Consider the following 72,089-nt stretch of genomic DNA (forward strand, 5'->3'; position numbering starts at 1 on the left):
ATCAGATTCCAAACAAGGCTCAGAAGTTGACTCAGGTGGTATTGCCTTTTCATTGAAGACAGTATCCCTTAAGGATTTCATTCCAATGACTTAAAGTGATCCTCAGTGCCATTTATCTTTTGCAAGTTCAATCCTTTGATGAAAACCTGAAATTATGTCTGTTCTTGAGTAGCCCACAATCTAGTTGGAATCACACTGATATGAGAAAAGACACAAATATAAGCTATGCTGTTACCAGATCCCTACCTCATTGTCAAGTAAGAACTGTAGGTTTAGAGTAATGTATACTTCCTACAGGAGCAAGCAAGTGTGTGGGCAGATCATGGGGGTGAGGCTTATGAATGGTTTTGCTTCTGTATTTTTCTAGATGATAGTGACACACCATCTCATATACAAACACCAAGCTGATGTCCAAGTCTGTCAGACACAAGGAACTTCATTGAACTTCTGTTGCCTTTTAAACACAGTTTAAAACATAACAGCAGTCATTTTTTTTTTTTTTTTGGTTTTTCGAGACAGCGTTTCTCTGTATTGTTTTGGAGGCTGTCGGTCCAGCCCGGCCTCGAACTCACAGAGATCCGCCTGCCTCTGCCTCCCGAGTGCTGGGATTAAAGGCATGCACCACCACCGCCCGGCCATAACAGCAGTCATATTGCAACCTAGAACTCAACTACCCCAAACCTACTAAGATGGTGGGGTAACTAATATATGTGCCACCTAGAGCCTTAGGTTCAGATTCTCATGCCAAAAGCCATTCATTCAAATTCAGAATCTGGAAAAAGTGCCTTTCATTACTTGAGTTTGATATTACCCCTAGGGCCTTTATATGGTTCTAGTAGAGTACTGTTATAATAGCAAGATTGGAGGCCAAGTATAAATGTGAAGAGACTAAATACATTGTATGAAATTATCAAAGAATTAAAGACAATATTACTTTTAAAAGGAAAGCTATATAATAGCAAATATAAAATGTACTTCAGGAGGCAGTGAAGACCTTGAGTAACAGGAGACCAAGAAGAGGAAAATATGACCTCAGCAAGGGAGCTCTGGAGTATTATTCACAGTGCGCTGGTTTCATCCACAATTTCAGCTAGTGTTGTCCGTTCTGAATTTATTTTCCTATTCTGGCAAAAGTACAGTAGCTCATCTTGGTGTATTTATTTATTTATTGGTAATAATATGTTATTAGAAACTGTGACTGTATTGTGTTTATGAGAGTACTGATAATAAAAAGTGTGCTACCTTGAGAACTTCAGGTATACTTTACCAGCACATAAAACATCACCCATTATTCCCAATATACGATCTCCTCTTCTTTCCACATTATGAAGCTGTGTCCATGCATCCTAATGTGAAAACAAAGCTTTTATTTAAACAGAAACAATATGGGTCAAACAAGATTGTGGAGAGGGGTTAAGGTACCAGATGCCGAGCCTGATGCCTCAAATTCAATTGGATCACTGAGGGAACCCAAGAACTAACTCCCACAGGCTTTCTTCTTAATTTCACTCTCACTGTCATCCTGATGTATGCTTGAGCATGACACATACATAGAAGCACACACACATGTATAATAAATATAAAATTATTTTAAAACATAATACCATAAATAAAAAAAGTTACATTAGGAAACAAAGAATTGTTAGCAGCTGAAACAAAATATCAATGCCAAGAAAGGCAAGCTGAAACTTATGTGAAGAGGGGTGGGTAACTGAGTAATAGACCTTCACTTACACAAGCAGAGTTTGTGTTCATACACTCCCTCTTGCTCATGAAATCTAAAATTGGGTGTCTTCAAGTAAGTCTTTATTCACGAATATGTGTACCTGTACAACTCCAATGTAAGTATGATTCTTAGATCACGCTGCAAAAGAAGAGAATAGAGGCATGTATATATAAGTCATAAGGTACACATAAAAAAACAGGCGGAGAATAGCCTTATAAAGAGGATCTAGATAACTATAGCTCCTCAATGGCTCAATTACAGTGAACATTTGTTTAGTTTTTCTTCATGCAAAAATAACAGCAACAATGAGATATTCATGGATGTGAGTATGGAGGAAGTAAATAAAACAAACACAGCTAGAGTTATTTTAGGATATTTGGAGTGCTAACTCTCACCATTGAAGACAATGTCAAGTATTATGAAATATTTCAGTCTTTAAAATTAGCTATTACATTTCAAGAAATACCAAACTAACCTTTCAGTGTTTAAAGCATGGGGGTGGGTCACCAAACAGGCAGGGAGCACTCCCCACCAGTTGGATGGAATGCCAGGAGAGCCTATGCTGCTGACACAGCACTGCTGTCAATGATCAGAGAACTGTTTCCATTTGGAAGCGATTAAGGTCTTATTGCTCCTGTCTTAGATATGAGAGACTTGAAATGCATCCACTCAATGTGACTAAGGTTGAATGACAACTCTATGCATGTAGTTAGCAAAGTTCATTGGTAAGGAAAGAGGAGCACTGCCTTTCAGGAAAGTTGAACTGTAAGAATTGAGCACCTTGATTGAATTTGATGGCTCTTAATGGGAAACAGTACTGAACTAGCAAAAAAAAATATGGAGTGGCAATTGGTAAAAGAATAAAACTCAAATTTAGTTTTAAAAAACCAGAATTAATCTTGCCCATTTTATGCAGCTAATAGCCAAAATTATTTTACATGAAGAAAGACAGTGTCAGAAATAGCAGAGTGGGATTTTCGAGATGGAATTAGAGGGAGGCAGTTGAGGAAGCTCATTTTCTTTTCTGCTTCAAAATATCTCCAGAAATCATGTCTTAGAGATGATTGGATTTTTTCCCCACGAATAATGAAGCAAGGCGTGTTTCTGGGAGAACCTGTGGGACCAGATCCCTGAAAGTCAATATGAATGACCTGAACGGAGAGAAGGCAAACTTAGCCCCCAAGCAGAAAAGCCAGTTGGGTTCACAGATGCTGTAAGACTAGAGTCTGGGTCTATCAGGGAAAAGGAAGGATTATAGCAAAAAATTTAGGACTGCAGATGAATTTTAATGGCCTTTCAGAGTTTCTAGGGTTTGTCCTTGTCATGGTATTGGGGAAATAGGGGAACAGTTGTCTATTAGTGGTGAAGGACTGCCTCACTTCACCTTCTTATCACTGTGATCAAATTCCAGAAGGAAAATGTAAGGGAAGGAAGTGTTTGCTTTTACTTTTGGTGCTTTGGACTCAGAGCATGGTCATTTAGTCCTGTGTACTCAGGCAGCAGAATGTGGTAGAGGGCAGCTGTTTATTATAGGTTAACAGAAAGCAGAGACAGGCAAGAAAGTATCAGAGACAGGGTCTCTTCTATGTCCAGCTCCCAGTGACCTACTGCCTCCAGATATTTCCCCTTTGTTAAAGCTTCCAGAACTTCCCAAAAAAGCAGGAGCAGCTAATAAACATACACATAATACATGCCAGGGACATTTCACAGTTAAATGAAAATAAGACCTGAGTCATACCTCTTGTTGGCAGTGTATGTTCATGTGAAGATAGCCAAGTAGCTTTTAGGGTCTTTAGACTAGTTGGGTTCTTCATTTTTGTACAGGTTTAATTACCTTTTAAAACAATAGCTCAAAGTAGGAGTGGCATTTATTATCTAGTTTTCAGTAATTATCATGACCCCCCTTAGGCCTGGTAGCGGCCATACTTGCTGAATTTAGATGCCTGGGATGTTGTGAATTCCATGTAAGGCCAACTACTTGGATGCTTGAAATAACCTGTAAAACTGTTCTTCTTACTTCATGTGTGATGATTTCCTGAGAAGCAAGGAGGGCAAAGGCTCACTGTGGCTCACTGAACGTGCATATGGTATTCCTCCTGCAGAGAACAAATATGGAACAGGAGAAAGGCAAAGCTTCAGGCACGTCATTTGCATTTGGTATGTAAATTCTAGATACATATTGATTCACATGTATAATTTAGTAACCAAAAGGAAAAAAAAAAGTAGGAGAAAGAAACCCAGATAGTTAAGTAAACATGAATCCCCACCTTAAGCTGAAGGCTGGCTTGTGGCTGTGCTTGCAAATGGTATGGGATGGTAGCAAATCCCTGCATGTCAATGTGTGCAAACTGAGGACTGCTGGTAGGTTAAACACCACCTTTCCCAGGAGGCGCAACTGATGCAGCAGCCTGTGTAGGATGCATTGGTCTCCAGGGCAGAAGCCTCCCCCGGCCCAGCGCTTCTTTCTGCCTTTGCTGATGGAGTCTGCCTCCTTGTTGACACACTCCAGCGTTTACCAACAACACCTGTCTCCTGGGGTTCTGTCCACGCACAGGGGCCTCGCACATGCCGTTGTTGACTGCCTTTGGGAGAGATCTATTGACTTTCAGTAGAATACTTCTTACTCAAATTTACTTCTTGTCCTCCCCAGTCTTCCCTCTTCTCTGTCCCCTGAAGCCATTCCACACTGAAGGAAAACTCCCCACTGTTGTCTGGAAACCCAAATTCCCTCCATGGCATTTATGCTAATCCACTGTCATCTAAAGGAATGCCTTTTCCCCATCCATCACGGTCCTGTTTATGCCTCAAGTTCAGGTTGGGTTTGGTTACCTTTGGGAAGCGTTATTGAGAGATGCATCTACCAGAGTTCTCTCCAGGGCTATATGGGGGCTGGATTTCAAAGCCAGTTCTCAGTCACAGCTCCACACTGCCGAGGAGGATCTGCAGTAATTTTTCTAAGTGAGACTGTTAGTCCTTGTCTGCTGAGAAAAGAAACATGTTGCTTTCTACGGCACACACCATGTGGCTCAGGAGTGGACATATAATGATGTTGGTGACTACTTCTGCATTGAACTGAAGGAGAATAGAACACTGTCTTTATTTCATTCTGTGTCATGGCTTGCAGTGTGTGAACATAATCATGAACACAGTTGAGAATCAGCTTAGTAGAGGAGTGTAATGAATACAAGATGAGGGTGGGGTGGGTACCAGGGTGTGCTTTTTGTTCCTGCCCCGCTGTGCTGCTCCTCAAGTTGAAGACCTATTTTGCCTGGATTAATTGTCAAAAATTGTAAACATCAGAGTTTTTGTAAATTTCTCCCAGTTCAAAGCTGTCTATTCTGAATATTATCTACAGTCCTACTTGTTCAAGAATACACAATGCTCTCTTTAACAACTGACTCCTCATGGAGCCCAGTCATTGACTGGGATTTGGACATCTGCCTTCTCTAGGTACAGACTGAAGGACTGTACACCAGAAACCTTGGCTATACTTTACAGACTCTGGGACACATTCAACCCACCATATCCGAATTAATGTTCCAGTTCTCTGTCCTAGTGGGGAACATTTCAGCCTGACTCTTGTTTTGTCAGGCTATCCAAGCTCATAACGTCCAGCCCTTTGCCTCCAGCTGCACTCGGGTTAAACTCCTGTGACAAGATTGAGACCTTTCAAGACCCCTCTCTTCCTAAGATCCCATCTGCCTGCTGTCAGTCAGCATCATCCTTTACCACCCTATCTTCTGCATATCCAAGTCTTCTACCTACCACTTCCAGGGTCAGCACAAATTCAATGACTTCTGTGTACTCCCACCATAGACACCTTTGGTCACCTTTTCTTGTCTCCATTAGCACTGGTCTTCTGTGTTATTCATGTTTATACCTGAGGCTGAAATCTTATACTGTACATCATTTTTAATGTTTTATGCTTGTTTCCCAAGGATGCTAAATAGGTCTTGAAGGACACTGAGCTAACAACTATAGTATATTTTTAGAGGATCTGGTGTAGGCCCATGCAGACTCCATTATTGTTACTTCAGTCTCTGTGAGCTACTATGAATCCTGCATAGTTGATTCTATTGGCCGTGTTCTCCTGGTGTCTTTGACCCCTCTGATTTTTACAATTATTCCTCTCCCTCTTATGTTGGGTTCCCTCACTTCTAAGGGTAGAAACCCAATAGAGATCTCCAATATATGTTCTCTTTGAGCTTAATGTAGGTGTGAGTCTCTGCATCTGCTCCTATCCACTGCCAGAGGAAGCCTCTCTGATGACAATAACATTAGGCACCAATGTATGAGTATAGCAGAATAAAATTAGGGATCATACATTACATTCTGGCTATAGTTTCTTCTCCCTCCCTTTCCCCCAGCCTCTCCTCTCCCCCAGACCTCCTCCTCTGTCTCCTCTCAGATAAGATCAGACCTCCCAGAGACATCAGCCAAGCATAGTATATTATGCTACAATAAGGCCAGGCATGTACCCTCTCATGAAAGTGGTTTGAGGCAACCCAATAAGAGGAAAAGAGTCCTCACAACCTGGCAAAGGAGTTAGAGATAGACCTAGCTCCCACTGTTGGGAATCCCACAAGAACACTGAGCTTCTCAGCTATAACTATATGTTGAGGACCTAGGTCAGAAACCTGCAGGCTCCCTGATCTTCTTGAGGTCCTGTAAATTCATTCAATTGATTCTATGAGCCCTATCCTCATGGTGTCCTCGACCCCTATGGTTCCTCTAATCCTTCCTCCCTCTCTTCTGCAGAACTCTCCAGGCTCTGCCTAATGTTTGGCTTTGGAACTCTACAACTTCTTTGGCTGGATGAAAGTCTCTCTGATCTCTTTGATGAAGATTCTGCTAGGTTCTAGTCCCAGAACACTCTGCACACAGAATATACTCACTGTAGGTCTAAGATTTTGTGGCTGGGTTGGTGTCCCAATATACCCACTGGAGGCCTTGCCTGATTATAGAAGATGGTTGGTTCAGACTCCATGTACCCCATTACTAAAAGTCTTCGCTAGGTTTATTCTCACAAATTCCATGGAGCTTTCTTTGCATTAGGTTTCCACCTCACCCTAAAGCACCCCACAAGGACAGTAGATTTCCCAGTATTTCTCCTTTTCTGCTTGATTCCTCCTTTCCCAAACCCACCTGCCTAGGGTCCACCTGTCACATCTATTATATTTATGATTCCCAGGACTATCCTTGTATGTCCCCCTTCAGTTGTGTTACTCAGCCTGTCTTGTTCTGTGGACTGTAGCATGACTATCTTATACTTCACAGCTAATATCCATTTATAAGTGAGTGCATACCATGTTAGTCATCCTGGGTCTGTGTTACCTCACTTAGGATGATAGTTTGTCTACATCCATTTGTCTACAACTTTTATGATGTATTTGTTTTGTGGTACATTTACACAAGGAAGTATTAGTGATAACTCATGAATGAAATAAAATGTTATTCTTGTTTAAGGACAAATTTATGATATAACATTATTCTTTATTATTCTTTTGCTCTCTTTGGCTCTCTCTCTCTCTTCCTCTCTCTCTCTCTCTCTCTCTCTCTCTCTTTCTCTCTCTCTCTCTCTGTGTGTATGTTTGTATACCATGATGCATGTGGTGTGTGTGTGTGTGTGTGTGTGTGTGTGTAGGTGTGTATACCATGATGCATGTGTGGAAGTTAGAGGACAACTTTTGGGAAGTGGTTTTCTCCTTTCATCATTTGGGTCCTATGAAATGAACTCAAGTAATCAGATCTGACACCTAGAACCTTTAGTCACTGAGCTTTCTCACTAGCCCTTAAGGGCTAATTAAAAAATATCCAGCCAAGTGAGTATAGTTTTTACGTGTTTGTTTGAAAAGCCTTGTGTATTATGAGAGAATAACACAATATTGACCAGTTTTATTCCTATTATCTCTGGGTGGTAGAGTTCATGTATCTTCCCTTTGACTTAGCCATCCACTGTTGCATTTTTATTTGTCATCTCTCTGGGATATTCCAGTTTTAGTGTTCCTGACAGACATCTCTGGATGTTTAGTTATAACTAATTTATTATTCTTCATAGTCTACATGGACAGTTTAGAAGATAGAGTCCTATTTAATGAGCTGTAACCCACAGTAGAATCAACAGATACACCATGTTCCTCAAATGTTATTTGCTTCACTGGATCTTGTAGATGATACCTTAGGATTTCCTGAATTTCAAAACTTTTGTTTTTGAACAAATCCAGGAAAATGAATGAAGTCCTCTCTAACAATAAGAGACTTCACCCAGACCCACATCCCTTCTTGGGAAGTTGATTTTCAAGCAGCAAGAAAGTATTTGTGCTACAGGAGCTGAGGGGATTTCTCATATTTTATTTTCAGAATGTTATCTATGTTCTTAAGTGCTACTACAGCAATCATAGGAACCTGTCACACTTTGATCATATGATCTTAGACAAAAATTTTTAAAAAATGTCATGTGAAAATAAATGTTCTAATAACCTAAAGCTAAAGGAGGATGTTTGTGGTATACCTTGGTCTCCATGAAGTATGTGGCATGCATGTTGGCATTGTTATGATTTGGTAATCATGATCATGTCATCTTGAGGTTGTAGAAGAAGGCAGTGAGAGGCTTCTAACTTCTCAAGGTTTTTCAGGTTTGCACACCACAGTCACTATCAGGTTTCTTGAATTTTAGAGAATATGATTACCAAACAGTCACACATTCATCCAAGAATTCAAAGAAGGTATGTGACAAAAACATGTGGGGCAATAGAGATCAGGAGTGATAAGTCCTATTTGTCAAGAGCCTTCTGACCAGTTGGCTATATAAAAAACCATAAATTATAAACTTATGTGAGGTAAAATGTAGAGACTTCTTTTCAGGGCCAGGTCTGAAGTACTGTCAAGGAGGATAATTTTTAACTTTGGAGTCAACAAACAGATGATAACACAGATATTTCTTTTTTTCCCTCAATATATTTTTTTGTGGTTTTTCGAGACAGGGTTTCTCTGCGGCTTTGGAGGCTGTCCTGGAACTAGCTCTTGTAGACCAGGCTGGTCTCAAACTCACAGAGATCCACCTGCCTCTGCCTCCCAAGTGCTGGGATTAAAGGCGTGTGCCACCAATGCCGGGCTATGTTTTTAATTAAATTAGAGACATGAATGATTCACATGTCAATCCTAGCTCCCTCTCCCAACCTCCTCCCTTGCCCCTCCACCAGCTCCCTCAGTCCCCCACCCAATCCACACTTCATTCACCAGGAAGGATGAGGTCCTCCTTGGGGGGATCTTCAAAGTCTGTCATTTCATCAAGGGCAGGACCTAGGCCCTTCTCCTTGTGTCCAGACTGAGAGAGCATCCCTCTATTTGGAATGGGCTCCCAAACTCCATGAATGTAGTATCAGTAAGGAGGCCACAGAAATCACTGGGGCCTTGGGTAGAAGACCAGTGTGCACAGATATTTCTTTATTTTACACAGAATAATTATGTGACTATTTATGTGCCTGTACTCATAAATAAGACAGAAGGATTTGACAAGGGGCCGGCATCTGAGAGCATGGCATATAATGGTTAGGTTTGTTTGTGGCCTCTGTATTTTTCCAGTTAATTTTGTGAATAGATTCTATGAATATACTTTTAGAAATATATTCTTAAAAATGGAAAAGGATATCTGAGATACACATGGTGAGAAAGTCTTAGTTGATGGGATACAAAGAATTAGGGATCTCAAAGAGACAGAAATAAAGAAGCTAGGGCACATACCACATGTATGCTCATAAGATGTTTCTTGGTCTTCAATTCATCTCTATCTACTCAGCTCTATTCAAAGAAGAATAGCTTTAAGTAAAAAGAGAAAGCTATACTTTTTGGTGAACATTATAGGGATACTGAGATACAATGACTCTGGAGGTTCACTGAGTGACATCAGCAAGTATCCATCAATGGTGAAGCTGCAAACAGGTCAAGGGTTCTGTGTGATGATTATTTTCTTCTTAGGAATCTAAGAAAGCATTTTCCCTTTATTCATGCATTTAATAAACATATACACACCAATGTTTATCATGACCTTCCCCAAACCAAGACTATCGAAAGACTGAGTGCCACTCAAGAGATCATAGCTAGCTCATGACTCTCTAACTTTTACCATCCTCTAAATTGAGACTGGTTGAGAATAGACGATCACCCCACAGTTTGGAAGATAATGCCCAGTTCCTAACATTGACCAGAGATTGCTTCAATACAGAGACTTTCCCTTCAGAATTAAGAACAATTTCCTTTGCTGCCTACTGAAGGGTAGCATGTACTTCAGAGTTAGTGATGAACTGGAGGTCACATCAATGCTGTAGCCGGAGGGGTCATTGTTGCACCCTCAGCATATAGTGTTCTCATTTTTTCTCACAGGTAACTACGTTACCTAAAAATATCTAGAGGTTTTATGTAATAGAGGCATCTATGAAAAGTAGGTAGATTTACAACTGACATGTATTCCGTTTGTTTCAACACAGATTTAACTAAACATCTTCTATGTGTAGAAGCTGTAAAGAGATCATACAGATAATTGCAGTGACACTCCTTTAGACAAATTCCAGAGAAATAAGATACAGATAATCTTAAACATCATGGAATCTGTAGTAATGGCATCGATGGTAATATGCAACATATAGTCCACGTTCAGGAAGCATGTAGTGGAAAAGGCAGGGCATAGAATATGTATGCTAGATGTGGTTTACTTAGGAATCAGACAATTGATTGGCAAGGTAGTGAAGGTAGTGAGGGTTCCATTAAGCAGAAGACTCATGGATACATGGAAGACAGATGGATTGGAATAAAGCAGAATGAAAGGGAAGAGTCCTTCAAAGGAGGAATAAGTAACCTGTGGCGAGAAGTCTGAAATATTTGTCTAAGACCAGCCATGGTGCAGAGCAGAGAAGATGCTCTATTCACAATATTTAGGAATTTGAATCAACCTTATTATCCTTCAACTGATGACAGATTATGAAAATGTGTTACATATACATGGTAGGATCCTATTTAGCTGTAAGGAAAATGATATAATGAAACTTATAGGTAAATAGATGGATCTGGAAGATACTATCCTGAGTAAAGTAACCTAAACCCAGAAAAATGATATTCTTGTTTGTACATATTGCAAAGATTTCAATAGGGCATTTCAATGAATGTATTCATTATGTAGTGTTCCAATCATGGTAACCATCTATCTTCTTACAGAATCCTATTTCTTGGTTATAAAACCATTCAAAATTCTTCCTACAATCTTGTTAAAAGTTTATTGTGTTCTCTTAATTTTCAATAGAAGAGCTTACCTCTCTTGTTCAAGTGTAACTCAATACTTGCTAACCAATCTTTATTCATCCTCTTCTACATTACTTGGTCTCTGGTAACTTTTACTCTTAAGTTCTCTGAGATCCAGTGTTTTGATTCAATGTCTGAACAAGGTTCTGCAATACTTGTGTTTCTGATCCTGAATTATTTGAGTTAGTGATATGGCCTTGATTTCTACCCATGGCATTGTAGTTCAGAGACAACTTACAAAATAGATGAAGATATTTGCACACTATACATAAGGTGGAGTGTTAAAATCAATATAAAAAAGAACAACTCAAGAACAAAAGAACCAAGTAGTTTAACTGAAAGGAAGTCAGTAGGCCTAAACACACATCTCTCAGAAGGCAGATGAGTGGCCAACAAGTGGCTGGAAAAATTTCAGAACCACTGATTTTTATAGAAATGCAAATTAAAAGAACAATGAGGTATTACATTACTCCTGTTAAAATGACTAATATCCAAACCACAAGCATGCTGACATGAACATGGAAAGATGGGACCCCATATACTATTGATGGAAATATAAATTAATACAGCCATTATAAAAGCACGGTAGAAATGCTGGAAAATTAGAATATCAGTTTCATATGATTTAGTCCATTTCTCAGTGTATACACAAAAGAAATTAAATCACACTGTCACTAACACACCCATTCCCCATGTTTACTGTAGAACAATTCACCATGCACACAAAAATATAAACATGTAAGAAATCTATCAGCTGAAAAGTGGGTAAAATGCTTATGTATAAAGGGTACTTAGTCATAACTGTTGCTTTTTCATTTGTTTGTTAAATTTGGGACAGAACCTCACCACGAAACCCTGGATGGCCTGTAACTCTCAAGAGTAATGTCCCTGCCTTTGTCTGCTGCAAGTTGAGATGACATGTGTGTGTCTTTCTTGCTCTGACTTTCTTAGTTGGTATTGCTATCACTGCACTAATTTTTCTCTTCTACCTCTTTCATACTCCCAGGACTCCTGTATTTGGCAATGTTTCCTTAATAAAATCATTGGTCATTCTAAAGTGAATCCAGTAGTAAGGCAGTTTAAAGAGATAGACCATGAGAAATTTATTATCTTAAACTGAACCAAGGACTGAAAGAAAATTCCCCTTAGATAATACAGGATTGTGTTTTCTAGAGACCCCCCGAGTGTGCAGATGATTGGCAGGCATTATCTCTTAGCTACATATTGTCAACACCATTGGAAGTGTCACTCATTGAAAGAGGGTTTTGCTATCAGATTCGAGAGCTATCAGTCAGTCCATGTCAATCAGGATTTTGTGTTGGGGTCCAACTCAACCATTTTAGATTTCTTTCCTTCTTGTATCACATCCCAGGGACACCCCTCACTAACTAATGTAGAGCCAGTGATGATCACTGGTAATGATGTATGCCAACTCTAGGCTGCTGATCAGCCAAAATTCTTTCTTGTTGATTATTAAAGACATTTTTGTCTTACTTTATTTTATTTCCTTAGATCCTTGTTTGTGTATGTGTGTGCACATTTTAGTTTATTTTGTGTCCATGGTGTGCTTAAATATCAAGTGTGCATATAAAGCCAGAGGACAAGCCATGTGTATTGCATCTTTCATATGGGTCCCCAGGATCAAACTCGGGTCATTAGGCATGCTGGCAAGTGCCTTTACTCATCCAGCCACTTCTTTAGTTCAGTAGTTAACGTATTTTATAAGTGCACATACATAGGTATGGGAATGTATGTGTGCATAGTTGAGCATGCACCTGTGTGTGCATACACTTGAAGGCTAGAAATTAACCTTAGATATGGTCCATCAAAACACCATCCAACTTGGTTTTGGGGATAGAATTTTTCACTTGTCTGGAATTCATTAATTATGAAAGTCTGGCTGCCCAGAAAACTCCAGGAATACCAAGTCTTCTTCCCCATTGTGGTAATTATGTGTGACCCTATGCTATGCCTGACTATTTTTTACCCAGTTTTGGGGGACAGAATACAGACACAGTTGCATGGGAAGCAATTTATTGACTGTTTCATCTCCTCATTTCTCCGATGTTACTTATTATTTTAAAGATCTTAAGCAAAGTCTCTTTTTTTATGGAAGCATTTGATCATCATAGTATTTTTTAACAAAATTGTCTGTATTTATTCTTAAGTACTTTTTAAATTGTTAACAATACAGAAAGACAGAACACAGAAGTAACAATGTCAGCTTTTGTGTATCTGCTGCTTAATGGTTTAGACTCTGCCATGAACACTGAAGAAGACAATTGAGAGTTGCTTTTTGGACACTTGCTTTTTGCTCTTTTTCCTAAAACTAATTTGGAATCTAAAGGAAGCATAATCATGAACTGGTATCCAGATGGACTCTAATTCAAGAATAACCAGAGGGGCGTCTGAATACCCCAGAGCCACAGGATTACACCTTGTCTTGAACAGATGGCACAGCAGAGACCTGGGAATTCCTGAAAGGCAACTGAAAGGAACACGTTGTCTTATTGCAAATGTGTTAAATATCGCCATTGTCACAGAGATCCTCTTCAGAAGCATACCTCAATATTGACAAGATGCTGAATGATTAGAACCCTGGAGTTCCTCTTTCTAATATAGAAGCATGCAGTAGTCCTTGGAGGAAAGGTACAAGCCTTGGACAAGTGCAGGGCACAGGAGCTAAGTACCACAAACACTAAGCAAGCCCCCAATGCCTTTAGGATCATAGGATAAAGACTGCTTTATTCCCTGAGCAAGCTGGAGGCTTTGGTGGCTTAACCCCATTCCTCTCTGATGTCTGTCCTGAACTCTGCACTAGGAGATCACACAAAGGAAGCGCCAGGGTAACAAGGCATCATCCTCATGGATTTGACAAAGTGTTACTGGGATCTGAAGCTGGGATAAGTAGCTGCTGCAAAAAATGAATGCTCACATTTGCTTCTCTGCAATGTTTTCCAGGTTGACAGGATTTTCTGCCCTTCCCCACCTTATACATTGACCCTAACCCTCACTGCCCTTCAGATCTCCAAGATGACCTGACAGAACATCTGAAACCATCCTCCTCACTGTCGAATTTTTAAAAATTTATGGACGTTTCAGCAATAGGGTTGATTCTCTTGGCCTCTCACATGAGGCATATCTCACATGTGTTTGTTATGTGGACATACTGTGCTCTGGGTTCAAGACTCCAGATAAACTCCTTTTTTCCATGATGCTAATCTTGGTTGTCAACTTGACATGCCAGGGAAAGAGAAACATCATTCGAAGAATTGTCTCTGTCAGTTTTCCCTGTAGGTGTATCTGTGGGGCATTTCCTTGGTTACTAATTGATGTGAGAGACTCAAGACTTCTATGGGCAGTACCCACAAAGGCAAGTGCATTTAGGCTGTGTAATAAAGGTAGATTAACATGAGCCTAGGGGCAAGGTATTGGCTGCTATTTCTTCATGCTTTCTACCTTGTCTCCCAGCCTGGGTTTCTATCCATGATATACTGTAATCTATAAGATGAAATAAATACATTTCTCCCAAAGGAGTTTAACACACAGACACAAACACACACACACATACACACCACATATGTGAACTATTTACATGTATATAGGAGAAGATATGTATTATGCAAAGGTATTATTCACCATATATTTTAATAGATACTGATACACAATTAATTTTCATAGATAAACAGTAGAGGTATATTATGCAAAATCTATGGCTTAGAGACTGTCCTTAAAAATGAAACATCATTTCTCTTCCCTGGATTTTGTGCCCTCTGTTCATTCACTTCCATCATCCCAGCAGGGTGTGTTTCCCCAGGTCTGCCATGATTTGATTGCCTAGTGCAAATGAACCTCGTTTTTCTTTTTGCATTTCCTAGTCAAATAAGTTATGTACGATACCTAAGAAACAAGCCCACAAACAATACAAATTCCCTTAACTGTTCGTTAAAATCTAGAGTTCCTAACAAGACATAATTTGACTGGATTTGTTTACTCTTCTATGATTTCTTTCCATTATTTTGATCAAGTGTCTTAGGATATTCTGCATGTAGTCATCTTACTGTTCCTGGGTGGCATTTATTTCAAACTTAGATCACTGTTAATTCTAGGTTCTCAAACTAAAAAAGTGTTTGAACATGTGTGTGACACAAATGTTACTACATTTAGTGCTATCCCTGTAAGAAAGGAAGAGTTGATGAATGAATCCCTCTTTTAATATTCCGCAGATACTGCAGTTTAGTTATTTCATTTATGTGCATGTGGTGTATATACGTGCACAGCATTGTGAGAATGCAATTGTACACATGGACATGTGTGGATGCCAGAGGTGGATCATCTTCTTCTATTGTCCTCCACATTGTTTTTGGATACAAACACTCTCACGGAACCTGATACACTTTGGTGAGAGTGGCTGGTCAGTGAGTCCCCAGGATAATCCTATCTCTGCCTCCAGCACGAAGGTAATGGAAACACACCTCTATGCCCAGTTACTCCCTGCAGGTGCTGGGTTCTAACTCAGGCTCACATCGTTTTGCTGCCATTGCCACATACCACCTTATCACTCCTTCACATAAATGTTTTGTCTTAGAAGTCCTCCTTCCTTTGTCAATTCCTGACTGTCTATACCCAGAAAGGGATGGCCAATGGCGACCTTGGACCCGCTTTTGGTCAGATCCTACAAGTGTTTTAGTGTCTATAAAGACTAAAATTATCCTTAGTGTCTACCATCTCTTGGGGGTGATGAAGTCTTTGCTAAATATGAATTTGCGAAATAATAAGAGTAGTCTAGAATTCAGAATATGAACACATTCTTGGCACACACACAATGTTGAAAGTACTCAAGCAAAGGTTTATATAGATGCTTCCATTTCTGAAAATTTTTGACTGAATTTGTTCTTTGATAATTTTCTCTTGTTTTTGGCTTGCTTTTCTTTTTGTTTTGTTTGATGATGGTTAAGGTCTTACATAATAGAAGGAAGACTACAGACAATGTATAGGTCCAGTGACTGGAGAATCTGTGATTGTAAATACTGTTTTTCCTGAGGGATACTCATTTGAAGGTTACACGACCATGTCTATTGGGCATAATGTACATGCTGTTTCAAAGTTATTTTTACTTACGACTATGCTTTGTGGGTCACCCTTTCTCAAAGGTGACATCATAACCACAGGAAAACACTTTTGGAAGCATGATTTAGCTGGCTGTTTGGAAATTTCAACTGACTCACACATTTGCTAGAAACTTCCATCAAATGCCTCTAATTTGACATTGTGAGTTGTGGCTATTTTTTCTCATGTTCCTAATTACACATAGGTTGAAATTATTACGAAGTTTTCAGCCTGAAATGTGTTCCTTCCAGGACTAACTCTCTGCTTTCAGAAGAGTGACTCTGGTGTGACTTGCTGGTTACAGCCTGAACTTATTTCCCCATTCAGATTGAATTAGTTGGGGAGCTGCATCTAAGGAGTTCATTTATTGGATTATGTCTCAGAAGATATTTAGTGGACGTCCTTCTCTTCATCCGTGAAATACCTGTTACAGCGTGGGCTCCTGCAGGTTCATTAGAAGGAATGAGAGTCAAGGAAATTTTCCCTCAGGGTTTCTGAAACTTTACAAAATTCAGTATTCTAGTTATAAAATTCATATACAGGACTTGAATAAGTCCATTCTAAGGGTTTCTGTGTTAATCATGAAGGGGATTTAGCTTATACCAGTGAAGGATAGAATTTGGCACAACTGGATGAGAAATAACTGCATTACTGTATGGTTTGTATAGACACATGAAGGATGCTAGAATTATGAGGGCTCTTTTGTTCAGAAAGGACATTCTGTTGACCTGCTACTCTGGGTACACTGAGAGATTGTCAGGGAACTAACCTCACATACTTTGGAGTTTCCTTGCTTGTTCTTCCTGCTTACTCAGTTAATATTATTTCCTTCCTGGGTCTCTAAGGGAGTTGAAGACGTGATAGTTATAGTTTTCCTTGTTTACCAGACTCAGAAAAGAAACTCACTAAAGAGGTATAAAGTGAATATGATTAAGAGTCATCAAAAGATAGTTTAGGATAGCAATTCAAGTAAATTAGGATAGAAAACAAACTAAGTATGGACTTTGAACTCACCAAGATAGGATAGATAATGGAGTGTCTTTTCTGAATTTGTTAAATACATATGGACTAGAAATTGTTGATGTATTTATTGCATGTATCTATTGTATATAGTTACTGTACTTATCACATGTCATTTTTTATATTTAGTTATAACCTGTTTTAGAAAAAAACGCAAAATGTGGTGATATTTTGTTTGTTCTTTAACAAATACAGCTTTCCTGAAAAATCAGAATGTAGAACTGGCTACTAGTTAGCCCTATAGGCCAGGCAGTGTTGGAACACACCTTTAATCCCAGCACTCAGGAGGTAGAGCAGGTGGATCTCTGTGAGTTCAAGGCCACCGTGGGCTATAAGAGATTGACCCAGGGGCGGCTCATACCTTTAATCCAAGTACTTGGGAGTCACATGCCTTTCATACCAGCACTAGGGAGGTGGAGACAGGAGTAATATAGCTGGATAAAGAGAGGAATGTAAGGCAGGAGGAGACAGGAGTCACTGCATTCAGTTTGAGAATTTGTAGGAACCGGATCTCCCATTCAGTCCGAGGATTCTGCAGGTATAAGAACTAGTGGCTGGCTGCTCTGCTTCTCTGATCTTTTACACTTACCACTATGTCTGACTTGAAGTTTTTATTTTTAAGACCAATTAGTATTTGTGCTACAATGGCTTTTGTACTTTATTAATGTAAAAGGGTGTCCTTACAAGATAAAAAGAGAATGTTTATTTGTACCATACAGATATATATTATTTAATAATACTATGTTTGAATTTTCCATTGGCAAAAGACAATGCAGTGTTGAGTCCACTTGTCCACTTTTACTCCTATGGCTTGAATAAGGTTAGGGTATCAGGAATGCTTTTCTGTAGCTTCAGCAGAAGCTTCTATACCGGGACAAAAAAGGGTCAATCCACTTAGAGTGCACATAATTTTAATTAAAAATTATTTTACTGCTTTTGTTAAGTAATTAAAATTTACAAAGTGATTTCTCACAAATATTTATTAATATTAAAGTTGTTTCTGGCACACAGCAATAAAAGCAAACAAGTGCTTCACTCTGCATATGTAATTAGAGTGACTAAGTAATTACAGTTTTTCTTTAAGTACAGTGGACACTATCACATTTTTCTAACCTTTGATTCATTTTTATTTCCATTAGTGAATGTTTCATAGAAGCCAAGATTAGGGACTTACATGAATAAAAAGAAAGTTGCTTCTTTTACTGAGATTTTGAGAAATATAGATAAATGCCATGTGTCATGTTCACACTCTCGTGTGACCCCTTACTATCGGGATTCTATTCTTCCTTCCTCTATTGGCACCGCATCATGCTTGCTGTTAGTAAATGCTTGCTATTGAAACATTTAAGAATGTGCATATCTTGAATTAAATGCTTCTTTTCATGCATTTGGACTTAATTTAATAGAAGCTCACAGTTGGTTGTGTCTGTTCACCATATTAGTTCTGCTCTGTCCTTGTCATATCCTTCTGTCTGCTTCTTCTTCAGAAATGATCCACTCCCCTACACTCCCATTTATCATTTACAGATGCCCTTTAAGAATTCCCAGTGTACAGGCTTCATGCCATATGCAGGGACTTCTATGCGTTTGGATTTACAATCCTCACCCACTGAGGCACTCAGCATCTGATGGAGGGAAAGCTGTGTCAACATGACGATTCCTCCCAAAGTACAGGAGAAGAAAAGAGGACTGTGAAACAACACACCCAGGGGACCTCTGTTATTTTTCCCATCACAGAGATGAAGGGTTGCCCATGTGTCATGGGGGTAAGTAGCTGTGGACCATGCTGAGAGACCTTCCCTAGGGGCTGTCTCAGATAATGGAGGCGTGAGTCAGGTGTCCAATCTAAGTGGTATACTCTGAAAATGAAGCCTGCAATTCTTGCTTGAAGCAACATAACCAGAGGGAACTCACCTGGATGCTTGTAGAAAGAAGCTTGTAGAAAAAATAAAGTTGGAGATAAAAAAAGAATGGCATCATGACCGATATTTCTCTGCATCAGGCTTTTTCTTCCACATGAAATAACACCCTCATGAATAAAGGCACATTCTTTTAATAAAGGCTAGGTATGGGGAGATCATACAATAGACAGTGATCTCTGAAAGATGGGACATTATGAAGTAAGCCTCACGTATTCCTGGGATTTCTGCTTTAAAAGAGAGTCAGGCTATGGCTTGACAATGAGGGACCCAACGAACTTACTACATTGTGGACATGGGAGTGGGGAATATGAAGGCGTTTGGAGGTAGGATTAATTGAAAGTACAGCAGACTAGAGAGAAACGGAGGGAGGATTAATTGGAAGTATAGCAGACTAGAGAGAAACTGCAGAGGGCAAACCTTGAAAGACAAGCCTGGCAGTAGTGAGTGTGATTTTGTAAGGAAACCTCAAGGCCAGAGAAATAAGAAAAAAGTCCAAAGGCTTGAGAGGCCTGGGCTACAAGGCCTGAGGTTTCTTGTTCCTACCAGCCTGGACTGAATGAAGCTTCAGACTTTAATGTATCTGTGGAGTGTGCATGGAAGGATCTTGCTTCAATAGTCAGTTCAATCAGCTCCATCCCCAAATGCTGCTGTGCTCTTGCCTGAAATTTCTGGGGCTTAATCATGAAAGAATCAACATGTTTCATGCACCAAAGATCAGATTTCTAGAAAGCATGTCCCTGTCCAATTGAGAGAGAGATGTCAGTATAGTAGAATGCCTCCTACGACTCTGATGGCTGGGGAGACAATGACCAGGAATCAGCAGGAAATTTCACGTGTTTTATTCTATGTGTTAGTTACTGTCCTGTTGTTATCACTAAGTACATGATGAAGAAAAAAAGAATAAAGGAAGTGTTCACCTTGGGTCATGGTTCAAAGGTACATTCCCGGTGGGTGAGGTAAGAAAGCAGGAGCTTGAGGTAGCTGGTCACGTTTAGTCTTCTATCAGGAAGTAAGGGGGGAGGATTGCTATTTCTCAGCTCACTTCCGGGGTTTCTCCCTTTTTCCTTAGTGCAGTACTCCACCACAATAGTATGGGCTGTTCAGGTTCTCTGGAACCACAGAGATAGACCCAGAGATTTTCATAGACGAACCCAAACTCAATGAAGCAGATAGGGAAGACAAACTATCAAGCATTGCTACCAGCCAACATGACACCCTCTGCAAAGGCCACCCTGACACCAGCAACCGAGCCTGGGAGAATTATTTTAACTGAAGATGAGCCTAACAGAAAGGAAAACATATAGAACTATCTGTAAAAAGATGGCATAAACAGGGAAAGAAAAACAAGACATTATGAGAGAATAAGTTATCAAGGGAAAGGAAACTCTGTGAAGCTACCCAAGTAGGCGGTCAGAGAATGTGATGCACTGTGTCATGAAAGAAAAATCAAACAGAAAACAAACATGTCTGCTCATGATCAAAACACAAAGTAAGCTAATACAGAGATGTCTGAGGTCCTACCCTGGACATAAGAATAGTATAGAAAACAAAACTTACATGATATGGTCTAGGACATAAAAAAAAAAGGAAAAAAAGCCACTCAAATGAAGTCTGTACTGGAGCACCATGAGGGGGGCACAGAGGTAAAAATCTTGAACAGTATATGTATAATAACTATGCTTGGCTGTCAACTTTACTATATAAGAAATTACCTAAAAACCCAAGGCACTGAGGACAGATGTGAGGGAGTTTTAGTTATTTGAATCACTTGAGACAGGAAGAACCATCATAAGTTCATATCACTTGATGTTGGAAGACCCGTGTTTAATATGGGCCAAACCTTCTCCTGGCAGCCTAAAGAACAAGAGTTAAGGAAGTTTTTTGCCTTACTGGCAAGGCTGTACTTTCACTGGCACCAGATCTTATTTCTTCAGGATTCTGGAATACACTGAAGACCAGGTCAGACATACATCCAGGTTTATGGACTGAATAGGCATTGGATTCTTTGACTTTCCATTGGTAGACAGCCATTATTTGACTAGCTGGACCACAGTCTGTAAGTCACTCTAATGTATTACATTAGAGTGAACGTATACATTACTTATTCATTCTATCAGTTCTGTCCTTCTAGAGAACTCTGACTAATACACTACTCCAGGTTGAAAAAAGAAATAGCTGGTGACAGGTGACAGCATCATCAGTAACAGCCACAAAGGAAACTGGTTGGGATGAATTTGAAAAGAATGAAAATCGAAGATGGGAAAGATGAGAAGTTAGCTTTGAGTATAAAGCATGTGTTGTCCCTGAAAGGAAAGGAAAGAAATACTAGGTGAAAACACTGAAGACTTCTCAAAGAAGAAAGATTTGAATTCTGTGTGATAATTATTTCACTTTTAAGACTCAACTGGAAATGGGTTTCTTCTAGAAAGCCGCTGACTCACTCCACACTGAACTTGCTTCCTTCTGATGGCACAGATGGACATGTGCTCGGACGCATCTAGCCTCTAATTGTTAGGCTGGCTTTTGCTGTTGTTTTTAGTTGGATAGTTAAGCAGTTTTATGAGGACCAGGGCTTCATCTTCCTCCTTTATAGTCCCTTTTGCATTTTCTGTGGACTATGCTCAGAGCCAGTACAGTGGAAATTGCGGAACAAATGAAAGAAATGCACATTTTCCTTGTGTCTTTTCAAAGCAGTGGCCTCTGGGTGCTGATTTGGCAGTGCAGTTCTGTTACTGAGGTTGCCACTTAGCCCTGTGTTACTGACTTTCTGTTGCTCTCTTGGAGGTAAGTGAATAACTAGAGAAGAACAAATATTTGGCTAGGGCATTGAAGTTAAGATTTACTTTTTGTTTCTGTGTCCCTATTGCCAAATATTCTAAGTCAATTAAAGACACAGGTACTGACTTAGAATTCTGGAGAAGAAACAGGGCATTCAAGTCCCAGTGTAGGTAGGCCTGATGCTGGCTTATTCTGTGCCTTCAGATAGGTCAGTTGATTTTTTTCTCCTCTGTGCCTTATAGCTAGCACAGCTCCTGTCTGATTACAGACACTTAATAATTATGTTTAGAATGAAAGAATAATTAAGCTCTGCTTCCTCCTAGGTAAAACGAGGGGATGGCACTCATGGTCTTTAAATGCTGTTAGCATCATAAAATGAGAAAGTAGCTGCTTGCTCCTGATTGGTGAGCATGTGTGCAGTGTATTTCAATAGCAGCCACACTGCAGAGCCTGCTGATTTTATGGAAGTTGTGTCTCCCCACATGTGCTGTTTACACATTCCATGTAGATTTTAATGTCCATCCCAACTTGCACGACTTCTGAGAAGAGCCAGACAAAAAGTCCAGAGGGCACACTGAAGGATTCTTACAGAAGCTTATAGCCTGTCTCCTTTGGCTAATTTGCAAAAGCATTTTTTGATTTAAAACAGAAGGAGGGAGAATCCCTGGGAGAAAACGCAGATCCACTGATGTTCCTTCTGGAGTGAGTTATGAGCTGGAGCCCCAGATGGATTACAGATGAAGGTTAAACTTGGAGACACTAATTTATTGAAAAGGTAATGATAGTAGAAGGACAAAAAGTGCCCCAAGTACTGTGTCCGTATGTCCTTACTGGTACCATTCTTTCCAATATTTTAAGGAAATTTCTCTGGAAGGAATTTGTTCATCTGTAGAGTCAATGTCACACAGAGGCAATGTCATCTGCTTTGTAAGGAAAATATATCCCCTTTGGAAACAATAGAAACTACAATTTAGTTAAATACTGTAATTAGACATAAAGAAATGGGTAAAAATTTAAGGAACACATTTCATTCTGTAAAACTTCCAGAGTAATAGAAATGTTTTGGGAGAATGCAATCCAAAGACCACTTGGTGTATTATGGAAAAATGCTTTTTCATACGGAGAATACAGTGATGTTTACCGCTTTTATTACATGGACTTGAATGTGTTCATTATGCTCACATTTTAACATTTCTGGAATCATGACATAAACAATAGAAGCTGATCACTGCCTTGGATTAGGAGAGACACAGGTCCAACTGTCACCACAGGCACATGTGCCCACCTGGTTGTGCTCCTGGTGGTATCTCAGCAAAAAGTGTCTCAGAATTTGAGTAACTACATTTAAGAGCTTCTGTATGAGGAATAGGAGTACTAATACTTTTCTACAAACTTTTTTTTTGACATTACATGGTAGGATCAAAGGGCGTTTCATTCATGCTTAGAAAACTGAGGATGGGGATGGGGCATGGAGCTCCTGCAGTAGTCTTTTCAGAGGTGGTTGTGGGGGAGAATACAGAGAGGACAAAATACATAAATAATTGTGGATTTTCCAGAAAGCAGTACAATAGTGCTGATTTTAAATTCTCTTTTCAACCCTCCTACAAATTCTGGCATATAGGACGTGGACTTGTTCCCAAAGAGATCTTGCTGCTGTTTTCTTGGGATGTGGTGAACAGCCTGTGGCAAGGGGCATTGCAAAGGCCCCTTTAAATCACCGCCATGGGATGCCTGTGAATTATGGTGGGTAGATGAACTAATGGACCTGCTTGATGACTTCTCTGTGTCTAACCCCTTTCTATGGTTATTTCATGCCAAAAACTGAAATATATAATTCAGCCCTAGGACCTAGCTGGCATGTGATCCCCTCTAACCAAAGAAACTGAGTGACAGAGAAGGCATGCTACTAATGAGACTGGCCCTTAAGAGGCTGTACATCTGTATGCCTGGTGTCACCTTGTAGACAAATTTGGGATAGTCCTATGAAGAGTGAACGACCACAGGAAGAAGAGAAAAGTTACCCTCAAGTTTTCTAGAGCACTCAATCATGAGCAGGAGCAACAGAGTTGATTCACTAGACTGTAACTGGCTGAGCCACAATAAGGACAGTAGAATGGCCTCCCTGAACTGTAGACGGGTGGTGAGCAACAAAAAATGTTAGCTTAAGTCACTGAGATAGAGGGGTGATTTGTTACACAGCAATAGCTAACTGATACAGGAGGGCAGCATATGCTTCCGACACAAAGCAGGTCAGCTTGAAGTTGGCATCATGATGTTTTTTCTTAAGTGATCTAAATCCCCGGAATCCCACATATCATCTATTTCTGAATTTCCTTGGAACATAAGCACTGAAATTCTGTATGACAGGCTGGTCTTAAGATATTTTCAACTTCGTTGGAATCAGGATTTGCCAGAAATGTCGTGAGACAGCTTGTTTAAGTGAGATTTCCTGCTCGGTTTCTTTTTTTTAAAAGAAAAGGAGAAAGCAAATGTAAAACCTAATGATTTTTTGGATGTAATTTATTGGTGCTGGACTCCTTTGGACATTGGTGTAGTAGAGTCAATGTATATAGATCATGAAGTTCCTAGGAAACTTTGGCAAAATCCGGAATGACCTGCAGATGCTTTAGGTTGAATTATGGAGTGTGATTTTAAGTTAACAATACTTACATCACAGATCAATCTCTTGTTCTCCGTAAATGGTCTGTTTACAGATCAGTGCTTTCCTGTGACTGTTGATTACTGGGAAACTGTCATTTCATGTCTTTCCATGCTCCCACAGTAATTCCAGTTCTAGACAACTTAACTATTTGGTCAATATTTAACATTTCAATTTTCCCACCTAAAACCAAGAAGCCAGAGAAGGGTAAGAATCTTAATCTATAGGTGCACATTTGGAAAAACAAAGGAAAAAATAGCAGAGGATGAATATGCATGAATGTCACTTAAAATGCCATTCTTGCAAGGAGGGGCAATATTGGAATCTCATTCTCCATTTACATACTTTCAATACACCAGGCACACTGAATGGGACCAAAAATCTGAATGTGCCGGCTGTGGTGTATGTCTGAGTGAGTGTGTCAGTGTGGAGACAAGTTGGTGGTGTGATTCCTCTTGGTTTGTGAGTTGGAAGACACACAGGGATTCAACAGTACAGAAAGGCACACATTGCCGGTAAACTGTTTCCAGTAGGAAACTGGGCAGCCTGTGTGCCCACTTTTGAAGTGTCTACTGTGGAAGTGAGGGACTCAGAGTGCAAAGTCCCCCACTGCTCCTCAGTGTACTAAAAAAAATGGGCTTGCATTTGTAACTCTGGTACCTCCCCCTGAGCCTGCACTAAGTCCAGGGGTTGGTGATATGAAAAGGAAGGAAAGGCCAATGCACTTACTAGCAGTAGGGGTTTTAACTCAGCCAGCATTTGCTTCGCTGGCTACCTTCTCAAGCTTGCCTGTGTTAGGCCCTGGGTGGTTAAACCAAGAAATGGAAGAGGTAGGATCTTTACTAACACCGCACCCCAAGGTCTGGTCAGCTATAAAAAAAAGTCATACCTGCGCACAGGACATATGTCAGAGGAGCCGTGTTCAGAACAGAAGTTGTAGTTAAGGGAAGGCTCTGTCATGCTACTCCATGGGCATCCTTGTTTTTAGCACAGCATGTATGTTTGAGGGTTTTTTGGAAAGTGCCACATAGTGCCCTGTAGTATAACATTATTTTTTGTCACTACAAACTGACTAACAGAACTTTATATTTTTAGCTTTCAAAGTTCACAGAGAAGGCTTGCATTGGCAGCTACAAAACAGTTCTCTCTAAGAAGGTGCCATGGTATTGGGGGGGCGCACAGGTCAGAGGGGTCCTGATATCTTGTACTAAAACACATTTACTTACCAATCGAACTAAACATATTAGAGTGGTTAGATAAGAACATTAGTTTATAAGTACATTCCTCTCATACCATGAACACAGAAGCAAAGGCATTCATGGTTAGCCTTTATTTTCTGATCAAAGAAATAACTCATTTGAAAAGAAACTGAGACCTTTTTTTTCGTATTTTCCATGATATTTTCCCTTTGTGTCCTCTTCTTTTTTTCATCTTTTTTTTCTCCTCTCCCCCATGCCCTCCCAATTCCATCCATACATGTGTTCTCTATGGCTGCCCTTGGACCCCTCGTCTGCTTACTAGATGCATTAACTCATCCACATAGAAGCTAAATCACCATCTCTAGTCGTACTTCCTGCTTTGCTTTCTGTCTTCTGAAAGGCAATTCCTGCTTGTGTTTTCCTACATGTTTTGAGTTCAGTTTTTTCTAGACTAAAATTCACTTCTCTTCCTGCATTCAATGTTCTCCCCAACTTCCGGTTTGGGGCCAAAGATTTCTCCATTCTGCGGTGATCATGACTCAAGGTCCCAGTGTGTTCTTTGCTTTTCTGTATTCCACGGTCCTCACCATTCCTGACAGCTATACAATCTTCCTTGATGAAATCATTTGGATCTTTGCTTCCATCTTTGCTTTTCTTAGTTCAGTCTGTTGTAACAAATAGACTGAGTGGTTTTTAGCAATTATCATTTGTATCACTGGACTGGCAACACAGGCCAGAGTCATAGCTATTGGGAGACTGAGGCGGGGGGATTGAAAATGAAAGGCCAGCTGGCATGACAGCATGAGTTTAAGACCACACTGGGCAATTTAGTGAGAGCTCATCTCAAACTAAAGCATAAAAAGAGAGCTGGTATTATATTGTCAGACAGGGCAGAAATCAACGAGAAGCAAGCTCTCCCCTCATTCTTCTAGCAAGGATATGTGTTCTGTCAAGAGACTGCTGGGTTTTGGACCTGTTCACCTTCTGAATTCAGCTCTGAAGCCTATCGTAACAGAGACTAGACTCCTATGTGTGAGTTCTGAAGAAATATTCTATTGTTAAAATGTTCCATGTTTACATTTTCTTTTCATATTCCCTCAACTAAATTGCAAGAGAAAAAAAATTTCTTCTTTTTCTTAATAAAAGACTGTGTATCTGCTGGTTTTGTCTGATTTATGGTGTTTGCATTTGAATTGTACATTTTCCAACTTTTCCCTTTTAATCATCACCAAGAATTTCCCATGTACCAGTGTGATGATCAGCCATGGGAGACACAGTAGACAGAGAAAGCACAGACTCCTTTGAGGAGTTAATTAATGAAAGTAGTCATCAATATCTCAAAGCAATGAGAAATACACACGAAGATATGCAGAAAATCCCATTGAAGCAAATCAATGCTGCAGTTCCTGCTTTTGTGCTGCTACAAATGTTAAAAGACATTTTCTCTGCCACATGCACTTCTGATCCAGGAGCTGGGGATGGTCACAGAAGTCCAACAGCAAGCCTGTGCCTGTGTAAGTTCTACCCAAGTTTTAGGGAAATAGATGGTAAATGGGTAAGCCAATAAAGGAATGGCACAGAGAGAAAGAGACAGAAGTGCTACACAAAGTCAATTAGAATGATAGGAGCACATTGGTGTAGGGATAAAATGTAACTAGCAAGGTCAGGTCTGATTCAGAGGCTCTGTGTCTCCTGAGGTAGCCTACATTGAGAACTTGCTCCACAGTGGGATGACTTGGGAACAGATGGGCATTTACGGGAAGGCCACAAGTGTTGGCAGTCTCTTATTGGAAGGAAACATTGAGTAAGTTGCTGAATAGTCGGACTCCGGAGCTGGAGGACATTATGACAAGCGAATTAAGTCAGGTACAGAAAGACAAATACTGCATGATCTCAACTTTTGTGAGCAATGTGAAAGAGGTGATCTCAAACAAACAAACAAACAAAGCTGGAAGGTAGCTGCCAGAAGCCAGGGGAGGGCAGATGAAGTGGGCATATTGATTAAAGGATCCAGGTGGACTGTAGGGATATATTTTAATCATCTGTTGTATTACATTTGGATCACAGGTAGTAATAATATCTATTATAACATTGCGGAAAGAGTAGATTTTTTTATGTTCTTGTCACAAAAATAAGTTAATGTGGTGATCAATATGCTAATAAACTTTACTGAACTTTCCTTTAACGTATTCATAGAACAAAACATTACATTGTACTCCATGAACAAGCAAAATTTCCAGTTGTCATTTAACAGCAAAATAGTTTTTTAAGAATCCAAGACTTGGTGGGAGATGTCCTCTGCATGCTATGAATATATGTTTCTCTTATTTGTTGATGAATAAAACTATTTCAGTCAATGGAGAGGCAGGATGTAGCCAGACAAGAAGTATAGGCAAGGCTATCAAACTAGGAGACTCAGGGAAGAGGAATGTAGACAGGGAGTCTTGAGAAGATGCCATGTAGCTACAAGGAAGAAATAGGGGCCATTCTCCAGTGAGCCAACATCATATGCAGATACATAGACTAATAGAAATGGATTAATAATGATTAAGAGAGAACTAGTCAATAAGAAAACTAAGCCATCAACCAAAGAGTTTATAATTAATATAAGCCTCTGTGTGTTTATTTGGGATTAAATGGCTGGGGACCAGGCGGGACAGAAACTTCTGTCTACAAAGCCTGACCCATCAAACTCTTTCTGACTTCCTGTTTGAATATATAATCCTTTCTCCTCACAGATGTTCCCACTATTGTAAAATCCTTTGTCATCTGCTCCTTGGAGCTGAGGGGTGGCAGCTCCAATGCCACACCGTTTAATTCCTTGAACTGTGGTCTCCATCATCGAGAATCACCTATTTTCCTTTTAAAGTACTGTCCTGGCTGTTTTGTTACAGTCATGAGAAACTGAAGCCTTTTGGACAAGGTGAATTGCAAAAGAATCCAGTTATAAGGGAAAGCTGAGTGCAGAGGCCTGAAACCTGGGTTACTCTCAGAACAAAAGTCTCAGGTGGGCATGAGCACAGGGGACTGCTGCATGAAGGGGCCCTCAAGAGCAAAAAGAATCAAGCTGGCTGTGCTGAGCACCATGAGTCAAAGGGCGTTGGATGGTTGATTCTGGGGATGACCTTCATGCAGGAGTGAGTTTTGCTCACCATAAACAGGGCTTTTCTGAGTACACTAGGCAACGTCCCAACAGAGCCCTCTGATTCCTCAACACACACATTCTCAAGGACAAGAACAGGAGTCATACAGAAAAGCTGAGAATGAGATAGGAATTTGCCGGGGAAGAGAAGAGCTAGGTGAATCAACATTTTCCTAATTGGTTTCTAGAGGCATTTGTCTATGCAAGAATGAGATGTTTGATATTCCAGCTGAGTGAATTCTTGATTTCAGGTCATCAATTATGATAATAGAACAAATCAAAAAGTTTGCAGCAAACAGAAATTCTTCATTTCCTGACTCCTACTCAACTTTATTGATTGGACCTTGGGGTATGACCATAAATTTCATATAGATTCTAATTTCAAACAGTTCAAAGTGCCAAGGCCCAGGTGGATCACTCATCCAAAACTCTCCTCTGCCTGTTTACGGGGCCAGGAGCTTCATAAAGTCAGCTTCACTCTTGGTATGAGGAAAACACCTATCATATTTCACAAAAGAATTTGGTGTATACAATGTCTTATTCTTTCAAAATATACTTTCCATTTGTTTTTAAAAAACAATGCAATTATAACCATTACAACACATTCCTCAGAGTTTAAAAACACAGGCTCCATTTGCAGAACTACATCTTCCCAAAAAACAAATGAAGGCCTGCTTGTATGACTCATGCATCTCTAAAGCAAGATCACTTTAGTACCCACTGAGAAACACTAGGAATATTTAAGATTAAAGAAGATCTAAGACCCAAGTTCAAGTCTAAGCAATTTTTAGAAGTGTGTGTCACTGAACTGCTTGATTTCCATGAAAAAAATTCTTTCTCCCTGGTTCCAAATTCACCCAAAGTTGCACTGAGAGCACAAAGCTGGGTAAAAACATAAAAGCAACAAACTATTATAAATATAATCTATAGGTTAGTAGATGTTGGTTTTTAAGTTCAACGTTCTCCTCATTTTGGAAGGGACTAGAATTCTGAAATAATTTTATAAGGCAAAGTTCATGACATTTGTATGAATTTGAAAAACAGTAACAATACTGTTGAGTGGGTACTATGTGCTGAAGGAGACACTGAGTGCTTTCTAGGTTTTCATTTCATCTTCAGTTTAGCTGGGTGAGATAGTGGTGCCCACAATTCAGTAATTATCATAAATTAGTTAATTTCCTCTACATCACATGCTAGTTACAAGTAGTCTTCAAGGCTCTGTCAGTCACATTCATCCAATCTGGTCTTTGTACTTGCCAGTTCCCCGAAGGCTGGGCTTTAGATACAAGGAACAAATGGAGAATGGGAGATGGCGGCATGCCCACATTTAAGAAGAAACTGGTAACTCTGCTCTCACTCTTCCCTTTTTTTTGCAGAAGGGTCTGAGGGATATGTCTTAACTCACCTCCCTTCAATTTTATTAGTTCGTGGAGAATATCATAAAACATGTATGGAACATATTTACAATTTCCCCAACTTCTCCTGCACTCACCCATTTAACTGCCCATGTAACATTGTATCCCTTTATTTTTAAATAACACATAAAGCCCAGTTTGTAATGTCCATATACTCTAGGATTTGTGGCCTTCCACAAGGGAGTGGCCAACCTACCAGGGGCAAACCGCTTAAAGAAAACTGCCTCTCCCTCTGTCAGTAACTTTGAAATGGCAAACAACCCCTTCACAGGCATAAGACTTTGTACCCAGCCCTGCTTCTTATTGCCTGGCTTGAGCTTACATAAGTCTTCTATATGCTGTTTCAATTGCAGTGAGTTCATAGGCACAACCATCCTTCCTTACATGTCTTAAAAAATACTTCCTCATAGCCATCCATTGCATCTGGTACTTAGAATATTTATGTTTCCTCTGCTGAAATGATCCCTTAGGGAAGAGGAGACAGGATATGTAGATTGGAGAAACATTAATATACATATTAAGAATGTTATGTATTTAGACTGGAACTTCTGTAGTCCTTTATTCTTTGGACATTGACCAGTATCTGTGCCTAGAGAAGTTTTAGGACCTATTGGAGAATCCACTACTATTAGTCAGGTAAATGGTCATAGTATTAAAACAATTCCTAATGTCTTACTGACATATCAGTATAGTAGTGGATCTCTAAACCCTCATTAGAGAAGTGTCTTTCTGCTAGATGTAGATGTCTTGGCTTTTGTAATCTTTCCTTTCTTTGTTCTTCCTCTACCTCTTTGTTGTTTAATTGTTTCTTTAATGTTTTTATTGTTGTCTTTTTTATTAATTTATATTTCACATTCCAATCCCAGATTCGCCTCCCTCCTCTCCTCCCACTACACCCACTCCCCTCCCACCTCCCTTCTGCTCCTTGCAGTGGATAAGGTCTCTCTTGGATGTCCATTAAATCTATATCATTATGTTCTTGAGGCAAAACAAAGGCACCTCCCTATCCTCCACACCCCTGTGTCTAGGCTAGGCAAGGTATCTCCCCAAGTAAAATGAGCTCCACTAAGTAAGCTTAAACTTGGACCCACTGCCAGAGAACTCATATATTGCCCAAGCTGCACCATTGTCACCCATATTAAGGGACTCTAGTTCAGTTTTATGCAGGTTCCCCATTTGTCAGACTAGAGTCAGTGATCTCTCACTAGCTCGGGTCAGCTGAATCTGTGGGTTACCCCATCATGGTCTTGACTCCTTTGTTCATATTATCAATCCTCCCTCACTTTGATTGTACCCCAGGAGCTTTGCCCAAAGATTAGTTGTGGATTTCTGCTTATGTTTCCATCTGGTTTTGGAAGAGGGTTCTAGCCTCTCTGGGCTTGTGGATGGTAGGCTAGGTATCTCTTGTTTTATGTATGGTATCCACTTATGAGTAAGGGCACACTATGAGTGTCTTTCTGGGTCTGGGTTACCTCACTTATTTCATTTTATTCTTCCTATTTTCCCCTCCAAATCCTCCTACATACCCCTGTTCACTCTTTTTCAAATTCGTGCTCTATTTTTTATTAATTGTAATGTACATACATAAATACATACCTGTATGCACACGCACATGCACACATACACATGCACATGTGCACAAACACACAAACACTCCTAAATACAGATCTATAACATGTTTAAGACAACAGACACACCCTACAGACAAGTATAGCCTTCAACTTCTGATACTTCCACAATTATCTCCTGAGTGGTAGTCTTATAAATAGATATGAACACCATGCCTTAGTTCTGCAGGGCTGGACATCAGATACTGAATATCATATATGCTAGGCAAACACCTTACCAACCACACTACATACCCAAGCTCATTTCTTTTTTCTGTGAGCCATTATTCTCCTGACACTCTAAGTAAGCTGCCACTTACAAGTGAATAATTTTCCTAAGAACTAGAAGTGTTTTTTCCATAATTCTATTTCAGATATTAACCTAAGACTGGAAGTGCAGTGGCTAATGGATAAATATTCATAGATGGGTTGTATTCAAGAAAACTAGGACTGAGAATTAGCATAAATGCCACTTTCCTTTATCAAATACTAGATTTAGTTTGGATCATTGACTGTCTTCTGCCCAATTCCATAGTAGGATTTTATACAGTCCTGAAAGGAATGGGAAAACATTTGAAAGGAGAATTTTTGACACTCAAGATACATGTAGTATTTCGACATCTTGAGTTGCATTCCTGTTAGGATGACTGAGTAAAGATTCCCTCCATAAAAGTTATCAACAGACTTAACTTTTATCTTGTGTAGATTTCTCTGTTCTAGAAACAGCTCCCATTGCATTTATAGAAGCATTGTCACACAGTGATGCTAGCCCTAGTTGGAAACCATTTTATTCTAAAACCCTAATGAACGGTGTATCTATGTCTCTATTCACAGTATCTGTTCATGAACACTTTTATTCTTTAGAAATGAGAACTACTAACTAATGATTTCACTAATCACTCATAGTTCTCTCCAAGGTCTGATTACCCAGTGAAAATTGACTCAGGTCCAATTTTATTCAGGAAACCATGTCTGGATATCCTGTCACAAATAATACAACATTCATTTCTAAACCCTATTGTGTTTTGCTCGCCAAACACAGTTACTACAAGTAATGATCCATAATTCAGCCTGAAATTGTTGAAGGTATGTTTAAGATTAACTACTCTATACCAATGATGGATAATCTTATGATGCAGAACATTGGGGATGTCATTGCTTCTTATATGAATGACATTCTGGTAGAGGATTATAACATGCCCCAAATATATTTATGAATAATGCTAATGATTAGCTTCATAATATCCTGGAAGAGAGGTCTTGATCATAGGATGGAAAGCAGGGAAGCTATGCAAACTATTGGTAAACCATAGATAAGAATTCAAAATCTTGAACATATTAGAACATAACAATGGTCACCTAGGGGACAGGATTGGTTCCATGACTGCTGCCGTAAAGACCAAAATAGAATCAATTCAGGATGACATTACCAGGCTGGCAGAAACAATTTGTTCCATGACTGATGACTCCATTAATAAAACTCAAAGACTGAAACTTCAGATTGGAAAACTTACAGAAAAAATTCATTCCATTTCTGAGGATAATGACCAGCTATCAGATAGAACACTGTTCCTGGAAGGCAACTTACGTGCCATTCAGATAATATCTAAAGATGAGAATATTAAATGTTTGGAATTATGTATAAATGATGAATCCAAGAAACTGACAGATGATGGGGGAAGTCCTTCATGTATATGTTTGTCTCATTGGGAATCATGGAAGCCATTCTTTCTCGTGGTCTTCATTTACCCTGTGTCAGGGAGCTCCTGAAGTCATGGGCAACCAAGAATAGGGTGACCCCTAAGGATTGGAGCCAATTGGCCTCAGTATTGCTAGAAAATTTGTCTCAAATATAGTTGAGAGCTTTATAGAGGGAAGAATCAAAAGCCCCCGAGCTTCAAGGTTTAAAGAAAGGTTAAGAAGCTCTCCAAGACAAGATTCTTGGTGAGGGTGCTTATGCTGAGCCACTGACTCATGCTGCATATGATGATCTCAGACTGTGAATGATAAACACATCTTGTCTTTATGCCATACAACAGCTCTGAATGCTTTGGATAAGGTTCACGAACCAGGATAGAAAATAGAACCCTATATCAAAGTGGTACAGGGACCGAGAGAAAGGTTCACTGAATTCTTACAAAGATTGTCTAGAGCAGTATAATTATGGGTAACTGGTTCAGATTCTAGGTGAATACTTATAGAGTCTTTAGCTTATGAGAATGCAATCCACAATGCAAACATGTACTTTGGCCATTAAAAATCAGATCATACTATTGGAGGAATGGGGCTTGTATACAGCTAATACTGAGTATAAAGATCAAGATATAGAAGTTTAGGTAGAACAGGCAATTTCTAGAGGTTTGAAGAGGCACCAACATGCCAAATGCCTTAATGGTGATGATATAGATACTTTGGTAGGAGAGGCAATCTCCAACGATTTACAAAGACATCAAAATATCAGATGTTTTAACTGTGGTAGAATAGGACATCTAAGAAGAAATTTTAGGCAAAACATTCCTAGGAATAATGCTCCTCAAACAAAAGGCCTCAGCCTTCTGGATTATATAGGAGATGTGACAAAGGCAAACTCTTGATCAACGTAGGTTCACCACAGACAGATAAGATAACCCTTTCAAATCAGGAAACTCACGTCTAAAGTCTTCAGGTTTTCCCAGTCACTGTGGAGGACAATCTCTCTCAGGACAATTAGAAGATCCAGTTCCTGTTGCAAAGAATACTTCTGCTCTGAATGATAGATTAGCTACTGAGAATGAACCAATCATAACTGAAGGAAACAAAGAAACATATGTTTTGCCAAACTTCTTTACAAGATCAAAGACCCAAATTACCAGTTACGGTAAAAAAAATAATAATAAGGTGATTATCGGCCTTGTGGGTGACTGATATGATACCTTCTCTGATATCCAAAGGATGGCCTATTATAGTAATTGACCTAAAAGATTGCTTCTTCATTATACCTTTACCAGAAAAAGATAGGGAAAAATTTGTCTTTACAGTGCCTACCTATAACAATCCTGAACCAGTTAGGAGATGTCAGTGGAAGGTATTGTCACAGGAAATGTTAAATAGTCCTAATTTGTGCCAAAATACTTTATGTATTTTGTGCAAAACCCATTGGAAATAATTTGCAAACAATTTCCACAATCCATAATTTACCATTATATGGATGATATTCTGTTGTATGATTTGGAAGAAGGAACATTGAAACAGATGTTAGAGGCAGTAAAGAAAATTTTACCTTGCTGGAGATTACAGATTGCCCCTGAAAATAATTCAAAGAGGATATTCTATTAATTATTTAGGTTATAAAATAGACCTACAAAAATTAGACCACACAAAGTACAGATCAGGAGAGATCATTACCAGATTGTTAATAATCTTCAAAAACTACTACAGGAGATTTGTCAACTACAGACAATTATTGGAGTAGAAGAACATGATTTAAAACACCTAAAAATGGCACTGAAAAGAGACAAGGACTGAAATAATCCATGAATATTATCAGCTGAGGCTGAAAAGACTTAGAATGAGGAGAAAAGAGAATACTAGAAGCACATGTGGAACATGTGGATCCAAAACTAGACTGTATTCTGGTTATTTTACCTTCTACAGAATATCCCTGAGTGATTTTGATACAGAGGGAAGATATCATACTAGAGTGGATATTTCTGCCACATAAACAGAATAAAAAAACTGAAGACATATTTAGAAAAGACCTCTGATTTGATTTTAAAATTTAAATTAAGGCTTTGTCAACTAACTGGAAGGGACCCAACAGAAATTATTGTACCTTTAACTAATGAGGAAATTTCTTCCTTATGGAAGGCTAATGAATATTGGCAGTAATGTTTTGGGAACAATTATTCCCAAACAGAGGGAATCAAATTCATAAAGAAAACAATTTGGATCCTTCCATGTATTGTAAGAAAAATGCCAATCATTGGAGTCCCTATATCGTACACTGATGCAGACAAGTCAGGAAAAGCAGGTTTTTTTAGGTTATAAGTCAGGAAATATAAGTAAGGTAGTTCAAAGCCCTTACAACTCTGTACAAAAGGCAGAGTTGTGTGCTATTCTCATGGTACTTAAGGGTTTTACTGTAGAAAGGCGCCTTTTTCTTGTCTGCTGCTTTGGTTTTTTTCCCCACCAGTCGCCTGGGCTCTGCCGCATTATAGTACCCAAATAACACACAAGACACTGTATTAATTATGAAGCTGTTGGCTTTGCTTATTTCTTACTGGCTAGCTCTGGCTTAAGTATTTAACCCATCTAAGTATTTCTCTTACCAGACAGACATCTTACTTCTCTGGCGGGCTACATCGTGGCTCCTTGTGTTTCTCCTACCCAGAATCTTCCTGGACTCCTAGTCCCACCTATCTCAATATAGTTACTGACTCTCAATATGCAGAGAGAGTCATTTTACACATTGAGACTACATAATATTTTCCTTATGATATGGAATTAACTTCATTTTTTATACAGTTCCAGGAAACAATCAGGAATAGAACTCATACTATATATATATTACACACATCAGATTGCATATGGGTATGCCACATCCTCTAGCACAAGGTAAAGATGAGATCATTTATTAATAGGAAGTTTACTAGAAGCTTCAGAATTTCATAAAAATGCCATGTTAATAGCATAGACTTAAGGAAGGATTTTCTATCACTTGATAACAAGCTAATGAAATAATACAGAACTGACCTACCTGTTCACTCTATAATCAAACTCCATTCTCAGCAGGTAGCAATCCCAAAGGTATTCATACAAATGAAATTTGGCAAAAGGATGTGTTTCACTTTCCAGAATTTGGAAGTTTAAAATATGTGCACCATACCATAGACATATTTTCAGTGTTCCAATGGGATACTGCTCATAGCTCTGAAAAGGCTGATTTTGTTATTACATACATCTTAGAGGTGATGGTCGTTATGGGTATACCTGCACAAATAAAAACTGACAATGTTCCAGTATATGTCTTTAATAAATTGGAACAGGTTTTCAAATATTATAATATAAAGAACATAAATGGTATACCATACAATCCCACAGGACAAACTGGTTGAGAGATCTAACTGCACTTTAAAAGAAATGCTCCATAGATAGCCAGGGGGAACAAAGACCCCCCAAACACAGATTACATAATGCTTTATTAACATTAAAAATTCTAGTTCTAATGAGAAAGGATAAACAGCTGCAGAAACACACTGGACTACAAAAAAATCAAAAAACAAAAACAAAAACAAAAACTTCTGAACTAGATCATCCAGTGTATTTCAAGGATGTAATGACCTTAGTTTGAACACCAGGTTATGTGTTACATTAGGGGTGGTGTTTTGCTTCTCTTTCCACAGGAAAAGAAATCCTTTGGATTCCATCAAAATTGATCAAGATTCTATCAGAACAAGAGAAACCTTGGGGGGAGGAGAGATGACAGCTCATCCACAAAATCATATTCCACGAGGTATATGGAGACCTTACAAAGGAAAGGGAAGTATTTTGCTCTTGTATTAACAGGAAAACCTATTTCCCAAAGGCAAGAAGACACTGAACATATAGACACCTAAAGAAGAGAATATGGCTAGCCAAAAGAACCATCAAACAAAGAAGAATCTGATATTTAGTATCAATGTCTAATTCTCTCAACTTATATCCTTATAAAATCTGTTTCTCTTTACTTTCTAATACTCTTTTGGTCTCAGTTCACTTAAACCAATGCTGGTTCTGGAACTGGATATTGGTCTCCTCTTCTAAATCCCAGTATGTTGTTAAAATGCAATTCAGAGATTCTATATTATATCAAGAAGCCTACTGATGTAAAACAGAAGCAAACAAAAATCTAGGGACTGTCACCTGTTTATACTCTGTTCTTTCAATGAAAGTCTAATTTACCTCATTTACTATCTTCCTTATTGTTGTACTTCCTGGTATGCATACCTACAAAAGTTGAGATTTCTTTGTTGGCATTAATATTTGAGTTTTCCACAGAGAACAAAGAATTTCCTAATAGCAATCTTCAAAAACTCTTGAAAGAAAAGGGGGCACCACTTCATTGACTTTTCCTGATCCAACTTAATATGTCTGAACTGACAATTACCACCCTGAAACCGATTTTGGGACTACCTTGCTCTAGGAAACTCCAGACTAATTAGGTGATATAGTGTACCTTCTTATTCCACTCTGGCCAGAGCCTCAGACAGGATCTTCAATCAAGATAAGAACTCCAATCAAGAAGTTGAATCAAGCATCTCCCGCCAAACTGAGACTGGGTACAAATGTTGTAACTATTCCACTTAAAACTTTCACTATACTAACATTTTCTTCCTACAGGATCCCATGAGGTTATCTTTGTCCCATCTCATCAGGAAGCAATTCCTTTCCCTACTGTTGACATTACACCTGTTTAGAGTTGGTTTTCAATTGTTTAGAGCTGGTATTAGAAGGAGGTGGTCAGACTTGGGCATGTCTTTCAGATAGGTTTACATTTAGATGGAATAGATTTGCTTAGGATGGGATATAGGTAGATTACTATATCTTCTGGTGATTTATAATTTGTTTATCATAATTTGTCCTACTGAGTACCCTTATCATCTTCTATATATATATATGCTTTATACATGTTTGAGACATTTTGTATATCGACACAATTAACTTTTGTTTTAAGTCTAAATCATTTTTTATACTACAAGTGGGATTGTAGGGATATATCTCATATACTCATAGTGCTGACCATGCACTTATGCACATTGTCACAGGTAAGTAGAATGTAAGGGGGAAAACACAGCTGGGGGGAAGAAGACACACTCTCTTTGGTTTCCAGTAAAATCTTGGAGAGCAGTGAGGAGAACTTTGGTTCTCACCTTTCTTGGCAACTCATGTAAGTGACTTCTCCCTCAATAAAATATCACAGGACATCCCTACTTTGTGTAGCTTAATATCTCCAAGATATCACATGCTCTTGATTATTAGAAATGTTTTAACTTCCAAATAAAGTCCCTTAATATAAAAGCAATGGTTTAATTTCTCTGTAAGTTCTTGTGGTACACAGACAGTGTCTGAAGAAAAAGTGTTAGTTTTCTAGTGAATTCTGAGGACCAAATTGCATGCATCCTAGCATGACTCTTTCTCCCTGGGACTACATGCCGAATGGCATTTATAATTTCTCTCCTGGCATTTCAGAAGGCTTAGTGGCTTTTTATTGGATAATTACTGCAGAAATGACTTCTGTTTCTCACAGCCACCATATGAAAAGTCAAATTTAGAGAGCACAATGCCTGTCTGTTTGCAGAAATATCTTTCTTTTGTTCAAGAAAACCCAGACTCTCATTTCCTTCCACCTGTGCCTGAGAATCTGCCCTCTCTCACTAATAAAAATGATTGAAAAGCACCTTGAAAATACGAAGTGTTATATAAATGCTAACTGAGGCAATAATGAAACAGTAATAATAACTATTTGCAGATAAACGTCACTTTCAGCCCCAGGGGAGATGTTATGCAGGAGGGAAGCAAAATGGGTCCTGTACATATCCCTGAGCCATGCTTCACTGTGAATCACACCCTTCTCTTTCCATTTGGATATAGTCATTCACCATAGTCATGAAATAATACTGGTATGTAAAATGATTGTCATCACCCACACTGTAAAATGCAATGTGTTGCCAAGTCATCCATTCCCTGACAAGTGCTCAGATGACTTCATTCAAGCTGATCATTTAGAATATAAATGGATTTAGGGGAGAGTGCACATGATTATTCATTTCCTGTTGGTCATAGCTCAGCCTCTCAACTCCAGCCTTGGATTAAAGTCTATCGAAGGGCAGATTCACTGGGGATCCAGATGAGTCATCAGCAGGCATCATGGGATTTAAGAGTCTCTGGGATATCCCCTTAGCATGTGTTTTCACTTCACTCCATTTATATACTGAAAATAAAAACTAAGTCAGAGAAGATGAGATGCTGAACAGAGATTAGTAGAATATAGTATGAAGAAAGAATTTCAGAAGAAAAGCTACAAATAGATGTAAGGGTGTATACATAACACATAACAGTGGTAAGGCTGGTGAGGTTGTTTTTTACCAATTAGAGGTGACTACCGCCAAGCCTGATGACCTGAGTCAGATCCCTGAGACCTGCATGCTGGAGTGAGAGGAGAACTGACTCTATCAAGTTGTCCTCTGAACTCTATACACATGCTATGCTTAAAAACTAAAACAAAATATCAAGAAAACATAATAGTGCTATTTCTGTATCTCAGGACTACTCAGAGCCTCTGAGGCTATAGATGAAGATTAGGGAATCCTGAAATATTGTACTGTACCTGAAGAAGAAGAAGGAGGTATGAAAAGAAACCCAGGCATGATGAGGGTAGAAATGTCCCTGATGATTTTGTGTGACACTGTCACTTGTCAGTGGATCTTTACAAGCAGATAACCCATTCTACCTACCACTCCTGCTCAGGTACCATGAGGTACTCTTTCACTTGCCTACATTACTCCCTTTACTGTCTAACTGCAGGCCCTAATAAAACCTACATTGAGGCTTCCAAAGGACTGAGGTCTTTAAACTTATCCCAATGTTTCTTGTTTCTTTTCCTTTTTCTGTACAATTTGCATATGCACATATATGTGAATATACAACACGTGGCATCTATCTATATGTATCTATCTATCATCACCTATCTATCATTTATCTATCTTCTGTCTATGTGTGCATACAATTTATAATGAAAATAGGTTTGTGCAGGTACAGAGGCTAAGATTTTTCATTGTTTTCAGTCAGAAATCTGAAGATGATAAGTGCCCACTTGATTACTCAAGAGTTTGAGAACATTTAATAATGATTTCCACCATCACTAAACAGTGAGACCCCACCGATGAAGATATAGCACATGTATATTATAGGGCAGAAAGTCAAACTGGAGGTGTCATGAAAACTTTCTCCTTTATGACTAGTTTTTATAGTGCTGGAAGATACTATACAGGGTGCTGCTCATGAGAGAAGACATCAATGATATCACCCAGCAGTGAACAATGAATTATACAATACCAAAGTGCCTGGCAAAATGTGAACATTGGCTCAAAAGAGGCGTGAAGGTTATTGGGCCAACCAAGGACTTTCTGACTAGATCTCGAGCCTACTCATAGAATTCATGCCTCTTATTTTAAAACTGAAGCCTACAGCTCAGAAGGTCAATGATCCTATAGAAAAATGAACTAGTGTTGTTTTCCTAAATGAACATGTTGACAGACTACCTTCTAAATAGTCATATTTATATGCACAGAATAGTGCTGCTCTTGATCTTTATTAGAGAAACTTCTTTTTTGCTGTATGCAGCAATACAGACACCAACACTGATCAAATTGCTGAGTATTGGTGATTAAAATGTACTATTCCTATATGCAGAGTCTTTATCAAATCCAGAAAGGATCAGGGAACATTGAGGAGGAAAGGAAAGGAAGAAAGTAAGATTCAGCAGCTGGGTAAGGATGTCATGACATGATGCAATCTTGACATGGCATGGCCGTTGTGCTAATGAACTGCTTGCAAGCTCTGGTTATATGCACAATATCAGATCAATGAGATCAGGAAACATTATAGAAGGGAGCTCCAACTGATCATAGTGAGTTAAAAAATTGAAAAAGATGGTGGGGTGGTGGGCATGTTGAGGTGTGTGTGGGAGGGATTTTGTGGTGGATATGATCAAGATATATTGTATACAAGTATGAGTTTGTCAAGGAATAAGAAATTAAAAGACATTCTAGAAAAAGTATGAAAACCAGGAGCAGTGAAGTCAAAGGAAATGGGCTTCTCTGCTTCTCCAGTCATACAGGGAGAATTTTCAATCTTCCTATTTGTTTCTTCTATACAGGCCTTCAATCAAGTGGATATCTTCTTTACCCAACTCAAGCCTCAGATTTTTAGAAACATCTTTGCAGATACCCAGAAAGAATATTGAGTCAAATTCGTGGGTATCCTGTGACCCAACCAAGATGACACATGAAAAATAATCATAATAGTGGGCATGAACTCTCACAAACATTTTGAGTCCGAGTCCTGAATTTCAGTCTCAGATATTGGTCTGTTTTGTCACTTTGTCTTGCTGCTGTGACCAAATCCCTAAAAGGAAGCAAATTAAGGAAGGGAGGGTTTATTTTAGCTGACTTTTCAAGCAATTGTAATCCATTATTGTAGGTACAGAATGACAGAGGGAACAAGAGGCAGCTAATTGCATTGAAACCCAGTCAGGAAGCAGAGCGAGAGAGAGATGAATACTGGTGTTCAGCTAACTTTCTCATTTTTATGCAGTTTAGGATTTCAGCACATGAAAATGTACTGTCTACATCTAGAATGGGTCTTCTCACCTCAGTTAACTTAAACTAGATAGTTACCCAGAGTCATACCTTGTTGAGGCCTAGCCCCCATGGGTCTCTGAGTTGTTTGTCAGCTTATAGAGACAGGTGCACCCTGTTTTCTTGTCCTGGCTTACTGCCTCCATCCATTGCTCCACTGACATCAACATCTAGCAGGAGGAAAACATGCTCTCTTCCACCTGTGGTTTTTCTACTGTGTTGTAAGCCTATATATAAGACTTCTTCCTTCTACAAGAGAGAGACCTCTTAACACTTGCAATAAACACACACACACACACACACACACACACACACACACACCTGACAGTAAAGGCAGCACATGCATTCTCTTAGAAAAAACAGCTGGATGTCTTGTCTTTTTTTTCCTGATACCTTGGACTTGCTTGTGGTGCAGGTGCCACAATACCTAGAAGTTTACCTTCTGGGTGGTTGCAGATTCCGTCTAGGTGACAGGTATTCTGTTCATCAGTATTAACCAGAAGTGTGTCTGAAGACTAACACTTAAGTAAAGAGGAGGACAGGGTCTGTACTGAGCATACTTTGCTCTTCCATCAGCTGAAGCAGCAGCTGTATTGAAGTTGGGACTTACTTTCTGGGTTAGAGGTCAATTTTCAATAAGAAGCTTAAGTTTTGCATCAGTGATAGTAGAATGTGACCTTTCATTTATTGTCATAAAACCCATTAGGATTCAAATGAAAGACAAAAATTTAGTAGCATTTAATCATGTTTGTGGTTTTTGTAGTTGTTCATTATTTTGGTATCTCATACCTAATTATATGGCAAGACAATCTTTGCGAACAAGTCTCTGAGACATAATCTCCAGCGTGCTTGAAAGAATACAGAAGATGCATGCTCTCATAGTGAGAATGGCATCAAGAGATGGAATGAACTATGGCAGTTATGGTGACCAGGAAGACTAGGAACAGCCCATGGTTCTGTCTCACCCTCTTTCCATTTCCAGTAAAAGCATGGATTTTTCAGAAATAGCCACTGTTTGAGAATGTAGATATTATATGTAGTACACTTAATATAGTTTAATCAATATTTATAAATGTTTCTTAGAGAATTTCATGCAATTATTTTGAGCACATTCATTCCAGTTTCTCCCTTTAAATCTTCCTAGATTCATCCCTACCTCCCTGCCCCTCACTTTTTGTCCTCTTTTAAAAAATTAATAGAAAATTAATTCCAGTTTGTCCTGTTCATATACTTCTAGATGTTGCTGACCTACTATTAGCTATACCCTTAAGGAATATGGATTTTTCCCCAGAAGCAACCAACTTCTTTCATATATAGTCTATGTGATGGTTATCTTTGCTCTCCAAGTTGATACAAGCAAGAATGACTTATGAAGAGGTTCTCAATGTTGACTTGTCTACAACTAATTGGCCTGTGGGTCTATCTGTGGCAGATTGTCTTGATTGACTTAATTGATATGGGAAGATCCAGCTTGGCACTAATTCCTTCAAGGCTTAGGTTAATGAACTGTATGAATAGAATTTTTTGTGATTACAAGAAAGAAAACAAGTGAACAAGTATACACTCATCGATCTGTAATATGACTAGTTGTTTGAATTTCTTGCATTCACATTTGTATGATGATGAGCTATAGCTTGGAACCATAAGCTGAAGTAAACTCCCTTCAACTTAAGTTTATTTTTTTCATGTTATTTTGTCATACCAACAGCAATAAACTATGACAATGTTCACTTTTACTTTTCACATAAGCATACTTGTTTTTATTGTACGTAGTCATTACAGTTTGTGGTATAATGTGATGTACCACTGTTGTTTATCTATGGCTACTGTATTTCCTGCCATTCCTTTTATTATATTTTATTTTATTCTTCTTTCATACATTAAATCCTGACCTCAGTTTCCCCTCCTCCATTCTCTCCCATCCATTTCTACTCAACCCCGGATTCACCTCTCTTCTGCCTTCACTCAGAAAATAACAGTCTTCCCAGGGTCATCAACCAAACATGGCATAACAAAGCTACAATAAGACCAGGCAGGTACCATCATATCAAGGCTGGAGAAGGCAATTCAGTAGACAGAAAAGTATCCCTCAAGCAATCAAGAGGGTCAGAGACAACCTCTACTCCCAGTGTTAAGAATCCCACAAGAATACCAAGCCACTCAACCATAACATATGTGCAGAGAAGCATAGGTCAGGCCCCTACAGATCCTCTGATCTTTGACACCACCATGAGACCTGGTCAATTGATTCTGTGGGTCACGTTTACTTGGTGTCCCTGATTCCTCTGATTTCCAAGAACCTTCCTGCCTCTCCTCCACAGGACTCCCTGAATTCTGACTAATGTTTGGCTCTGGGACTCTGCATCTGCTCTCATCACTTGCTGGATGAAGTCTCTCTGGTCTCTTTGATGATGATTCTACTAAGCTGTAGGTTCAGAACATTCTGAAGTCAGAACAAACTGTAGGTCTAAGTTTTTGTGGCTGTATTGATGTCCCAATCTAATCCCTACACTTGAGATCTTGCCTGGTTTCAGAAGATGGCCAGTTTAGGCAGCCCCCCCCAACTTAGTTGTTTCTCTCAGTGTTTTCTCCCTCCCTCCTCACACTCCTAATCTTTCCTGTTTCAAACACCACCAGCCACAAGTCTACCAAAAAATCTACTTTATTTCCCCTTCCCAGGGATATTCTTGTGTCCCCTACTAGCCTTAAGCTGTGTTACTTAGGCCCTCTGGATCTATGGGCAATAGAATGGTTATCATTTATTTAACAGCTAATAACCACTTATAAGTGTGTGCATACCATGTTGGTATTTCTGGCTCTGTATTTCTGCAGTTGGTGAAAAATTTCTCCCATTATATTGAATTTTGTATTATTGACAGTGTTATTTGACTTACAGAAGCTTTTCAGTTTTATTAGGTCCCATTTATTAATTCTTGGCCTTGTGCCTACACTAATGGTATTCTTTTTAGGAAGTTGTCTCCTGTTCTAATGCTTTAAAGGCTACTCCCCACTTTCTTCTTTATCAATGTTAGTGTATCTGGTTTTGTTTTGAGGTCTTTGATCCACTTGTATTTGAGTTTTGTGAGGGTTGATAGATATGGATTTATTTGCATTCTTCCACATACTGACATCCAGATAAGACCTGAACCATTTGTTGAAGGTGCTTTCTTTTTTGATTGTATACTTCTGGCTTCTATATAAAAAATCATTTGTCCATGGGTGTGTGTGTTTATGTCTGATACCATTGAGCAATGTGTCTGTTTTTATGCCACACAGTTTTTATTACTACAACTCTGTAGTAGATCCTGAAATCAGGTATGGTGGTACATCCAGAAGTTCTTTTACTGTACAGGATTGCTTTTACAATCCTGGGATTTTCTTTGATTGCTTGTATGTTTTTCAATATGAATTTGAGTATTGTTCTTTCAAGATCTATAGGTAATTGTTTTGGAATTTTGGATGGGGATTGCCTTTAATCTGTAGATTTCTTTTGGTAGATTGGCCTATTTTACTATGTTAGTCCTACTGTTCCCTGATCCTGGGAGATCTTTTCATCTTCTGATAATTTCTTCAGTTTCCTTATTCAAAGACTTGAAGGTTTTGTTATATAGGTCTTTAACTCGCTTGGTTAGAGTTACAAAAAGATGTTTTATATTGGTGGTAGCTATTGTGAATGGTGTTGTTTCCGTGATTTCTTTCTCACCTCATTTGCCATTTGTGTATAGGAGGACTACTGATAATTTTTAGTTAATCTTATATACAGCCACTTTGCTGAACTAATTTCCCAGCTGTAAGATCTACCTGGTAGAATTTTGGGGGTTACTTATGTATACTATCATACCATCCACAAATAGTGATGCTTTGACTTTTTCCTTTCCAACTTGTATTTCTTTGATTTCCTTAAGTTGTCTTATTGCTCTAGCTAGAACTTTAAGTACTATATTGAATAAATATGGAAAGAGTATGCAGCCTTGTTCTGTTCCTGATTTTAGTGGAATTGCTTTGAGTTTCTATTTACTTTAATATTGGCTATAGCCTTGCTGTAAATTGTCTTTATGTCCTAGACATGATACTTATATCCTGGATCACCATAAGACTTTTATCATGAAGCAGTGTTTAACTTTGTCAAAGACTTTTTCAGCATCTAAAGAGCTGATCATTTGTTTGTTTTTTTCCCATTTAGTTAGTTTATATGGTGGAGTCTATTGATAGATTTTTGTATGTTGAAACATATCTGCATCTCTTGGATACATCCTACTTGATCATGGTGTATGATCTTTTTTATGTGTTCTCGGATTCATTTTGTGTGTGGTTTTTTTATTTTTACATCCATGTTGATAAGGAATATTGGTCTGTAATTCTCTCTCTTTGTTGAATCTTTTTTGCTTTGGGTATCAGGGTTGCTATGACCTCATTAAAATTTGGCAATGATTCTTTTGTTTCTCTTTTGTGTAGTAATTTGAGGAATATTAGCATTATCTGGTCTTTGAAAGTCTAGAAGAACTCTGCACTAAAACCCTCTGGCTCTCAGATTATTTTTGGTTGGCAGACTTTAAATGACTGTGTCTATATTCTTAGTAATTATAGACATATGTAAATTGTTTATATGATATTGACTTAAATTTAGTAAGTGGTATATATTGAGAAAATTGCCCATTTCCTCTAGATTTCTGAATTTTGTGGAATACAGGTTTTTGACCTAATGATTCTTTGTATTTCCTCGGTGTTTACTGTTATGTCTCACTTTTCATTTCTGATTTTATTAACTTGGATATTCTCTGAATGCATTTTAGTTAATTTAGATAAGGGTTTGTCTGACATGTTGATTTTCTCAAGGAACAAAATCTTTATTTCATTGATTCTTTGTATTGTTCTTTTTATTTCTATTTTATTGATATTGGCCCCGAGTTTGATTATTTCCTGCTTTCTACTCCTCTTGATTGTGTTTGCTTCTTTTTGCTCTAGACCTTTCAGGTATATTTTAAGTGGCGATTATGAGATCTCTTTATTTTCTTAATGAAGGCATTTAATGATATGAACTTTCCTCTTATCACCCCTTCATTGTGTCCCATAAGCTTGGGTACATCATTTTCATTGGGTCCTAAGAAGTATTTAAATTCTTTATTTCTGCATCAAGCCAGTAAATATTCAATAAGGAGCTGTTCAGTTTCCATGAGTTTGTAGACTTTCTGTTGTTTCTGTTGTTGTCAACACTCGCTTTAATTTGTGGTGGTCTTATAGGTTACAGAAGATTATTTCCATTTTCTTGTACCTGTTGGGTTTTGTTTTACCACCAATTAAGTTGTCAGTTTGGATAATGTTCCATGAGGTGCTACGAAGAAGGTATATTCTTTGTATTTGAGTGAAATGTTCTATAGATATCTGTTAGCTCCATTTTCTCATAGTCTGTGAGCTGCAGTATTACTATGTTTATTTTTTGTCTGGATGATCTGTACATTGGTAAGGATGGGGCATTGAAGTCTCCCACTGCTGATGTATGAAGTTTAATGTGTGATTTAAGCTTTAGTAATGCTTCTTTTACAAATGTGTACCCTTGTGTTTGGGGCATAGATGTTAAGAACTGAACTGTCATCTTGGTGAATTGTTTCTTTGATGAATATGAAAAGTTCTTCCCTCTTTTTGAACTAATTTTTGTTTGAAGCCTATTTTCTTTTTAGATATTAGAATAACTATAGCAACTTATTTCTTGGGTACATTGGCTTGGAGAATCCTTTTCAAACCCTTTCCTCTGAGGAAATGTCTATATTTGATGTTGACGTGTGTTTGTTGTATATATCAGAAGGTTGGATGCTGCTTTCATATTTGTTGTGTTAGCCTGTGTCTTTTCATTGGGGAACTGAGTCATCTGCTATGGAGAGATATTAATAAGCAATTATTGTTACTTCCTGTATTTTGTTGTTGATGGTGATGATAGTATGTGTGTGTTTCTTTTCTTTGGGTTTTGCAGCTGTGTCTTCATAGGTGTGGCTAATCTCATTTGGTGGGTATTTTACTTCCAATAACTTTTGTAGAACTGGATTTGTTCATATATTATTGTTTAAATTTGAGTTTGACATGAAACATCTTGTTTTCTCCATCTTTGGTGAATGAAATTTTGTGGGTCTAGTAGTCTGGCCTAGCATCCATGATCTCTTAGAATCTGAGAGATATCTGTCTAAGCCCTTCTAAATTTCAGACTCTCCACTGAGAAATAGATTATTATTCTAATAGTTCTGTCTTTATATGCTATATGGCCTTTTTCCCTTTCATCTTTTAGTATCCTTTCTTTGTTCTGTATGTTTAGTGTTTTGATTATTATGTGACTCAGGGGCTTTCTTTTCTGGTACAATAATCTTTTTGGTGTTCTGTAAGCTTCTTATACATAGGGAAGTTCTTCTATGATTTTGTTAAATATATTTTATGGGTTTTTGAACTGCAATTTTCCCCTTCTTTTTCTATTATTCATAGGTTTGATCTTTTCAGAGGCCCCAGATTTCCTGGATGCTTTGTGCTAGCAATTTTTTAGATTTGGCATTTCCTTTGACCAATGAATATATTTCCTCTATTGTATCTTCATTGCCTGAGTTCTCTTTGCCATCTCTTATATTCTATTAGTGATGCCTATGTCTGTAGTTACTGTTCACTTACCCAGATTTTCTATTTCCTGTATTTCCTCAGTTTGTGTTTTCTTTATTTCTTCCATTTTGAATTTCCAATACTTTCCTTCATCTGTTAGTTTTCGATAGGTTTTTTCACCTGTTTTTTTTTCTTGGCATATTCTTCCTATTTTTTTTTTTTGGTTGTGGTTTCCTTCCTCTATTTCTTTAAAGTTTTTTTTTTCCACTTCCTCTTTAAGAACTTCTATCCTCATCACATAGTTGGCTTTAAAGTTGTTTTCTTGTGCTTTCAGCTGCATTCAGGTCTTGCTTTCATTGGATAGCTAGAATCTGGTGGGGACATATTTCCCTGGCTGTTGTTGATTGTATTCTTACACTGGTGCTCAGGCGTCTGAGGTTGGGATGATTATAGGTCTAGGTGTTTATTTTTGAATTTGTCTTCATAGGATTTGTAATTTGTTCCTTGTTTTTTGTTTTCTCTTTGGTTTTCCAGTATTTGGGCCCTGGATTTCTGGCAGCCAGTTGTAATCTGTATTGAGTTTCTGTGCAAATTAGAAGCTGAACTTCTGGTGGCCAGCTTGGCCTTTAGTACAGAAGAATAGCTCTCCTGGAGTTGGGGAATGGGCACAGGAATGGATTGAAGATTGGAGATGCTGAGTGAGTGGATAAGGCCTATTTTTCAGCTACCTATCTGTGTTTCTTATCCAGCAGAGTTGCTGCCTGAGATTATCTATCTGTTTTTCTGGTTTACTTGGCCTGTACCTGTTTCTCAAACTACCATGGTCTGTACCAGTGGGGCAGTTTGGCTGGCAGGCAGTTCACTCAGCTGTTCTTTTGACTGGTGTGACCTGTACCTGAGGAGTGGAAGTCCAAAGTCCACCAGAGTTGGGAGAAGAAATGCCCACAAAAACCATAATGGATGCACATTTGAGTCAGGCATGACCATGGGTCTTCCATAATTCAAGCCATCACTTTCCTTAATACCAGCATTGACTGTTGAGTCTGATCCATTTGCTTCCTGCCATCTTTGCCTCATGGATTTTATGAGGCTTTTTTTTTTCTCTCCATGAACCTGGGGAAGAAAGAATGATTAAAAGCTGGTATTAGGAAACAGGAAATAACTGTACTTTGGGATAGTCAAGACATATTCTATAATTTTTCTTTCATACAGTTGCCTATTTAATTTATGTTTTCACTGATATCACCTATTTTTACGGAGACTTGTAATGTTTTATTGAGATTCTCCATATTTTATCTTAGAATTAGTTTAGAAAAAGAAAAACAACAAAATTCCACAAAGGTCAAGGAGGTATGTGATGACTGAGAAATCTTTATGATCCTTCTCTGAGAGGAGAGAAGATGCAGTCAATGGTCTACCCTTTCTGAGACTGGGGTTATGTGGCAAGAGATAGATTATTCCATATACATTTGAAATAAAATATATGACTAAACTAAATTTTAGTTATGGATATTGATTTTATTGACTAAACCCTCCTCCTACAAACTCCTTGGTTTGTCTAAAAGAAATGTTTCCATTTGACCGGGGTAAACTGCAGTGAGGCTTGAAACCCATGAATGAATAAGAGGGCTGTTTTCCTCAAGGGATATGAAAAGAAGACATCTACATGCTGATTTTTCTGTCCCTACCACTGCTTTCCTTTCAGGATTTTCTCCACAGGCTTCTTGTTCCCATCTCAGTGTCTACTGCTCCTAGATACCTCATTTACACCAAGACATACCTGGCCAAAATAAGAGTTACCTGGAGTCCTCACAGGGGAGAGTTAAACTGTGAACACAAAGGAGAATTCCTTCTGACCTCCAAGTGTGCATGACAATGGAAGGATTACAGAACAGACTAACTGAAACAGGGTGAGTCACACTGTGCTGTCCTTGTCCTTGAAGTCTTCTCATGTAGGCAGACTTCAACTCAGTTGTTGTCCTGAACAGAGACGCTGGATGCTGGGTATTTCTCAGTTTTCAAGGCATTGAGTAGAGAGCTACAGCCATTTTGTAAATATTAGCACAAAGGCTTCAAGGTGTTTTTGTGTAACTTCAAGCTGCTGAAGTATTTATGTGTGAGTCTATAGTGAGGTAGATGAAGCCCACGGGTTGGTAAATCATTCAGAGTAAAGCACAGTACTGGCAGGCAGGAACTCAAGGGTCACAGAGCCTTTCCTGGCCACTACAGAGAGGATCCATCTGTCCCTGTTCCTCATGGAGTCTTCCTCATACTTTGGAATTCATGATGGCAGGCTGATATGGTGTGTTGTCTTTAAAAATTACTCCTATTATTTTAGAGATTATAATTCCATTTTATCCCCATTTTGCTTCTTCTCTCTAAACCTTCCAATGTACCCTCCTTGTTCACTTTCAAATCCGTTACCTCATTTTTTCATTAATTGTTGTTACATGTGTACGTATATGTCTATATGCATATATTCCTAAATACAGCCAGTTCAGTCTGTGTAATGTTACCTGTACATATGTTTTCAGAGCTGAGCGACCATTTGCTATCTCTTAAACAGTTGGTATGCTCTTCTGTGGGAGTGGTTATTTTCTCCCACTGTAAGCATTCTTTAGTTGCCTATGGTTCTTTGCACAAGGTTGAGACTTTCTCCTGCTCACATTAGCATATCTATTGTTGGTCAGTCCACCTTATGTGTAAGCAGTCATGTTGAAAGACTTTATGGATGTAGCTTCTCAGATTCCTCAGAGACCCAATCTCATAGCCGACTCCCTCTTCAGCTGATTTTTGCAATCTTTCTGCCCTCTCTTCTGCAGTGTTTTCCAAGTCTCAAGTGTGGGAGTGTTTCATAGACATTTCCATTCAAACCGGACTCCACAACTTTGCATTTGATTGGTTGTGGTTTTCCGTAATGGTCTCTGTCTGTTGCAAAGAGAAGTTTCCTTGACGAGGCATGAAGACTATCATTATCTGTGGGCTTAAAGACAAATATCTAAAATATGTTGACTTTTATTCTCTACATCTAGTAACTTTCCACCTCACTGATCTGAAGACTGCTCTTCTGTGCCTAGACACAGGATTTCTGGCTACTGTTTTCTCACATTGTTATAGCCAGGGATTGTTTCCACTATGCTTTTTGTCTTGATTAATTAAACCATTTCTCTTGGTATATGAAATAATTTGCATATCCACATCTTTCTATCTTCAGTCCTGAAAGTGCTTAATCTTTTTAATCCTTTTTCTGTAGTAAATGGAAGTACAGGTTGCCTGGTAAGTGGGAGACATGCTACATGTCATGTTTCTTAGTGGGAAATTGACTGCACCAAGTTTCATGATTTTCTCTGGGGCTTCAGTTCTTAATCTAGGGTACCATCTTGTCCCTTGGGAAAAGCAAGCCACATCTTGGACACCTTTCCACTATCCTAACAAAGACTGATCTGTAAACTTGGTAACTTATTTCTAAAACCTGCCTACTCTTGATGGTTTTAAGCTTGCCTTCATAGATGAGAAGACAGAAACATATACTAGAGTTTCGACTCAAGTGACTGACCTCTGTCTAAGTTTCAGCAAACCTGTATATATCCCAATGCAACATCTCAGGAACATCCTCAGCTACCAACAAATGGATATTATTTTATCACATTTTATGATTTCTTTTCCTGTTGTGTTTGTCTCTTCAACACACTTATCTAAGATGGAATTTCAATAGATGATTTCTCTGCGTGTGGTAATTCTCAGACCTGATGCTTAGCTTTTCCCTTTAAATTTCTACCACCTCCATCATTATTTCCTCCCCCATTATTATGTCAGCCAAACAGTTTCTTCTTATTCCCAAGGTAATAAAATTCTTTGATTTGCATTTTAAATAGATCATTCTGGTGACAGCATGAAATTAAGAAAGGAAGCAATAATCCAAATGATAAATGATGAGAGTGTGGATAATTGATAGCAGAAAATAGAATGGAGAGTTGGCAGGGCAAATGCTATTGGTAGAAAATGAGATTCAGGAGAGAGAGATAGAGAAAGAATAGTTAGCAGTGCTATTTGTAATGGGGAAATTAGAAAGTAGTTACATTTTAGAGACAAGATCAAAAGTCATTGATGAATACTAGACATAAAATGATTATGGAACATAGATCAAGTGTGAGGCAAAATGTTGAAATAAATAACTTTATGAACATCATGTGCTAGTTGCCATCTTAACTATGCTAAATGTGCATGCGATACAATGTGCACATTTTCTCCCCGCACAATGTGAGATTTGAATCCAATACTCTCTGTGGTGGTAGTTTGGAAAAAAATACCCCCCCAAAGGGAGTGGCACTTTTAAAAGGTAAGACTTTGTTGGAGTGAGTGTGGCCTTGTGGAAGGAAGTACGTCACTGTGGATTTACACTTTGAGGTCTCAAATATGATCAAGAAACACCCAGTTTCTTAGACCACTTCCTGTTGCCTGTGAGTTTAGATGTAAGGAATCTCAGCCTCTTCTCTAGCACCATGTCTGCCTTGCTTCCCACGATGAGGATAATAGTAGTAGACTTCTGAAGAGTAAACAGGCCACCGCAATTAAATGTTTGTTTATGAGAGTTGCCAAGGTCATGGTGTTTCCTCACAGAAATAGAAACCTTGACTAAGACACTCTTCTTGTGACTTCTATTTTGATAAACTAAGCCATGCAAAAGTTGTGAGATTCAAGAGTAGGTGGTCTTAGCTTTCTTATTTAAGTGTTTTACATCAACAGCTTCTTTAGAAAACTGATGTTTACCAGTAAAATTGTCTAGTTCCAATGAATGTATTTGTTAACTGCTTAAACATTTGACTTTACATAGTATTTACATTTGTGTGTGGAGATACATGTTCTCAAGATGTTAAACCCTGTTTCCATGAAGGCATCACCTCCACTATCAGTTTTTGGAAGCCTCTGCTGTGTCCCCTTACATTTATCATTATCTTTATATTAGCTCAGCTGAGAAGCAAATCTGTTTATTATACCTCTTCTCTCCTTTCTCCTCTCCTCTTCTATTTTTCCTTTTCCCTCCCTCCCTTTTCTCCTTTTCTTCCTTCTGGTTGCTTTTGAATAATGACTGCACTAGCAATATATTTCTAATTAAATATTTGGTGTTCTTACCTTTGCCTAACAAATTTTACTTTTTGTAAGTAATTTAAAAGTAATACATAATTTGATTAAATAAGTATGATATATTTGTATTTTCTTTTAATGTATTAAACTGCTATTGATTCCTTGGTTGGTCAATATCTGCATTTATTAAACTGACATTACTGTTCATCAGTCAACTACAACCTTCCAAATTAAATTATTTAAAAAATATTAACTATAAATATGTCCCTGTATACATTCTTGAGCTTGATTTTATTAGCCAAAAATCCATGCTTATTTTCATAGGACAGAAACACTCATCCAACAGATTCTGTAAATTCAAAGATTGCCCTATTAGTATGAACAGTTGTTGTTTTTACAGCATATTTCAGGGTATGATCTTTACACACTTACTATGGGTAAGTTTTGGAGACCCAACTATGACTGTAAACCTCTATTCTCTATGGTTTAGAAAATTTTCACAGACTTCTCCACATACAAATATCTTTCTCCCAGCTGATAGTCATATCAGCTGAAATTTATTTTTGTCATATTTGCTAAAATTTTAATTAAATAATTAATGTGAAGAATCCCTCAAAATCTGAAGCCCCGCTCACTGATAGGGTTTTTTTTCTACAACATTCTTTCTTGTAGGAAAGTACCTGTGTCTCTGAGGTCTGCCAATGTGTCCTTCATAGTTTTTTGCAGTGATAGTGCCTACATCTCCTAGATCATTCTTTGTCTTGGCATTTATATGATTGTCCTGTTATCACAAAATTGTATTGTTAAGCCTAGCTTTACAGGAATTTCCTTTCCTGTGCTGAAATTTCTTAAGAAAAATGAGTGTATGAGATCCAGGATACTGTTTTTTGTGTAGTTTTAAACATTCATTATTTTTATTTTGTTCATATGGAATGTTTGCCTGGGTATATGTGTATTTATCATGTACATAGAGTACCCATAGAGACCAGAAGAGGACATCACTACCTTGGAACTGGAGTTACCAACATTAGTGATTGACCATGTGGGTTGTAGGAACAGAAATCAGTTTCTCTGCAAGAGCAACAAGTGCTCTTAACTGTTCAGTCATCCCTTTAAAACTTTGAATTATTTTTCTGTAGAAGCTTCAGTGACACAAGAAATTAGGAAGTATCTTTGTAAATAGAAAGAACAGCCTAGGGATTGGAAGGTTTAAGCAGGTACTATAAAGATGTGGATGAGAGAATGAAGGGGAAGAGGATGGGTTAACCCAAATGAAATGTGCATGAAGAATCTTCAGGGAACCTATGGTCTTCTAACACAAGTGAAAATAAATTAAAAGAGAATAGTACAGCATATGTTAAAGAATGTGAAGTAGATACTGGGTACTAAAGTCTTAAGTAAGCATGTGGGCAGACAGGTGGGGAAAATAAGAAGTAAGGGATAGTTTAACCAAAACTAAGGATTTATGAAGAGGCCTCATGAAACCACACTAGCTGATAAACTGGGTTAAGATAATGTTTACAAAAGCAGGAATTTGAACAAATGTATCCCCTAAGGAAAAACAACACAGCACTCCAAATTCAGCACTTATTAGATGAAAATCTCAGCACCAGGCACAAGTTATTTCCCCAAAATTTATTGGTCAGGAGGCCTCAGAGGCTTATCCAAAGCAACAGGAAATTGTCATTGCTCCTCGTTGCCCAAAACTATATTGTAAGATCCTATTGCTGAGGACACCGAACACTTCAGTTGTAGGACACAGAAAAATAAATCTTGAACTGGCCATAAACCTCTCTACTTTCTCACTAGCTTTCATACTTCTGGAAGGTGCTATTTTGGCTGCTGAGGGAGAAAGACATCAATCGTTTCACCCAGTGTTGGATCGCACATGCTATAGTAGGAACCTGCCAGGCAAGATGTACCCATTGGTGTTAATATTGGCAAGACTATTTAAAGGGATAGCCATTTATCTCCTTGATTGGATTTGAGGCTTTTTCCACAGGAGAAAATTCATGCCTAAAACTGTGGACATAGACCCTAGGGAAGAACCTATTGATGCTACTTTGATGCTATCAAAATCTCTTCTAAGTTTGTATGTATATTCCTGTTCATAAGTTTGTGCTGTTCTGAACTTTAGTCAGCAATGCTTCTTGTTAGAGAGAATGGGGTTTATGCAGGGATGCATAACAATTAAAATTCCAGAGTATTTTATTTTGACTGCTGTAGTGTAGCTGGGAAAACTTTATCAGCTCTCAAATTCAAGACTTATGGGATATCTTGGAAAAAGGGATGAAAGAATCTAAGAGACAGGGTTCGGGGAAGGGACACTGCAAAATGCTTTCCACTAGATATGCCATAGCTATTAAATACAGTAATTCACAGCAGCAGTGGTTACCTGCACAAGACCTCCAAAAGAACACAAGGATAAAATGTCAGCATGGATGAAGGGCTTTTGATGTCTCATCACTGCCTGCTGAGGGAGCAACAGTCATCATTTTAGTGGATGGTAGCCATTGGTATGTTGTTCATAACCCAGTGGATGGCCCTCTGCACACAGACATTTGGCAGCTCTAATAGGACTGTGTAGATTATAAACAAAGACATGAACTTGTGAGGGATATAGAAGACAGAGGGGATGTAATGAGGATGGATATAGGCAGGACACATTGTACACATGCATGAAACTTATTCCATCTCTGAAGAATAGTATCACAGAAGGAACAGTGGCTACTCCAATAAGTTTTTCAACCAAGTTACTTGCCATGGTGTTCCCATGTCTTGGCAACAATATGGCACAGTTGCTCAATAACAGTACACATGAAATAACAGAGTCTATTTTCAACCATAAAATGATAAAATTTACTACTTTATTTTACAACAGTAAACTATTGTGAATATACAAAGCAGGAATGGTAATTACAATGATAACCATTCCTTTAAGGAGAGGCTTGTCAGCTGTTTTCAGACCATAAGACCATGATCAGCTCTTCTCACTTTGGCAATGGTAAGGTATATTATCATAGGGTACTATTGTGTTGAAACTGAGTGTTGTCTTTTAGCTATGACTACAGCATTGCAATTTAAATATCATCTGCGAATAATACAAAGAAGTGTGGACAGTTAATTTTAAGCAAACTTAATGTTGGAAATGTGGAGTTGGCTGATGGTTATTGATGAAACAAGTGAAATATTTGACATCAATAATATCAGCACCATCAACATTTACATCAGCATCAGCATCATCTCCTTCATCAGAGGTTTCGATCAGCCTTATAATATCACCATCATCTTCAGCAGCATTGACAGTATTAGCACCACTATCACAATGTCATCAATGTCAACATCAGAAGCACTGGCATTCTCATTACCTTCGTCAGCATCAGCACTGTATTTACCATTGGTAGCACCATCTTTACTCAAGGGAAAGACTTGGAATAGCCAATTGTGTTATGTGTGCAATCTGTTAAGTGAGCCCAAGGGATTATCTTATCTCTTCCTCCCTAGTGCTGAGATTACAAGTATGTGCTACTATACCTACCTATTTTACATAGTGTCTGAGAGGTTGAAGTCAGGCCTGTGTGCTCATAAGGCAAGTAGTCTACTGACTATACTTTCTCTCCTATCTTGCTTGCTTTGCTTTTATGCCATGGATAACATTCTTTGAACATTGCTAATGGTGCATATTGCTTCCTTTCTGTCGTAGAAAATGACTCTGCTTCTGACTTTACTGTTCCTAGACAGGGTAACAACTTAGTAGAAACCAGAATCTTTCCTGTGTTTTGTCCCAGATAGTATCTAAATGAGATGCAGAACTCCTAGTGTGTTCTCCAGTCTAAGGCATCACCATGGGGGAAAATGAATATTGCAGGAGGATTCAACGGAGTCAAGTGTAGATAAGCAAATCCTGTTTTATTTATTTATTTTTAATTACTTTAATTTTAAATAGCTTGTTTCACATGTCAATCCCAGTTCCCTCTCCCTCCCCTCCTCCTACACCTCTCCATCATCTCCCCCAGCCTCCCACCCTATCCCCACTTCCTTCCACATAGGGGATATCCAGAGTCTGTAATTTTGCTCATGGCAGGATCCAGGCACTCCCCTAAGAGTCAAAGATGAGCGATCATCCCTTTTTGTGTTATGGACACATAAAGTCTGTTTGTATGCCAGGGATAAACTGATCTACTGTGCAGGGCCCCATAGGTTGCCCAGGTCACCTCACTGATTCTCACACTCAGGGGGTCTGGATCGGTCCCATGCTGGCCTCCCAGCTGTCAGTCTGGGGTCCAAGAGCTCTCCCCCTTGTTCAGATCAGCTGTCTCTGCTGGTTTTGCCAGCCCATTCTTTGTCAATTTGCTCATCGCTCCTCTCTCTCTGTCACTGGGTTCCATGGTTTCAGTTCAGTGTTTAACTGTGAGTGTTTGTCTCTGCTTCCATCAGTCACTGGATGAAGGTTCTAGAATGGCATATAAGGTAGATGTCAAGTTCATTATCAGGAATGGTCATTTAAGGTAGACTCTACAATATTGCTTAGCTTGCCAGTTGGTATCATCCATTTAGATCACTAGAGGTCTCACTGGTGCCAGATCTCTCTTCAAACCTATGACTCACTCTATTATGATATTTCTCATCCTGTTCTCCTCCTATTCTAGCCCCCACTCAACCTTCCTGTTCCCTCATGACATACTCTCTCCTCCTCTTCTCCCCTCTCTTCTTCCCAGCTCCCAATCCCCTTCCACCTCCCACCGTGTTCCCAATCTGTTCAGGAGGTCTTTCTTCATTCCTCTTCTCAGGAGTACCATGCATATCGCTCTTATGCTCTTTCCTGTTTCCCAGACTCTTTGTCACTGGAATTGTAGACTGGCACTATCCTGATCCATGTCTAAAATCCATTTATGAGTGAATACATACCATGTTTGTCTTTTTGTGCCTGGGTTACCTCACTCAGGGTGGTTTCTTCTAGTGCCATCCATTTGCCTGTGAATTTCAAGATTCTATTGTGTTTTTTTTTGGCTGAGTAGTACTCCATTGTGTAAATGTACCACATTTTCTCTATCCACTCTTCAGCTGAGGGGCATCTAGGTTGCTTCTAGGTTCTGGCTATTACAAATAATGCTGCTATGAACATAGTGGAACAGATACCCTTGCTGTATGAATTTGCATCTTTTGGATATATGCCTAAGAGTGGAATTGCTAGGTCTTCTGGTAGATTGATTCCCATTTTCCTAAGGAATCTCCATACTGATTTCCAAAGTGGGTGTACGAGTTGGCACTCCCACCAGCAGTGGAGTAGTGTTCCACTCTCTCCACATCCTCTCCAGCATAAATTGTCTTCGGTGTTTTTGAACAAATACTATTTTTATGTGAGGATACTGGTGGGTTAGGAGTAGGAATGGGAAATGCAGATACAGAATTGATTGTTGTCTGATGTTTAACTAGTCATACAGAACTACTAGCTCCTTAGTAATGCTTGAAAGGTTTTTTCAGGGACAACAAACCTAAAGGAATGGGTGGTAAGAATATTTAATGTAATTAATTATTTTAATGTGACCAAATTTGATCAACAGGAGGCAAAAGCCTATGAAATTCAATAGGTTCCTTTCTTCCAATTCTGGACAATAATCTATTTTTAAACTACACTTTGAGGTGCGGTTGACATGTGAGAAGGTATAAGTATTTAATGCATGCCTAATGAGTTTAGAAATAAAGAAAATTCACTCACAAAATTACCATACTTTGATGTTGATAGCTACTCTTGGTTGTCAACTTGACTGGAACTAGCTAAAACTCAAAAAAACAAAAAATGGATGAGGGATTTTTGATTTATTTGAAATGGGAAGATCCACTTCTAATCTAGATCTTTGAGGTAGGAAGACACGACTTGCATACAGATCTTTTGAAGCAGGAAAACCCACCTTGAATATGGGCCATGCATTCTGCTGGAAGCCTACATAAGGACGAGAGATAAGGAAGCTATGGCTCTTGGCTTGCTTGCTCTGAGCTTGCTAGCAAGTCCTTTCTTTCACTGATATTAGAAACATCATCTTCTTTGAGATTCTGGCATATACTGAAGACTAGCTGAGACAGGCAGCCTCGTGGACTGAACAACTACTGGATTCTTGAACTTTCAGTAGCTAGGCTGTCATTGTTGGATTTGTTGCACCTCTCTCTCTCTCTCTCTATGTATATATATATATATATATATATATATATACATATATATGTATATATATATATATGTGTGTGTGTGTGTGTGTGTGTGTGTGCGTGTGTATGTATTCAGGTGCGTGTGTATGTTATATACAGACATGGGTACTTTTATGTGGAGGTCAGAAGTCAACATCAATTGTTCTTCCTCAGGTACTATTCAACTTACTTTTGAGAGAGAGTTTTCTCATTGGCCTGGAATTCACCCGATGCGTTAGAGTGTATGCCATGGAACCCCAGAAATATGCCTGCCTTTGCATCAACGGTATTTGGGTTACAAGCATCTGCTCCCATTACTGACATTTTTTAACATGGGTTCTGAGGATTGAACTCAGGCCCTCATGCTTACATGACAACCTATTCACATGTAGAGCTTCTCCTGTCTAATTTTATTATTCTTTTAATCATCTTTCTATTTTTAGGGTCATAAGATCAACCCTGGAATTTAAAGCATCTTTGTTCTGCCTACCACCAAGGGTCAGAGAAGATAAACAGCATGAATGAGGCCATGAAATTTGAAAGACTCTATGGTCGCATGTTGGTACAGAATGTAAACCTCATTCTGTACTCACCTCTCAGCCCCAATATCAAGATGACTGATTAAGCTGTGCATAGATATTCCAAATACTTGGGTCTGCCTAAGAATTTGGAGTAGGTCACTGATGTTTGGTATGTATGCCTTTAGGACAAGATTCACCTTTATTGTAATAAAATTCGGTTCATTATTAGGTTTTAAAAATCTATGACACCATTGATTCCATCACACGATTTTCATGAGTAAAAGTAGATTTGGCATTTTCAAAGGGAAACATATCATTGTTTTCTAACAACAAGATGAGAACAAAACCCCTGGTACAGCTCCTCCCACTGTGTCAGGAAGACTTATTCATGGCCCACAATACAGGATTGTTCCTAGGTACAATATTCTTATTATTCAATATTTAAATGCAATAATATCAGGCTACTTAATGTCATAAATTTTATAATACAGTAATATTAAATAAAAACACCCCAAATGGAGAGGATATAAGCCTTTTGTGTACAATTAGCAAACATTAAAAGGAAACTTTAATGTCAGTATTATTCTTTATGCCTGAATGAGTGGGATATTATTTAAATTGATATGACATAAGAGGATATAAATAATTCCTAAGTGTAAATTTAAACTGTAATTTCAGACAGAGTTTGAAATCTGTAAGTATTATCAACTCCCTATTTCCCAGTATATCATTTATTACCAGTCTGAAGATTTTCTCTCCAAAAGATTAAATTAACATTAGAGCAATGATAAACATTATAAATAAATATAAAAGTTGTTGCTCTAAAAATATAGTTGAAATGAAAGTAAATATATTGGTGTGGAGTCTAATTCCTCTTCTCTGGAAGTGTTCAGACACAGTTCCAATTGTAAGTAATACTCTGTCATTTTTCGGGGGTTTTTTGCAATCAAAAATGAAATTTATTAAAGCTTGGAAGTTTGGTGCCCTTGTCTACTATTCTAGATATAGAAGCCATAATGCAAAAACAACAATGCCATGAGAGAATTCTACTGAGCATCATGCCAATAGTGGATCAAGGCAGGGGAGGGTCCAGCTCTGCTTAAATATTACAGCTGACTCTTAAGCATAATCATCTCCTTTGACTTTTCTACAGGGAGAGCCTGAAATAGATCTCCCTTTTCCATATAAATCACCCAAGATTCAGTGAACCTAGTGTGTATCTCAGGTCCTTCCTCATCGGGAGGCCAAGATTATCTAGTCTAAGTTGTTTTGGAATTCTGAAAGTTCCACAATTATGATATTGAAGATATATCAAAGAGGACTGACTTGAATGCTCCCTAACACATGGGAAATTAAGAGGTTAATGGCTGTGCCCAATGCCAAGTCATTTTCATGCCTGCACATATTTGGAAACCACAAAAGAAGCAGAAGAATCCCTATTCTAGAATATATCTACGGAATAACAATGCCCAAAGCATCCACTCCTAACACATTCTGTCTATAGTCTGTGTCCAGGATTTCCCTGATTGGAAATAAATAAAAGAGCCTGATCAGTTTATAAAATATCACAGAGCTCTCTTAAACGTGCCGAGTTGTCAAAAGACTGGAACCTCATCAAGTTGCTAGGGTATAGATATGATGAAATCATAACCAGTATGGTAGAAGACAGTGGGATGACTATGTGCTTGCTGGGTGGTACTGAGAAAATAGTGGGAATATTTCTCCTACAAGCCCCTGAAAGACCTCAGAGCCAGGAGGACTTATGAACTTAGATCATAGAAACAGTCCAAATCTGCTGCTTTCGAACCAGTAGAGATGACCTGCTCCCTCTATAACTCCTCTTCTAACCTTTTATGCAGAGGAACCCAGTTTAAATCTTTTGTCTTAAGAGAAATTCACCAGAAGGATAAATGTGGACATTGAGCTATCCACTAGAGTAAAGTTTAGTGACTTTAGACAAGTGCTTCCAAGACTGGATGTCTGACAGCAGGTGTGAGTCACCTTCTGTCCCTAGGTAGGAGAGCAGAGCTATCTCAGAAAAAACCCACAATGATCTTTAATCATTGTGTTCACACGTTCCTCTGTCAAGTCCACAGATCCCTCATCCTGGAGGCAGCAAGCCGCATGTAAACACACAGAATGTTATTTTAGAACAACTCTCTCCTTTAGACCAATTCTAACATGACTTGGTATACCAAACGTTGTTGACTCCCCAAGGAAGGCTTTACCCCCTCTGTGGAATGGATAGAGAATGGGAAGAGGGGAATTGCTGGGGGATGGGGAACAGGAAGGAGGGAGAAATGGGATTGGTATATAAAATGAAAAAATGTTTTTGTGTGAAAAAGAGAAAAAAAGTAAAACTTAGCCAGGAATGTCTTCAAAAACCAAGATGCTGGAACAGTAACAATAGAACCACTAGTATGAATGGCAACACCTGAACCAAACCAAGTTATGGCAGATAGGAAAAGCCTAGTGCATGTGTTCCATAAATTTCAGTAATGAGCCATAGTAATAGTGGAAGAAGATAATGAAGAGAGGCAGTTAAAGGCAGAGCAAAACGTTTCTCATGAAGGGTGGCCACAGTTGATGACACACCATAAATAAAAACAGACAAGTGTAGAGATGCTTTAAATGCCGAGACTGTGAATGAAAATTAAAACATGTAGTAGGAAAATATGAAAGAGACTTCAAATATAGAATACTAACAATATATAAGAAATAGTTTGCATTATTTATTTCTTCTAGAAAATGGGATTTCTTCTAGGATAGATGGAAGGAATTAGAGCTGTTATTTTTAAAGGTTTAGAGTAATTTATATTTTAAAATGATGCATGTGTATTTCCCATATTACCTAATAAATAGTTATAAACAATTTATCTCCGGATTTTAAGGCAACTTTATAGATGCTCAGCTCGCCAGGTTTAACAGAAGCCAAAATCTCATGAATGGTCTTCATGTCATTCCTAATGATACATTTTCTTGATGGCCTCAGGGTGTGGACAGGAGCTAACATTTGAGTTGAGACAGGGAGACACATGGTTGCTCATACATGCCTGGAAGGTTTATAATGTAACATCATCTATGATCATCTTTCTCAGACTGGTGGCCCCAGATTTAACATAACAGTGTTAGCCTCTTGTTGTGACAGTTGTTCTTCAGAACTCGGCTTGATGCTTCTAGACCTCTCAAGACATTTCTACATGACTACACCCATGTGCCTATAAGTCAAGTTTCACCTGTGTTACCACAATACATTTTCACCTTTAAACTACTTGGAAGAGTGATGGTTGGGTCATCTGTAAGGTCTTCTAGTTCCTGATGGATTTGATTGCTGGACATATTCTACACACAGACCAATATATTCTACAATGCAATTTTCAGAATACTAGACTTTTGGGATATTTCCAAACAGCCCAGTTCCCAGTACCTAACACCTTCAACAACTTTGACATTAAAGATTCAACCCCTGAGATCCTTTCTACTTTATCTTGCTCGGAAACACATTCCCATTCCTCAGGCTCCTACTCAGTTCAGCCTGGACTGATTGATGACTCAGAGTAGAAGACTATAGAAAAGCCACTGATACCATACATGTTTTCTTTTTCCTTAAAACTTACATACTTAGATGCCTATTGACCATAGTAAGCAGTGGACATCTTGCTGAAAGTTCTCAGAAAATTTTCATGCTTCTACTTGTGCAGTCTGATAACTATAAAACTGTTTGTTTTTACTTTATTAGTATTTTTTTAAATTTCCACCAGCACACATGGTGGAATTCTACTATGGGCTGGAGGATCCCTATTTAACCTCAAACGTGGAGAGAAGGCAATTCAGGAGGTCGTGAAGAATATAGGCACAAACTCAGCTTAAGGCATTATGAATTTTCTATGGAAAAATCATTTATTCATTCTACTCTAAGTCAAGATGGAGGAAACCCATTAACTCAAACTTTGGAAAAAATTCCCTTTAGGACGTGCATAGCCCATGAAATGTTTCAGTCAAAAATGAAATTTTTGGATAAATTGAGGGTCCAGTTGCGACTGGTAATAGAGTTTAAGCTTGCAATCGTCAAAGTTTTCTCTGAGCCTTACAGAATGAGAAGACCATGGAGAGTTAATGGGTGATAGTATTCTAATTATTATTGTATAGCACGTGGACCAATCTATTTCTGTAGGATAATAGAGCTAGGATTAGAATCGACAGCATCTGTCACAGTAAATGCAAATATATAGAGAATTGACAATGAGCCAGCCACCATCTCATAAGCAATTCTATTTCCTTCTGAATGACATCACTACATTTCACGCTCACTTAGCACATACCTTCACAGCACTTTGGGACTGCACTGGAGACCATGTCTAACTGTGTTTGCAGGGATGAAATGCATTTGAACTTGAACTCTTATAAACTTACTAACATTTTAGGTAATGTTTGGCGAATATTATCTTAGATTTCAAAACATTCTTTTTGGGAGTATTTATTAATTAGTTTTCATCTGCTCACTTCTGTGATAGCATCTCAAGGAAATTCAGAAGGAATGGTTTGCACCTCACAGGATCTTAAAATATCAATGCTGGTGACACAGAGAGAATTATCATGTAACCTCAGAGCAATAAATGTAACTTCTTAGCCACTCATAATTGCTTGCTTTGGTCAGGTCAGTATTAGCTACAAATGACAAGACTGAGAGGCACAGAGAAGAGACCTTCGAAGAGGGGCATAGACGCTGCCATGTGGGATAGAATAGGATTAGATAGATGGCATGGGGGAAGGATCAAGAAATTATGTGTGCTAAACAAGCACCCCACAAAAGATTCAGAACACTGAAAAGGCAGATGTGGGGAGAGCACATGGAGACCCAACGTAGGGTGGGCTTCTGGGCTGTCCAGGACACACGGGCCAGCCTGGTTTTATATTCTTAGATTACAATAACGCCAGTCTCTGTTGGTCTTTTTGTTCTCCATGATGTTGAATGGAATACAATCAGTGCTTTCCTTTTAAATGAGTGATTTATGGCTAAGCTCATTGTTCCACAATATTGGAGCATATCAGGAGTGTAGGTCAGGATAGAGAGGAGATAGGTTTGGGAGAAGCCATACTTAGGAATTACATGTCTATTTTAGGTTGATGAAATGTCAATAAAGTCTCAAATATCACCTCCTTTCCCTAACCCCATTATACCACACGTATTCACTCATTTTCTATCCTTTCTTTGTTCTCTACTTGGTTTTTCTGTCTGAAAATATTTTGAGCAGGTTTTCAAATCCTTCAAGGCAATCATTTCTTGCTATTGCAAACAGACTTTTGTTTTGTTTTATGGTTACTTATAATATCTATAATGAAAATAGATTTGGGTTTCAGGCTCAATCACATGCTACACACTAGAACAAGTGCAGTGTGTGTCTTAGCTTGTGTAACTGTAAACAGAAGACGCATATCATCATGGCTATACTCAGAGTGGCTAGCTTTTTCTAGGGTCAGTTGGTGACAAGATTCTTTAACTGCTGAATGAACACTCATCGTCAAAGGGAAACCTATGTGGCAACGATGGGCTAGCTAAATAGTCCAAGGGGCTCTCCCAGATTCTAAAGACAAACTCCTGAGAATCCATCCACTGCACCAGCTGCATTGGTTCCATTTCAGAAGGATTTGAAGAGTACCACAGAGCTCAGGGTGCAGATCATCCATGTGAAGTTATTGGAAGTGTAGCTCAGTTCAGTCCCTCGGCAGACCTTACTTCTTATTGCTCCCCTGCTCTTCAATTTGGTAAAAGAAAATTGGACTCGGCTGAGATGGATGGACATGGCCATTTTCTTGCATCTGTGGAGAGAACGAGATGGACAAAAATCTGAACCAATAACTTGTGCCAAAATTACTGAGGCCTCAGGAAAATGGAAGAAATGCTTCGTTTCTGGAGGGCACAGAGGGTCAGAGACACATGTCTTGGATTTCAGTGTCACAGGAACTTTGTCTATGTAGGGGATTATATTAAACTTGGTAGTTTACTTGTAGCTTGGATACACACTCAGGATGCTGTTAGTTCTAGAAGTTTCCTTATTTCTATTTTTCTTCTTCTCAGAACTTGTTTCTTCCTTATCTGACTAGGAAACCTAGCATATTTTATGTAGCATAGTGTAAGCCTTCCTGGAGCCTTGGTGGGCCCCTGGGAAAATGGGAAAGTTTCCCGTTTTTTCATAAAATGTGTCTGTGCTCTGTCATTTCCAGGATAGATCTGACATTGTGACTTTCATTTCTCCAAGAATCACTGAACACTCTGGTCCCAAGCTTGCTTCTTTCTTTCCTGACCCATTTCTTTCTGTCTGAAGCAGGATCACTAGCTTAATTTTTAAAAAGCAGATGAGAATCTTAAATCATTGTTTCAACAATTGTAATCTCACTTTAGATCTTCTTACAGGCTGATAATATATGTGTCACTAAAGGACAGTTCTGTGAGTAAACAAGCTTGGGAGTAAGTAGCCTCCAAGGAATGCTGGGAAGATTATTTCAAAGGTTCATTTGTACCAAGAAAACTTCTATAATCACTAAAAAATATGAATGCTGCTAAACATCAAGGCATAGTGTTAATCTGAATAGAGGGTACAAGGGATTGATTTATTATTATGCACATTTTTCCTATTAAACATCATATCTCAGACTATTTACTTAAGAATATTTCTCACTTGTTTGCATTTTGAATCTTCAAGATGGTACTGTAGCAGCTGGTGTTTTTTGTTAGTTGACCAAGAACATTCTTAAGAAGGATCATACTCAGAACTCTTTGCCTCTGGGGCATTCTTCATGATAGACCATCTTAGGAGACATCTGTTTTTTTTTTTTTTTTTTGCTTATCTTTCTGATTCCTGTTCTTAGTATCCTGGCTGGCCATACAGTCCCAAAGTTGTATATTATTATCTCAGAAGACTCTGTGCTGCATATTAGTTTGGTTTCCTACTAGAGTGAATACTTGCCATGCAAGGAATCCTTTTTCAAAGGGTTACCTCTCCCACTGAGTCCTAGTTGCTTTCTGAGTGAGTTTGCATCTATTTTCTGATTTGAGTTGACTGGCATGTCTAAAGATCAAGTTGAATAATATATCATGGTCCTACTTTCTCCTTCTCTGTAGATATTTTGTAAATCCTTAACTAAGGTTGAAGACCTTCATACATACTTCCTTTTCCTTCCAGGGAAGACGTTTTATAACCTGAACATATTTTAAGCATGTAGAATCTATAATAAACTTAGACTTCTAAAGCAGTAGGAGAGAATTATATTCTTATGGAATTGCTCTGTTTCCTGATCTATGTTGAAAGAATATTAGTCATTAACAAAGGCATTTAAAAGACATTTGCTAAGAAAAATATTTCTTCTAATTAAGTAATAAGGACTAGTGAAATGTTCTCAAATGTATTTTAGGATATTAGGAAGTACATTCTGAGAACTGAACTAAGTAACTCTTCATGCCTGCCTGCAACCCAAAGCTCAAGTGTCAGTACTCAAAGTTGCAAACTTCCTGTAATGAGTTGAATAGGGGGACATGATTCTTAGAATAAGTTATACTGATTACTGGATGGTTCTGATAATTTATATAAATTTTTTCCTCAAATTTACTGTTTTAAAAGGAATTACCATAAAATCTGCCAGTGTAGTTCACACCATTGGACAAAATAAACAGAATGTTAACAAGGCTTTAATTTTTAAATTTGATAGTCACTTATTGCAGTTTCTTAAAGATCATGAAGCTGGATAGCTGATGGTCAAAGTCATTGCACTAAACATTTCCTTTGGAAAAGAAGGCAGCTCAATAAAACTTTTGTAGAGCATCTCTCTTGTACTGTGTTCAACAAAAATGTCCTCTGAAGAGAGCAACGAGACTGTTGGGAGCAGTCAATAGAATGTTTGGATGGAAATCCAGACATTAAAACATTTATGTCATGTGGACTCTAGCCAAAGTGATCTACCTTTATGCCTGTCACCAAGTTAATTAAATCCCGATCTTCTGTGTTCCCAAATGCACATAGATCAGATTGATAGCAAGGATATATATCTCTGTCTCTACTAGAAGATACCTGCCTGATTAGCCTCATCAGAAGTGAAAGGAATTTGCTTTTGTTTGGAATTCAATTGACTTTTGTCCTTGATGAATTAAAAGGAGACAAAAAATAACCCCCTATCACCACCACTACCAACAAAAAAAGCATGTTTCTACAAGCCCTTATTTTCTATCTACATTACTAAGAACTGTGGTTGTAATTGCATCAAAAGTCACTATTGAGACAATAATGAATTTCTGTTTCAAATAGGGAGCAATTGTCAGCTGAGCAGATGGTCTCTGTCTATGTACTACCAGAACTCATAGAGATAATCCTGGTAGAATGCATATCACTGCCTTCCAGTTGTGAGTACTACATGAAGCAAGCACATGGTATGCTTCCCTAACATAAGCAGAGGGAAGAAGTCAAGTTGGGAAAACGTATACATGTGAAAACCTCAGCTTATCTTAAGTTAAACTAGAGTGTTACCACTTGTATGGAGAGTAGAAGTTAAATCATTTACATATAACCAAGGGCAAGAAAATATGTTTTATATAAGTGATATTACAGGGCAAGAAGGTGGTATTCTCCTGTGGAAAATATAATTCAACATTTGGAATAAGTGACAGAGAGAATATCATAACTCCCAGAAAGATCTATAGTTTTGGTATACACTTTCCTACAAAAGGCTTATGTATGGAAACTTTGCCTCTGATGCATGCAGTCTCAGATATGAAGCTTTCGAAAAATGATTAAATAGTAAGTTTTCTGCCCTCATTAGTAGATTCATTGATTGATGGTTTCAGATCTCGAAAAGAACATTGGCAGTTGGTGGAAATTGGTACCTGGGTGGGGAAAATATGTCTGTTTCAGTGGTTTCATTTTGTGATTTTTCCCTAGTCTTTCTTGGCTGTCATGGGCTATACAAATACCCTAGTGTCACAGTGATTGCTTAACATAGATTGTCAGTTGAAAGAATCTAGAACGGCTGATGAGATGAGCTTCTGAGTACACCCGTGAAGATCATGTTGCTTGTGTTGAATATAGAATAAAGATCTACCCTAAGTGTGAATGTAAGCCTTCATAAACTGCTCAGTTGCAGGGAGAGCTGGAAAAAAACAAACAACAAACAAAAGCTTCTTTTGAGTTTTATTTCTACTTATCTTAGTATCTAGTTCTGAACCTTTGTGCCCTGCACTATGGCTTCTGACACCGCCATCGACGTTCTTCACAGACCTAGTGCCCATCGTCCTTTGGTTTCCATGAAGGACTGAAGACTAGTGACTCTTCTTGCTCTCTAGCATGTGTCTCGGTCTGCTGATTTTCCCAGTTGTGTGGGTTGAGCAGTTACTGGATTCTTCTGGCTTCTCAGTCTTGCCAGTGTCCGAGATAGCCATTTCTGGATTATGCAGCCCATATCGTGTAAGCCAATCTAATAAATCCTCTTTTGATATATATTTATTTGGTGCATGTGGTTTTCTAGAATACCTTGGTTAATACAACCATGAGGTATTTTTTCACCATGGTGGTGAAACTATAGAATTAGCCAAGCAAAAGCTGAAAACTCAAAAACTGTAAACAAAAATAATTTCTTCTTTCCTGGAGTTATTATCTCGATACTTTTGTTCTAGAAATGAAATTTGAAGACAAGTACATTGTTCAGGTAAAAAATTGGAAAGGCATCTCAGTCTTGAAGGAGATAAGTGGTAGAGACTCACCCCTTTTTGGATAAATTTGTAGATGAGGGAATTCATTATTCTTTTTTTGTCTACTCACTTCTCCCCTTTTTTATTAATTTTTTTATTTTTAAGTTTAAATTTAGATTAGAAACATGGTTGGTTCACAAGTCAGTTCCAGGTCCCTCTCCCTTTCCCTCCCCTCCTCCTGTGCCCTCCCCCCAACTCCCCCATTATCCCCTAATTTCCCCAGGGAGGGTGAGGCCCTCCATGGGGGTGTCTATAGTCTATCATTTCATCCAGGGCAGGGCCTAGACCCTCCCCACAAGAGTTCAGGGTGAGAGTTCATCTCACATTGTTGGATGGGAGTCCAAAGTCCATGTGTATACTCGGGATGTATACTGATCTACTGTCCAAGGCTCAATAGATTACTTAGGCCTCCTCACTGACACCCCATTCAGGGGGGTCCTGATCAGTCCCATGTTGGATTCCCAGGCATCAGCCTGGGATCCAAGAGTTAACCTTTGTCAGGTCACCTGTTTTTGGGGTTAAACCAGCCCAGTCTTAACTCCTTTGGTCATCAGCCCTCTGTCTCTGTTACTGGCTTTCTTGAGTTCAGCTCAGTACTTAGCCGTGGGAGTCTGCCTCTTCTTCCATCAGCCACTGAATGAAGTTTCTGTTTCCCAGACTCTCTGGCCATGGTATTGTTTTTCAACTTTACCGCAGGAGAAAATATTTGCTCACATTAACCTGTTGTGGCAAAGGGGGTTCATAAATGATGCTGAGTGAAAATATTTGACAGACTTCACAGCCTCTGTTATTTTCTGATTTATTTCTCTTTTTGTCACACTGACTTTAAAGCCAAGGCAACCAGAGCTAGTCTACATCAGTCCTAATCTGTTTAACTTGTATTAGACAGTGGCAGATATCAGATAAAGAATCAAAGAATAGTACAGCTTTAAAATCATATCAAGAGTGAGAGTTGATGAAGTGTCTTTGGGGATGGTTCTGGTTTCATTTCTCTGTTACATATTTTGTTTGTGTTCATGAATGTGAATGTGCATTTGAATATGCATGATGATGTTGCTAAAACACATTCTTTAATCTCAAAACCCCCTTAGTTTTTGAGAAAAGGTCTTTCTCCAAACTATGGATTCACTGACTCATTTGGGATAGCTGGCTATCTCGCCATGGGAATCCTGCCTTTGCATCTCTAGCACTGGGATTCCAGGAATGCACTACCATGTCCAACTTGTTATGTGGGGTGTGAGGATTTGGACCCAGATTCTCATGCTGGTATGGTAAGTACTTCATCGGCAAAGTTATTACCCCATTCCCTCTATCGCACATTTTATCTTTTCCTCAAATTCCTCTAAGAAATGGAGTCAGAGTTAAGAGTCAGAAAGCTGCTGTTTACAGGTCAAATCTAAATTGGAACATAGTTTCCTTTTATTTTTTTGTTTATTATTTTTTATTTATTTATTTATTTATTTTATTTTTCAGTTTAAATTTAGATAAGAAACAAGGTTGCTTCACAAGTCAGTTCCAGGTCACTCTCCCTTTCCCTCCCCTCGTGCCATGCCCTTCCCCCAATCCCCCCCATTATCCCCTCATTTCCCCAGGGAGGGTGAGGTCCTCCATGGGGGTGTCCATAGTCTGTCATTTCATATAGGGCAGGGCCTAGACCCTTCCCCAAGAGTTCAGGGTGAGAGTGCCCTTCACATTGTTGAAACTAACATATAATCTGCAAACAGTGAAAGTTTGACCTCTT

This window comes from Mesocricetus auratus, unplaced genomic scaffold (assembly GCF_017639785.1).
Source record: "Mesocricetus auratus isolate SY011 unplaced genomic scaffold, BCM_Maur_2.0 Super-Scaffold_100015, whole genome shotgun sequence".
NCBI classification, from domain to species: Eukaryota; Metazoa; Chordata; class Mammalia; order Rodentia; family Cricetidae; genus Mesocricetus; species Mesocricetus auratus.